The sequence below is a fragment of the Chaetodon trifascialis genome, chromosome 5 (assembly GCF_039877785.1).
Source record: "Chaetodon trifascialis isolate fChaTrf1 chromosome 5, fChaTrf1.hap1, whole genome shotgun sequence".
NCBI classification, from domain to species: Eukaryota; Metazoa; Chordata; class Actinopteri; order Chaetodontiformes; family Chaetodontidae; genus Chaetodon; species Chaetodon trifascialis.
In genome coordinates this window covers 23,581,179-23,649,315 of record NC_092060.1, presented here as the reverse complement: position 1 = coordinate 23,649,315, position 68,137 = coordinate 23,581,179, and the positions used below count along the sequence as shown (strand labels likewise).

Below are 68,137 nucleotides of genomic sequence, written 5' to 3'. Positions count from 1 at the left end.
CCAACTGAAATCACATTTAAGTCATCACTATATTCTAAAATCGCTGCATTTTTTTTAGTATATTCCTGATAGTTTTTTATGATTAAAATGAAGAAAAGAGGTTTTGAGGAAATATCAGAATTGCTGTCGTCTCAGTGTCCCAGTGTGTTTGACTGACAGCAGCTGGCTGCCACATACAGATGTTACTCTGAAGCGAACAAGAGAACAAACTTGTCGCCTGCATGTCATTGGCAGACCGTGTGTTGTCAGTGCTATTGAAGACCAGCATGCAACTGGACTGAAGTGATCTCTGCAGGCATGTTTACCTGCTGTTTAATGTGCTGCAGCGAGTTAGCTGAGCTAGGTGGAGGATAAGATGTGTGTTCATGTGTCTAAGACTTCAGCTGTATCGAAATAACATCTGCTGAGAGAAGGTATTCTGTTGAATTCATGCAAAAAAGGAGGCACCACCATGAAACGGAAGTGAAAAATATAAAGATTATTTTGTTCCTCAAAAGCATATTTATGCTATATAGCATTAAAGTGCAGTAAAATTTCAAAATGACCACAATCAGTCCACACAGACAGGTTTTCAGGTTTTAAAAGCATGAATTTTGATATGAATCCATGTTGCAGTGGACCTTTATGCTATCTATACTCCTGTAAATGAATGAGAACTTGTGCATGTTTTTTTTTCCTTCATGTTATTGTCAGAACACTTCATGTGGATTCAACAGGTCAACTCTGTGCAGTTCTCTGATAGCATTTAGTGTCAGTTTCATGTGGACATTTGTAAAGGCAACATTCTACTCAATGGATTTCCCCTTCAATAGACAAATTCTTGAAATTATTGATAAAAAATGTAAATATTACAATAAATATCATCAAGCTTCTATGACAATTTCACCAGCATACTGTGTGTACATTTCTTGTAGCATTTGTGATGACTGAAGCTGCTGTTATTTCGTATGTGAAGACAAAATAATTTTTTCTTTTTATGTCAATAAAACATCAAAACCAAGCAAAGGTCCACAGACATTTTGACAACATGTAACCTGACAGAAGTACTCGCATACAGGTCATGCAATCGATTAACAAAACAGCTGGACTCCTCGAGCTGTCCTGCAGACTCGTGAACAAAGCGTGAAGAGCTGTTTCTTGTCACTGTGTGGTGGCAGTTGAGGGGTGAGCTGATGCTATCTGTAGAGATGTGGGGAGCAGTGCTCAGGCCTGTAGACCAGAGTAATGCTGCTTGTGGTAACCTGTTCTAACAATAGAGGACACATATTCTACAGTGCGACTCTCTGTTCTTCTTTCCTCTATTCACTTCCCTTGTGGAGAAATCCAGTGCTGCATAGTTCACTTGCTTTGCGTCACCATTGTGCAAAAAATCTATTCAGCATCCAACAGCAGTGTTCAGAGAGAAACTTTTAAGCTTCACAAAACTCTGTAAAAGCCCTGTGCATGTCTGTAGCAAAGCCACATTCAACCGCTACACTGACTGACAGAGGCTGCGGTGGGCCATCTCTCCGCCCTTTGACCAACCATCAAAGATGTTTGCTCAGAGCAGAACTGACTGCGCTTCAACAGGATGTGCAGTCAGAGTAAAGGTGCAAGGACAGAAGAGCTACAAGAGGCATCAGAAAGCTCGTTTCAGTTGAACTTTTAATTATTCACCATTTAAAATTACATACATGCTTTAAAAGGTTGCTAATTGAAAAGTGGGCAAGTTCAGACAGAGGTCAGCTCAAGGTCACGCTGACACCTCAGGTCATTGAGCGTTTCGGCTTGACTGCTTTTGGACTGGAGGAGGAAACCGGTGCAAGCAGAAAGACAACATGATTTTCAAACAAACTGGTCTGGAGTCTGGATTCAGAGCCACAACAACAGCTTTCTTACTTTAACATCTAAATGGTAAAATTTGGATTTGCCTGTTACTGGCTGATTTGGTCTTGATTGACGCAAATCTCCAGCAGAGGGTAAATTCCTCTGTGCTGTATAGGCTATTAGGGAAGTTGGCTCAAAACATTTGGTTTGTGTTAAAGTTCTTATTCTTAATATCGTAACTGAAATGAGCTCATTGCTAATGTGGCTAACTTCAAGAGAAGAACAGGGCTGGCTTGTGTCTGAGAGAAAAATGACTCTTAAGGCTACCAAAGCTTTTTTCTAACAGTTCAAACATGAGCTTTTACCACAAAGATGTGGGTGGGACCAGTGAATGTAGACCACTCCCTCCTTTTTCAGCAACTACCAATGAGAAGCAACCAAACCGCAGAGAAGCGCAATGAAAAGCGCTGGTGACATGGCATGACTGAGCAGGCGTATGTCCTCCCTCTGCACGCTCGAACTGCTCCTCTGAGGTGTTGTCGTGTTAAATCGGAACAGTAATGGTGTCACACCACTCGCCTTGTAGAGAATGTAAAACAGCAGCGATCAAGCCCGCGTTCCTGACACTAATACTTACAGCGAGACAGGAAGAAAAGACCCCACTGAGTTCACGCCTTATTTTGATAGCCCAACCACAACATTGTCTAACTTTCCATGCATCATTTGTTTGTCAGTGAAGAGACCGTGTGCACAACTTGAAAGCACAAAGCAGGTACTTACCACAGAGCTTTTATTTTGAACAAGATTTACAGTTCTTACCTCCTCTTCGTCCACCCTCCTTTATATTTAACTGTGTGTGCATGTGTGTGGGATTGTTGTTTTAACTGTATGGTAATCTTTTGTTGTTATAGTCTCTGGTGTTGGAGTACATTGCATTAGATCGTCAGGTTTTCTTGTTCCCTATTATTGTGAAGGGATTCATCATATGTTGGACAAGCATGTCTTTATGTTACTGCAGTTACCTTAAAGCAAGTAAAAAGCTCCAGTTAAGATCAATAAAACTCCAAAAGTGAATGTCTGTTACAGCCTTCTGGTAGAATGCTGCTGTTACTGCCTCTCACCTAATGCATGTGGTTGTGTTGGGATATGCCTCTGCCAGCTAAATAGCAATGAAGCACGTACTGCACAGTAAATGGAAGTTTGTCTACTCATGTGTTTCACTTCAGATGACTGACAGGCAGAGTGGGCAGATTATCATTTGTTATGAGGGGCATTTGCAATGATAGTTTCTTCTCTGGTTAACTTTTAACCGTGCTAGCGTAGAATGGCTCTCGCAATGGCGTTACGTTCTTAAAACTTGCTCAGAGGCCCAGTCCATCCAGAGAGGGATTGTTGATTAACTTGCCGACCACTGCCAACAAGCCAAGAAGTCTCTCCATCTCCATCCTTTTTACACCGTGGACCCACCATCAAACCTTAAAGGCTTCAGTGAATCTTGAGCTTGTGAACACATCCTGCTTGTCTAACAGGCCAATAATAAAAGTAATAACATTCATAAATCAAAGCAGCAGTACAATCACTACCAGAAATAATAAACATAATGATTAAGCACCTTCAAAAGCAAGAGGTCAATTGAGCAATTCTGCAACAGGCCCGTTGTGATTAATGCTAATATTCAGTGTCAATGTGTGTGTGATGCAGTGCCAGCATCCTGTCTCAGACTAATAATTATATTTCCATTTTTGAAACCATGTCAATATGGATTGTAGTTTAATTTTTAAAATCAGAACAAAGATAATGTCAACAGATCTTTTGTTTGCAAAGTCTCACCTAACAGACCGTCTGTGTCGACTGTGTCGGTTGTAGGAACCCACCATGGGAACCAAACACCACCGTGAGAAGACAAAGGTGAGCTGTTGGTGTTTCATGTGTTACAGTCGGAAAGTTTTTGGTTAATTTCCACTGTGGTAGTACAGTGATACGCCAACGTAACAGGGGGCCAATCAGATTGTTGTAAAGTTGGACCCTCCCATTTGATATGCCTACATTAAGGCAAATGGTCTCATGATACGCTCTGAAGTTACTGTAGTTTCTCTGGTGGAAGGAACAGAAAATGCCAATAATATTTTATATACTGCTGATGCTCAGAGTGGGACGTAAGTATCTGTGGAGAGGTCAGATGTATCCATCGTATTCTGACTGTGATCTAGAAGAGTTATACAGACGTGTCTGTTATTAATCACTCATCTGTGTTTCTTTCAGGATGCACAGACCATCAGAACTTTGTGACAAAGACTGTTGGTGTTGGACAAAGCGTGACTCTCTCATGTACCCACCAGAGATCTGGGGACATTGAAACCCTTTTCTGGATCAAGCTTATCCCTGGAAAGTTGCCTGAAATCTTGGGAAGAGCACTGAGCTTTGATTTTGATAATGTGAATGAAATTCCTCACATTACTTTCACACGAGAGCCTGAAAGATTCATCCTCAGTGTAACAGAGACAAAACTGAGCGATACCGCATTTTACTACTGTTTAAAGTCACAGCTTTACAATATCGCATTTTTGAAAGGAGCGTTTCTGAGAGTTGAAGGTAAATATATCAAAAACACATTCATAATATTTGCTAGCAGTGTTATTATGTTAATGTGCAGCAGCATTCAACCACAGTATCATACACACAGTATCCATCTGTGTCATGTGGACGTACGTTTAACGTTAATGTGTCAGTCGATTATAGATTACACTTAAACATCTTGTCTATTCTATTTTTTTTTTTTTTTTTGTCATGAAAGTGGGTAAATATTTGTGTTTTCAATTTCCAGGAGCAGAACCTGATATCACTGCGGTCGTTCAAGCCCCTCCATCTGATCCAGTCCGTCCAGGAGACTCAGTGTCTCTGCAGTGTTCAGTCCTCTATGACTCTGAGAGCAAAACATGTCCAGGAGGACTCGGTGTGTACTGGTCCAGAGCTGGATCACATGGATCTCATCCCAGTGTCATTTACGCTCATGGAAACAGTGGTGATGAGTGTGAGACGAGTCCTGAGGCTCGCTCTCCACAGAAATGTGTCTACAACTTCTTCAAGGAGAACATCAGCTCCTCTGATGCTGGGACTTATCACTGTGCTGTGGCCACATGTGGACAGATGTTATTTGGAAATGGAACAAAACTGGACGTTGAAGGTAAGTGCTTAATATTTCTTTATAATGGTTATAGTATCACAATCTTATCAAGTCAGCGATCTATAATTATTTCTTCATTTATTTGTTTGTTTCATGTTTCAGTTGTCAGCACTTGTGATTCACAGAAAGACGACACAGTTGTCTGTCTGCTGTTTGCTGCTTTGGCTATAAATCTGATTCTTGTAGCCTCCCTTCTTTATGTCATCAGGAAAAAATCCTGTGGTTGTTGTAAAGGTAAGAGACGTTACTCAGACAACCTATTAGACTGACTTGATTCAAATTTGTCCTGTCTATAATTATACACATCTTTTTTAAATAATACAGCTGTTGTCACTCTGCAAACAGATGCTGCAGGAGCCAGTGATGATCAGCAAAGTCAGCAGGTAAAGAATTCAAAGATGTACTGTAGCTAGAAAAGTTATCAGCTTGTGTTAAAATCAGCTTTCTCTCATTTTCAATTTTGCACTTTATTCCCTCAGAGAAATGAGGATTCTTTGGTTTATGCTGCACCAAACTTTATCAGGAGTAAAACCGGCAAAGCAGGGAGAAGAAATCCAAGAAAGGAGGAGACGATCTACACTGATGTCAGGGCTTTGTGATGGATTGATAATCTAAGTGGATATGCTAATTAATGATAATGGTAATCAGTCTCTTGCATTGTGCATCATATATCTAATACATTTTGTTTAATTTTTTTGTGTTTTCTCTTCTTCAAGGGCTCCATTGAATCTGTTATATAGTTTTAAGGCTGTTAACGTCCTCCCAAGGCTCCAATCTTTTTATCAATGTGATGAAAAACAATTGCACTCCTCAGAATTTATGTCAGTGTATATGTGTTGTTTCCTTTGATAATAAAGAAACTCCCACATTGAAACAGTGAACTGTTGTGTCCTTGGACACCACAACATCCCACAACTGTAGACAGAAGCACAGCTAACCGAAACACACAGGGAGCGTTTTCTGTGAGAGGACAGCAACTCCATTTAATGAACTCCTCCATCTTTCAGATCTCACAGCACTTTATAAAGGCCTTCTGCATTTCTGCTGTGAGAGCAAGCAAAGCCACAAGCAACAAGCTACACTGACAGATAAAGGCTGCAGTGGGCCTTTTCTCCACACTTTGACCAAACATCAAGGCTGTTTACTCACAACAGACCTGATGATGGGCTTCAACAGGATGTGCAGTGAGGGAGGAGCTACATGAGGTCTCAGCAGGCTAATTTTAGTTGAAGTTGAAATGATTTATGTTGTATTACTTTCCTTTTAATGTGCTCATTTAAATGATTCTTATGTTTTTAAAGATGTACCGAAAGACATCTGCGATCTTAAAATATACAATCCTCATACTACTTCATATTTGCTTGAAACTTTAATGTCAGATTATTGATTCATTCAGCTTTCATTTGAACAGGCTACCAGTCTGTCACAGCGTGTCTTTAACAAAACTGTCCAACTTATATAATCAGGCAGACTTTAAGATCACAGTTCAAACTCCTGCTCTCACCAAAAAGGCTGGACCAGTGAATGATTAGCACCTGTAAGTTGTCGTGACTTCTCTGGTTAACTTTTAGCCGTGCTAGCGTAGAATGGCTTTCGCAATGGCAACAGCAACTATTAGATGTATTGCCATGACCAGAGGATGAATCCTAATTAGCATGGTGATCTACAGACTTCTCTGTAGTGCCACCAGCAGGTTGGCATGTGATTTTGAGTGGAAAGTCTCAATAACCATTTCATGTCCCCCTCAGCATGAATTGGAATAACTGTTGATGCTCCTGACTTTTCATCTAACAGCATCAGCAGATTTAAAATAAATAAATAAATTTCTCCAATATTTTATGACCAAAACCTGGTGATGACATCCCCATCAGCCTCAGATGAAATGTATCTTAAATGCTAATTTGACAATTGTTAACATGCTAACATGCTAAACTGCAATGAGATGGTAAACATGGTAAACAGTATACCAGCTTTAAACAGCATATTAGCAAGCCAACATTAGCATTTAGCTTAAGTCAATATTGTGCCTAAATGCAACCTCACAGAGTCGTTAACATCTCTTAGACTTGTTTAAATGTGAACAAATCAAATGGACAAAATTCCAATTTCAATTGATGGTACACACATGGTTTTTATTTATTTTTAAATACATGACAAACTGTACATCTGTCATTGTCCGCTGGTCGACTGCGGGCCAAAGCTTCCATGCAACCCGCAGAATATGAATGAATTCAGAAAATACGTTCTTAAAACTTGCTCAGAGGCCCAGTCCATCCAGAGAGTGATTGTTGATTAACTTGCCGACCACTGCCAACAAGCCAAGAAGTCTGCAATTTATAGTTCACCCCTTCTACAGAATCAGATTATTCTCCATCTCCGTCCTCTTTACACCGTGGACCCACCATCAAACCTTAAAGGCTTCAGTGAATCTTGAGCTTGTGAACACATCCTGCTTGTCTAACAGGCCAATAATAAAAGTAATAACATTCATAAATCAAAGCAGCAGTACAATCACTACCAGAAATAATAAACATAATGATTAAGCACCTTCAAAAGCAAGAGGTCAATTGAGCAATTCTGCAACAGGCCCGTTGTGATTAATGCTAATATTCAGTGTCAATGTGTGTGTGACGCAGTGCCAGCATCCTGTCTCAGACTAATAATTATATTTCCATTTTTGAAACCATGTCAATATGGATTGTAGTTTAATTTTTAAAATCAGAACAAAGATAATGTCAACAGATCTTTTGTTTGCAAAGTCTCACCTAACAGACCGTCTGTGTCGACTGTGTCGGTTGTAGGAACCCACCATGGGAACCAAACACCACCGTGAGAAGACAAAGGTGAGCTGTTGGTGTTTCATGTGTTACAGTCGGAAAGTTTTTGGTTAATTTCCACTGTGGTAGTACAGTGATACGCCAACGTAACAGGAGGCCAATCAGATTGTTGTAAAGTTGGACCCTCCCATTTGATATGCCTACATTAAGGCAAATGGTCTCATGATACGCTCTGAAGTTACTGTAGTTTCTCTGGTGGAAGGAACAGAAAATGCCAATAATATTTTATATACTGCTGATGCTCAGAGTGGGACGTAAGTATCTGTGGAGAGGTCAGATGTATCCATCGTATTCTGACAGTGATCTAGAAGAGTTATACAGATGTGTCTGTTATTAATCACTCATCTGTGTTTCTTTCAGGATGCACAGACCATCAGAACTTTGTGACAAAGACTGTTGGTGTTGGACAAAGCGTGACTCTCTCATGTACCCACCAGAGATCTGGGGACATTGAAACCCGTTTCTGGATCAAGCTTGTCCCTGGAAAGTTGCCTGAAATCTTGGGAAGAGCACTGAGCTTTGATTATGATAATGTGAATGAAATTCCTCACATTACTTTCACACGAGAGCCTGAAAGATTCATCCTCAGTATAACAGAGACGAAGCTGAGCGATACCGCATTTTACTACTGTTTAAAGTCAAATTCACAGCGTTACAAGATCGCGTTTTTGAAAGGAGCGTTTCTGAGAGTTGAAGGTAAATATATCAAAAACACATTCATAATATTTGCTAGCGTGTTATTATGTTAATGTGCAGCAGCATTCAACCACAGTATCCATCTGTGTCATGTGGACGTACGTTTAACGTTAATGTGTCAGTCGATTATAGATTACACTTAAACATCTTGTCTATTCTATTTTTTTTTTTTTTTTTGTCATGAAAGTGGGTAAATATTTGTGTTTTCAATTTCCAGGAGCAGAACCTGATATCACTGCGGTCGTTCAAGCCCCTCTATCTGATCCAGTCCGTCCAGGAGACTCAGTGTCTCTGCAGTGTTCAGTCCTCTATGACTCTGAGAGCAAAACATGTCCAGGAGGACTCGGTGTGTACTGGTTCAGAGCTGGATCACATGAATCTCATCCCAGTGTCATTTACACTCATGGAAACAGTGGTGATGAGTGTGAGACGAGTCCTGAGGCTCGCTCTCCACAGAAATGTGTCTACAACTTCTTCAAGGAGAACATCAGCTCCTCTGATGCTGGGACTTATCACTGTGCTGTGGCCACATGTGGACAGATGTTATTTGGAAATGGAACAAAACTGGATGTTGAAGGTAAGTGCTTAATATTTCTTTATAATGGTTATAGTATCACAATCTTATCAAGTCAGCGATCTATAATTATTTCTTCATTTATTTGTTTGTTTCATGTTTCAGTTGTCAGCACTTGTGATTCACAGAAAGACGACACAGTTGTCTGTCTGCTGTTTGCTGCTTTGGCTATAAATCTGATTCTTGTAGCCTCCCTTCTTTATGTCATCAGGAAAAAATCCTGTGATTGTTGTAAAGGTAAGAGACGTTACTCATACAGTCTATTAGACTGACTTGATTCAGGATTGTCCTGTCTATAATTATACACATCTTTTTTAAATAATACAGCTGTTGTCACTCTGCAAACAGATGCTGCAGGAGCCAGTGATGATCAGCAAAGTCAGCAGGTAAAGAATTCAAAGATGTACTGTAGCTAGAAAAGTTATCAGCTTGTGTTAAAATCAGCTTTCTCTCATTTTCAATTTTGCACTTTATTCCCTCAGAGAAATGAGGATTCTTTGGTTTATGCTGCACCAAACTTTATCAGGAGTAAAACCGGCAAAGCAGGGAGAAGAAATCCAAGAAAGGAGGAGATGATCTACACTGATGTCAGGGCTTTGTGATGGATTAATGATCTAAACAGTGGATATGCTAATTAATGATAATGGTAATCAGTCTCTTGCATTGTGCATCATATATCTAATACATTTTGTTTAATTTTTTTGTGTTTTCTCTTCTTCAAGGGCTCCATTGAATCTGTTATATAGTTTTAAGGCTGTTAACGTCCTCCCAAGGCTCCAATCTTTTTATCAATGTGATGAAAAACAATTGCACTCCTCAGAATTTATGTCTGTGTATATGTGTTGTTTCCTTTGATAATAAAGAAACTCCCACATTGAAACAGTGAACTGTTGTGTCCTTGGACACCACAACATCCCACAACTGTAGACAGAAGCACAGCTAACAGAAACACACAGGGAGCGTTTTCTGTGAGAGGACAGCGACTCCATTTAATGAACTCCTCCATCTTTCAGATCTCACAGCACTTTATAAAGGCCTTCTGCATTTCTGCTGTGAGAGCAAGCAAAGCCACAAGCAACAAGCTACACTGACAGATAAAGGCTGCAGTGGGCCTTTTCTCCACACTTTGACCAAACATCAAGGCTGTTTACTCACAACAGACCTGATGATGGGCTTCAACAGGATGTGCAGTGAGGGAGGAGCTACATGAGGTCTCAGCAGGCTAATTTTAGTTGAAGTTGAAATGATTTATGTTGTATTACTTTCCTTTTAATGTGCTCATTTAAATGATTCTTATGTTTTTAAAGATGTACCGGAAGACATCTGCGATCTTAAAATATACAATCCTCATACTACTTCATATTTGCTTGAAACTTTAATGTAAGATTATTGATTCATTCAGCTTTCGTTTGAACAGGCTACCAGTCTGTCACAGCGTGTCTTTAACAAAACTGTCCAACTTATATAATCAGGCAGACTTTAAGATCACAGTTCAAACTCCTGCTCTCACCAAAAAGGCTGGACCAGTGAATGATTAGCACCTGTAAGTTGTCGTGACTTCTCTGGTTAACTTTTAGCCGTGCTAGCGTAGAATGGCTTTCGCAACGGCAACAGCAACTATTAGATGTATTGCCATGACCAGAGGATGAATCCTAATTAGCATGGTGATCTACGGACTTCTCTGTAGTGCCACCAGCAGGTTGGCATGTGATTTTGAGTGGAAAGTCTCAATAACCATTTCATGTCCCCCTCAGCATGAATTGGAATAACTGTTGATGCTCCTGACTTTTCATCTAACAGCATCAGCAGATTTAAAATAAATAAATAAATTTCTCCAATATTTTATGACCAAAAACCTGGTGATGACATCCCCATCAGCCTCAGATGAAATGTATCTTAAATGCTAATTTGACAATTGTTAACATGCTAACATGCTAAACTGCAATGAGATGGTAAACATGGTAAACAGTATACCAGCTTTAAACAGCATATTAGCAAGCCAACATTAGCATTTAGCTTAAGTCAATATTGTGCCTAAATGCAACCTCACAGAGTCGTTAACATCTCTTAGACTTGTTTAAATGTGAACGAATCAAATGGACAAAATTCCAATTTCAATTGATGGTACACACATGGTTTTTATTTATTTTTAAATACATGACAAACTGTACATCTGTCATTGTCCGCTGGTCGACTGCGGGCCAAAGCTTCCATGCAACCCGCAGAATATGAATGAATTCAGAAAATACGTTCTTAAAACTTGCTCAGAGGCCCAGTCCATCCAGAGAGGGATTGTTGATTAACTTGCCGACCACTGCCAACAAGCCAAGAAGTCTGCAATTTATAGTTCACCCCTTCTACAGAATCAGATTATTCTCCATCTCCGTCCTCTTTACACCGTGGACCCACCATCAAACCTTAAAGGCTTCAGTGAATCTTGAGCTTGTGAACACATCCTGCTTGTCTAACAGGCCAATAATAAAAGTAATAACATTCATAAATCAAAGCAGCAGTACAATCACTACCAGAAATAATAAACATAATGATTAAGCACCTTCAAAAGCAAGAGGTCAATTGAGCAATTCTGCAACAGGCCCGTTGTGATTAATGCTAATATTCAGTGTCAATGTGTGTGTGATGCAGTGCCAGCATCCTGTCTCAGACTAATAATTATATTTCCATTTTTGAAACCATGTCAATATGGATTGTAGTTTAATTTTTAAAATCAGAACAAAGATAATGTCAACAGATCTTTTGTTTGCAAAGTCTCACCTAACAGACCGTCTGTGTCGACTGTAGGAACCCACCATGGGAACCAAACACCACCGTGAGAAGACAAAGGTGAGCTGTTGGTGTTTCATGTGTTACAGTCGGAAAGTTTTTGGTTAATTTCCATTGTGGTAGTACAGTGATACGCCAACGTAACAGGAGGCCAATCAGATTGTTGTAAAGTTGGACCCTCCCATTTGATATGCCTACATTAAGGCAAATCGTCTCATGATACGCTCTGAAGTTACTGTAGTTTCTCTGGTGGAAGGAACAGAAAATGCCAATAATATTTTATATACTGCTGATGCTCAGAGTGGGACGTAAGTATCTGTGGAGAGGTCAGATGTATCCATCGTATTCTGACAGTGATCTAGAAGAGTTATACAGACGTGTCTGTTATTAATCACTCATCTGTGTTTCTTTCAGGATGCACAGACCATCAGAACTTTGTGACAAAGACTGTTGGTGTTGGACAAAGCGTGACTCTCTCATGTACCCACCAGAGATCTCGGAGCATTGAAACCCTTTTCTGGATCAAGCTTGTCCCTGGAAAGTTGCCTGAAATCTTGGGAAGAGCACTGAGCTTTGATTTTGATAATGTGAATGAAATTCCTCACATTACTTTCACACAAGAGCCTGAAAGATTCATCCTCAGTGTAACAGAGACAAAACTGAGCGATACCGCATTTTACTACTGTTTAAAGTCACAGCTTTACAATATCGCATTTTTGAAAGGAGCGTTTCTGAGAGTTGAAGGTAAATATATCAAAAACACATTCATAATATTTGCTAGCGTGTTATTATGTTAATGTGCAGCAGCATTCAACCACAGTATCATACACACAGTATCCATCTGTGTCATGTGGACTTATGTTTAACGTTAATTTTTGTCATGAAAGTGGGTAAATATTTGTGTTTTCAATTTCCAGGAGCAGAACCTGATATCACTGCCGTCATTGAAGCCCCTCTATCTGATCCAGTCTGTCCAGGAGACTCAGTGTCTCTGCAGTGTTCAGTCCTCTATGACTCTGAGAGCAAAACATGTCCAGGAGGACTCGGTGTGTACTGGTTCAGAGCCGGATCACATGAATCTCATCCCAGTGTCATTTACGCTCATGGAAACAGTGGTGATGAGTGTAAGACAAGTCCTGAGGATCGCTCTCCACAGAAATGTGTCTACAACTTCTTCAAGGAGAACATCAGCTCCTCTGATGCTGGGACTTATTACTGTGCTGTGGACACATGTGGACAGATAATATTTGGAAATGGAACAAAACTGGATGTTGAAGGTAAGTGCTTCATTGTTCTATTAGAAAATCTGAATTTTGACTCTAAATGTCAGATTATACATTCAAACCAAGCTTATTAAGATCAACTATAAGCACTTTTTTTGTTTTACATCTAAATTCATCTAACCAGGAGGTGACATGAAAGATCATTTTCTTTTAGTCTTTGACATCTTTCGTTATTGTTTCCTTTTTATCTTGTTTCAGAACCCTGTATCTGTTCAGTTGCAGTTATTTTTCTGCTGTTTGCTGTCTTGGCTGTAAGCCTGATTGTCATAGCGCTCCTCATTTACGGCATAAAGTCTGACTGTTCCAACGGTAATAGAAGTTACTCACAGTTCTCCTCATGATGAAATCAAAGCTGCTCCATCATTATTTATTGTAATCTATATGTTTTCTGTTTTATCATACAGCTGCTGTCGCCATGCAAAAATACAGCGGTGGTCAGAAAAGTCGACAGGTGAGGAATTTGACTGTCAGATTAACCTTATTAAAACAGCTGCGACAGCTTTTTTTAACTTTGTCACTTCATGTATTTTCTCAGAGAGATGGAGACATGTGGGTTTATTCCTCAGTCATCTTCACCATGATTACAGATGACAGTGGTGCATTAAAGGATCCAAAAGCAGCAGAGAAAGCGAGGATCTCCGCTGTTGTCAAGGCTTTTTGGTTGGATTAGTGAGCTAACAGGTCTGTTAGAGAGTTAGAGAGAAAGAACACTGATTTTGGATCAGAGGCCTGTATCAGAATCAGTATCTGGTTTTGGTTTTTGTTGTTGTTTCCTGGTTGTTGTTGTTTTGTGACCACGCATACTATTTGGGAATATGATACGTGACTAAATGATGTCAAACTGTGTCAATTAATAAAGCACACTGTGCACACTGTCCAAACAGCTGACACGATCTGTTATTGTGTCAAACAAATGTTTTTTCTCCAGATTTATTATCACTCGCCAGAATCACTTTAATCCCTCCAATATTTCAATATGACAACAAATATTATGTATCAAGTGTCCAACCTCATCAAATTCACAGGGCTATCACAGACACACTGCGTGCACATTTCTTGTTGTATTTGATGTGCGTGTGTGTGTGTGTGTGTGTGTGTGTGTGTGTGTGTGTGTGTGTGTGTGTGTGTGTGTGTGTGTGTGTGTGTGTATGTGAGAGAGAGAGAGAGAGGAGTAGACACTGCTGTGTCTCTGCCCACCAAAACTTTCACACCTGTAGGCAGAAGCATGTTTCTCAAACACATGGGGAGCATTTTGTTTTGTGGACATAATTAATCTTTCTGAAGAGAAATGTACTAACAAGAAAATATACCCTGTGAAAAATGTCATGGGACAACTGGTCAAATTAATAAACTCCCCCATCTTTCTGGTCTCACATAACTCTGTAAAAGCCCTGTGCATGTCTGTAGCAAAACCACATTCAACCGCTACACTGACTGACAGAGGCTGCGGTGGGCCATCTCTCCGCCCTTTGACCAACCATCAAAGATGTTTGCTCAGAGCAGAGCTGACTGCGCTTCAACAGGATGTGCAGTCAGAGTAAAGGTGCAAGGACAGAAGAGCTACAAGAGGCATCAGAAAGCTCGTTTCAGTTGAACTTTTAATTATTCACCATTTAAAATTACATACATGCTTTAAAAGGTTGATAATTGAAAAGTGGGCAAGTTCAGACAGAGATCAGCTCAAGGTCACGCTGACACCTCAGGTCATTGAGCGTTTCGGCTTGACTTGACTGCTTTTGGACTGGAGGAGGAAACCGGTGCAAGCAGAAAGACAACATGATTTTCACACAAACTGGTCTGGAGTCTGGATTCAGAGCCACAACAACAGCTTTCTTACTTTAACATCTAAATGGTAAAATTTGGATTTGCCTGTTACTGGCTGAGTGTGTCTAGATTGAAGCAAATCTCCAGCAGAGGGTAAATTCCTCTGTGCTGTATAGGCTATTAGGGAAGTTAGCTCAAAACATTTGGTTTGTGTTAAAGTTCTTATTCTTAATATCATAACTGAAATGAGCTCATTGCTACTGTGGCTAACTTCAAGAGAAGAACAGGGCTGGCTTGCGTCTGAGAGAAAAATGACTCTGCGTAAAGCAGATCTTAAGGCTACCAAAGCTTTTTTCTAACAGTTCAAACATGAGCTTTTACCACAAAGATGTGGGTGGGACCAGTGAATGTAGACCACTCCCTCCTTTTTCAGCAACTACCAATGAGAAGCAACCAAACCGCAGAGAAGCGCAATGAAAAGCGCTGGTGACATGGCATGACTGAGCAGGCGTATGTCCTCCCTCTGCACGCTCGAGCTGCTCCTCTGAGGTGTTGTCGTGTTAAATCGGAACAGTAATGGTGTCACACCACTCGCCTTGTAGAGAATGTAAAACAGCAGCGATCAAGCCCGCGTTCCTGACACTAATACTTACAGCGAGACAGGAAGAAAAGACCCCACTGAGTTCACGCCTTATTTTGATAGCCCAACCACAACATTGTCTAACTTTCCATGCATCATTTGTTTGTCAGTGAAGAGACCGTGTGCACAACTTGAAAGCACAAAGCAGGTACTTACCACAGAGCTTTTATTTTGAACAAGATTTACAGTTCTTACCTCCTCTTCGTCCACCCTCCTTTATATTTAACTGTGTGTGCATGTGTGTGGGATTGTTGTTTTAACTGTATGGTAATCTTTTGTTGTTATAGTCTCTGGTGTTGGAGTACATTGCATTAGATCGTCAGGTTTTCTTGTTCCCTATTATTGTGAAGGGATTCATCATATGTTGGACAAGCATGTCTTTATGTTACTGCAGTTACCTTAAAGCAAGTAAAAAGCTCCAGTTAAGATCAATAAAACTCCAAAAGTGAATGTCTGTTACAGCCTTCTGGTAGAATGCTGCTGTTACTGCCTCTCACCTAATGCATGTGGTTGTGTTGGGATATGCCTCTGCCAGCTAAATAGCAATGAAGCACGTACTGCACAGTAAATGGAAGTTTGTCTACTCATGTGTTTCACTTCAGATGACTGACAGGCAGAGTGGGCAGATTATCATTTGTTATGAGGGGCATTTGCAATGATAGTTTCTTCTCTGGTTAACTTTTAACCGTGCTAGCGTAGAATGGCTCTCGCAATGGCAACAGCAATTATTAGATGTATTGCCATGACCAGAGGATGAATCCTAATTAGCATGGTGATCTACGGACTTCTGTGTAGTGCCACCAGCAGGTTGGCATGTGATTTTGAGTGGAAAGTCTCAATAACCATTTCATGTCCCCCTCAGCATGAATTGGAATAACTGTTGATGCTCCTGACTTTTCATCTAACAGCATCAGCAGATTTAAAATAAATAAATAAATTTCTCCAATATTTTATGACCAAAAACCTGGTGATGACATCCCCATCAGCCTCAGATGAAATGTATCTTAAATGCTAATTTGACAATTGTTAACATGCTAACATGCTAAACTGCAATGAGATGGTAAACATGGTAAACAGTATACCAGCTTTAAACAGCATATTAGCAAGCCAACATTAGCATTTAGCTTAAGTCAATATTGTGCCTAAATGCAACCTCACAGAGTCGTTAACATCTCTTAGACTTGTTTAAATGTGAACAAATCAAATGGACAAAATTCCAATTTCAATTGATGGTACACACATGGTTTTTATTTATTTTTAAATACATGACAAACTGTACATCTGTCATTGTCAGCTGGTCGACTGCGGGCCAAAGCTTCCATGCAACCCGCAGAATATGAATGAATTCAGAAAATACGTTCTTAAAACTTGCTCAGAGGCCCAGTCCATCCAGAGAGTGATTGTTGATTAACTTGCCGACCACTGCCAACAAGCCAAGAAGTCTGCAATTTATAGTTCACCCCTTCTACAGAATCAGATTATTCTCCATCTCCGTCCTCTTTACACCGTGGACCCACCATCAAACCTTAAAGGCTTCAGTGAATCTTGAGCTTGTGAACACATCCTGCTTGTCTAACAGGCCAATAATAAAAGTAATAACATTCATAAATCAAAGCAGCAGTACAATCACTACCAGAAATAATAAACATAATGATTAAGCACCTTCAAAAGCAAGAGGTCAATTGAGCAATTCTGCAACAGGCCCGTTGTGATTAATGCTAATATTTAGTGTCAATGTGTGTGTGATGCAGTGCCAGCATCCTGTCTCAGACTAATAATTATATTTCCATTTTTGAAACCATGTCAATATGGATTGTAGTTTAATTTTTAAAATCAGAACAAAGATAATGTCAACAGATCTTTTGTTTGCAAAGTCTCACCTAACAGACCGTCTGTGTCGACTGTGTCGGTTGTAGGAACCCACCATGGGAACCAAACACCACCGTGAGAAGACAAAGGTGAGCTGTTGGTGTTTCATGTGTTACAGTCGGAAAGTTTTTGGTTAATTTCCACTGTGGTAGTACAGTGATACGCCAACGTAACAGGAGGCCAATCAGATTGTTGTAAAGTTGGACCCTCCCATTTGATATGCCTACATTAAGGCAAATGGTCTCATGATACGCTCTGAAGTTACTGTAGTTTCTCTGGTGGAAGGAACAGAAAATGCCAATAATATTTTATATACTGCTGATGCTCAGAGTGGGACGTAAGTATCTGTGGAGAGGTCAGATGTATCCATCGTATTCTGACAGTGATCTAGAAGAGATATACAGACATGTCTGTTATTAATCACTCATCTGTGTTTCTTTCAGGATGCACAGACCATCAGAACTTTGTGACAAAGACTGTTGGTGTTGGACAAAGCGTGACTCTCTCATGTACCCACCAGAGATCTGGGGACATTGCAACCCTTTTCTGGATCAAGCTTGTCCCTGGAAAGTTGCCTGAAATCTTGGGAAGAGCACTGAGCTTTGATTATGATGATGTGAATGAAATTCCTCACATTACTTTCACACAAGAGCCTGGAAGATTCATCCTCAGTGTAACAGAGACAAAACTGAGCGATACCGCATTTTACTACTGTTTAAAGTCAAATTCACAGCGTTACAAGATCGCGTTTTCGAAAGGAGCGTTTCTGAGAGTTGAAGGTAAATATATCAAAAACACATTCATAATATTTGCTAGCAGTGTTATTATGTTAATGTGCAGCAGCATTCAACCACAGTATCATACACACAGTATTTATTTGAGTCATGTGGACTTATGTTTAATTTCCAGGAGCAGAACCTGATATCACTGCCGTCATTGAAGTCCCTCCATCTGATCCGGTCCGTCCAGGAGACTCAGTGTCTCTGCAGTGTTCAGTCCTCTCTGACTCTGGGAACAAAACATGTCCAGGAGGACTCGGTGTGTACTGGTCCAGAGCTGGATCACATGAATCTCATCCCAGTATCATTTACGCTCATGGAAACAGTGGTGAGTGTGAGACGAGTCCTGAGGCTCGCTCTCCACAGAAATGTGTCTACAACTTCTTCAAGGAGAACATCAGCTCCTCTGATGCTGGGACTTATCACTGTGCTGTGGCCACATGTGGACAGATGTTATTTGGAAATGGAACAAAACTGGACGTTGAAGGTAAGTTCTTAATATTTCTTTATAATAGTTATGGTGTCACAGTCTTATCAAGTCAATGATCTATATTTATTTCTTCATTTATTTGTTTGTTTCATGTTTCAGTTGTCAGCACTTGTGATTCACAGAAAGACGACACAGTTGTCTGTCTGCTGTTTGCTGCTTTGGCTATAAGTCTAATTCTTACAGCCTCCCTTCTTTATGTCATCAGGAAAAAATCCTGTGGTTGTTGTAAAGGTAAGAGACGTTACTCATACAGTCTGTGAGACTGACTTGATTCAAATTTGTCCTGTCTATAATTATACACATCTTTTTTAAATAATACAGCTGTTGTCACTCTGCAAACAGATGCTGCAGCAGCCAGTGATGATCAGCAAAGTCAGCAGGTAAATAATTTAAAGATGTAGCTAAAAAGTTATCAGCTTGTGTTAAAATCAGCTCTCTCCCATTTTCAATTTTGCACTTTATTCCCTCAGAGAAATGAAGATTCTTTGGTTTATGCTGCACCAAACTTTATCAGGAGTAAAACCGGCAAAGCAGGTAGAAGAAGTCCAAGAAAGGAGGAGACGATCTACACTGATGTCAGGGCTTTGTGATGGATTGATAATCTAAGTGGAAATGCTAATTAATGATAATGGTAATCAGTCTCTTGCATTGTGCATCTTATATCTATTATTTTGGTTCAGTTTTTTGTGTTTTCTCTTCTTCAAGGGCTCCATTGAATCTGTTATGTAGTTTTATGGCTGTTAACATCCTCCCAAGGCTCCAATCTTTATATCAATGTGATGCAAAACAGTTGTACTCCTTAGACTTTATGTCTGTGTATATGTGTTGTTTCCTTTGATAATAAAGAAACTCCCACATTGAAACAGTGAACTGTTGTGTCCTTGGACACCACAACATCCCACAACTGTAGACAGAAGCACAGCTAACAGAAACACACAGGGAGCGTTTTCTGTGAGAGGACAGCGACTCCATTTAATGAACTCCTCCGACTTTCTGATCTCACAGCACTTTATAAAGGCCTTCTGCATTTCTGCTGTGAGAGCAAGCAAAGCCACAAGCAACAAGCTGCACTGACAGATAAAGGCTGCGGTGGGCCTTTTCTCCACACTTTGACCAAACATCAAGGCTGTTTACTCACAACAGACCTGATGATGGGCTGCAACAGGATGTGCAGTGAGGGAGGAGCTGCATGAGGTCTCAGCAGGCTAATTTTAGTTGAAATGATTTATGTTGTATTACTTTCCTTTTAATGTGCTCATTTAAATGATTCTTGTGTTTTTAAAGATGCACCCAAAGACATCTGCAATCTTAAAATATACAATCCTCATACTACTTCATATTTGCTTTAAACTTTAATGTCAGATTATTGATTCATTCAGCTTTCATTTGAACAGGCTACCAGTCTGTCACAGCGTGTCTTTAACAAAACTGTCCGACTTATATAATCAGGCAGACTTTAAGATCACAGTTCAAACTCCTGCTCTCACCAAAAAGGCTGGACCAGTGAATGATTAGCACCTGTATGTTGTCGTGATAGCAATAAATAATATCATGTTGATTTTATTAATACAGACAGAATGACAAAGGTAGAAAGCGCCTTTGTGTTCACACCGCACACTGAAGCTCGGTTGCAGCAGTGCTTCAGTTTCCATGCATCGCTTGTTTGTGGGTGGTGACTGTCAGTGCTTGTTTGTTTGTGTCTGTGTGTGAAAGCACAAAGCAGGACACAAAGTATATTCAGGGCTTCTGTCTTAAATGACATTTTACACTTGTTGCTTCTCTCTGTTCACACTCATCAAACCAACATGATTTGGCTTGTGGTCAACAATATGTTGACCCTGATGAAGGCCACAAACCACAACACACTGGTGTGAGTAAGTGATAATGTCAGCTGAGGTGTTCATTATCAGGAACTGATGGACGATGGGGAGGACAGAGCCATCTGATGCACAGTGTCGTCTCAGTGAAGGGACACCCTGAAGGGCATTATGCCACTTACATTATGGTCATTTGCAAATGAAAACCATTCATTTAGATTTTTTTTCACAAGCTGTAACTTTAAAGTTAACCAATAAGTTTCCATAAGAACACCTGAGGATGAATAATACCTGGAACAATCAAGACAATTTTGTCTTTTTTGTCCTCTTTGAGCTGTATGTCTTTTTTCCTATGCAAGTACACTGACTGACCTTTGATGCCACTTGGCAACGAGAGATATTTCTAGTTCACTCAGCTCAAAGAACCCTTTGGCTGTGAGCCAGAAAGCTAACTTTATGCTAGCGAGATTCAAAGTTAATAACCTGGTGTACAGTTGATAAACTGTAAATGTAATTTGACAGTATGTTTAACAACGAGACTCAAGTGCTATAGTGCTATCCAGCCATGTCACTGTCCACAATTCACTGTCCAGATTGATGGGCCGTGTGCTCTGTTGGCCACAGCATGCAGCAGCGAGTTGAACAGGGAATGGGGTGTGAGGGAATCAGCAATGTGAATCAAAGTATTACTAACTTCAGGGGAGCAGAGTACTTCCTGCAACTTGTGCGAGGGCCTGGCTTTGAGGTCTGCTGTGTTGGCTGCAGCGGTCTGTGTGACTGTGGGGTCAGTGGGGTCTGTGAGCCTGACTGACTGGCTGCCGAGCTCAATACCACCACAAGTGCCTATGGAGCTTCTCAGCTCTGAAAATGTTGCAGCACTTTCGAGATTTGTCAGCGATTTTTGTAAAACTGCTCATATTCTAAATCGACATGGTTGATTTATTGCCTCAGAAAGGTGTCATAAGTGGATCAAATGATGGAATAGCATATGAAGATTGTGGCAGACTTCCTGTTGTTGGCCCAGCTGGTTGTTGGAACCACTCCGGCACTTGCTTTGCATTGTGAGGCACAGTGAAGTGGAAGTTGGGTGTATGCTGGGAATTATGTGATGTCATCAAACTCACCGTCCAATTAAGCATCATAATGGTGTATGTTGTATTTCGCTAACAGGTGCAACAAAAGCAACATAAGAGTGAGGACATGTCAATCAAGCACAGTTTGTAAACGCCCACAGAGTTCTGAAAAAGGTCCACCATAGTTAATTTGCCATGTGTGCCGAGTGCTTTCAGACCCTGTTTACGCCTGGCATGAACGTGCATCCTGCACACAGAGCTGGAACTGAAAGTTTGGCTGCACTCTCTCTCCCAGTCTTGTGTGACTAGCTTACTGTAGCTTTGTTGTTAAAACAACATGTCACTTCAGATGTTATATGTTTCCTAAGTAGCTTCATCATATGAGTGAGTATCAGCTGAAAAGTCAGATTAAGATCAAATTTCCTCTTTGGCGTTCACTTCAGAGTCAGTTATAGAAACCCACCATGAAACAATAGCCTGCTGTTCTTTCATGTGTTCACGTTGGAAAGATGCTTCAGTTTATTTCCACTGCGGTGCACAGTGAAACACCGACATAACGAGAGGCCAATCAGATTGCTCTGACATAGTTCCCTCCCTCTCCATATGGTTATATTAAAGTGAATCATCTTCTAATAATGTTTCATTTAACTGTGGACTCAAGTGGATGACCCAGAAAACGCTGATCGTGTTTTATTCGCTGCTGATGCTCGGAGTGGGGCGTAAGTAAAAGTTTCAGATGTACTACAGATACATATTTAAGTATTGTCATGGTGTTACAGTTTGATTCTCTGATGTGTGTTCATTTTTTTCAGGAAGCACAAACGATCAGATCTTTGAGACAAAGACTTGATTTTGGACAAAGTATGATTCTGATTCTGATTCTGATTCTGATTCTGATTCTGATTCTGATTCTGACTCCGATTCTGTTTGCTGCTTTGGCTATAATTCTGATTCTTGTAGTCTTCCTTTTTTATGTCATCTGGAAAAAATCCTGTTGTTGTACAGGTAAGAGACGTTACTCAGACAATCTATTAGACTGTTTCCCAACAGCCAAAATCACTTGAGTCAGATTTGTGCCTTCTATAATTCAAACCTATAGAATTTTTCATCTTAAACACAGTAAAATCCATAATTTTTTACTGTCTGTTATCTTTTTTCTTTTTTCTTTTTTTAATAATCCACTCTGCAAACAAATGCTGCAGCAGCCAGTGATGATCAGCAAAGTCAGCAGGTAAAGATTTCAAAGATGTAGCTAGAAAAGTTATCAGCTTGTGTTAAAATCAGCTCTCTCTCATTTTTGATTTTGCACTTTATTCCCTTAGAGAACTGAGTATTCTTTGGTTTATTACCACTATACATTACCAGGAGGGAAGCCGGCAGAGAAGAGGGAGAAGAAGTCCAAGAAAGGAGGAGACAATCTACAGTGATTTCACAGCTTCGCGATGCATTAATAATCTAAATGCTGGATTTAATAAGTGAGGCTGTGTATAACTTTTATGCACCACACTCGGAGGGAAATATACCACTTTGTCAGCACTGGTGCTTTCATTGCACATCAGAAGACATAAAATGCCACAAATATTATATATATATATTGGATATTCTAAAGGATATTTTATCACATCCTTTTAACTTTTTTTTTCGTCCTGTGTGCATTTTATTGTTAAAGTTTTCCAGTAAATCTGCTTATGATGCATCTGTCCAAGTTGACTTTTTCGGAGCATTCAGTGTAAAAAGTGTGAGTGATCGTAAGAAGAAGCATCTACAAAAAACAACCTTTCAGGAGCTTCAAACAGCGTAAGTTATATATTGCTTACTTTTTATTACTTGAATTTTACAAAACGTGAACATAAAATTCAGTTTCCTGAAATCACTGCCAGGTCATCTTTTTCATCAGCTCCTCTTGATGTAAGATTGATGAAATTTTGTCCGCCTGCAACTTATAAAACAAGTATGCACGAAAATCCAATCTCGACCACAATGTAACGTGATGTATGTGTCAGACCAAACAACTCTGAGATTTCATATTATTTGCAGTCATTGATCATATTTGATTCTATCGGTGCAAAACAAATATTCCACAACGCACAATTATAATCTGTGATATCGAGCACTGTGTCGACAAACTTAGATCTGATAAAGTCAAAGTGTATTTTGCAAGATCATTTGCATCTTATACAAATCATGATTGTGGCATTTTGAGTCAGGTGATGAAAAAATAATTTGAATACATTTTGCCCATATGATTAAAAGGTGTTAGATTGAATGGGTCTATTTCATGCAGATGTGAGTAATTACATGGCAGGAGCCCCGTGGCTTAAGATGCAGAGATCTCCTTCATTTGCTGTCATCACTGATCAATAATAAAGGTAAATTTAAAAAAAAAAAGCCCCAATGGTCTCAAAAACATGGAAAAGTAATGTTTTCATGCAGTAACTGTGTTTTTCTTAATTCTGAAACCAAGAAGAAAAATGTCTTGGTTTCATGGACGGTGTTGGAATCAGCTTATTGCCATTAGCTGTTGACTGTGGATATATGCAGTTAAATTTGTGGCCCACCTGGAATTGTTTTTAGGGGTACACCAATCCAGTCCACTGAATCAATACAGGTGGCTCAGATATGAGAGAAGTTCACACATTTTAAATTAGAGAAAAACAATGCGTACTGTAACAGACAGTGCCCTGTTGGTGTCAGGAAGAGAAAGAAAGTCACATCAGAGGATATTTCAAAGTTTATTTGCAGACACACACCATATGGCAGTAAACCTGTTGTAAATAACTGCTTTTAGAATATTGCTGCTTTTCCTTTATTGTTTTTATTCACAAGGCTGACTACATCAAATTATGTCAATAAAAGTGTACTGTAATATTTGTACTGCTATGATCTGTCACTGTGCAAAGATGTGCCAGAGTTACATAATCAGACATGGAAACAAAACAAAGTTTATCAAGTAAAAGAATGATTACAGATGCAGTTATTCCACGTCCACGTTCTGACTGAAACTCAACTCCTTGTGTCACTCTCTGGCATCAGATGGGAATAAAATATGTGAAGTGTTGCGTGTGAACACTCTCTCAGTCCGCTGAGGCCCTTTGCAGAGGCCGGGGGAGCAGTTCACAGGCTGTGCTCTGCCTGTAGAGAGGGGTGCTGCTGGCTGTGGTGATCTGCTCTGACGACAGAGTACACACACTCTTGTGGCGACTCGCTCCTCTTCGTCACTCGTTTCACTTTCCTTGCAGATAAATTCAGAGCTGCGTAGTTCTCTGACTGCGCTTCACCGTCCTCCAAAAATTGTAATATGATGAGAAATATTTCAGAGATTCACACCAAGAGCATGAAGATCAAGTCTAGAGGAAAGACTTAAAACGTTGATAGGACTGATTTCCAGCGACTTTACAGTAAATTTAATATACTTTATTTTACGTATTTTCTAATATCACTGTAATAATTAAAATATTCCTAATCAATCATCAGTGTTTTTATACCTTTTGACTGAACAGTTTATTACATGTTACAAGTATAACATGATGTGTTCTGTCCAGATCTGATGAATAAAAAGGATTATCCACACACCACTGCAAACTGTATTTACCAGGAGCATACAGTATTTACCTGATCATTTGATTGATCCGCAGTTGACTTGTCATGTCCGACATGATGGGACGCACTCACTGCTCCTGTTAAAGAAAAATCTGAGCTTTCAGAGTGTGTGTACACATGAGGGAGATGGTTCCCGCAGTCATAGCAGTGTGATAAAGAAAAGACTTCAATAACATTTTCAGTTTTCAACCCTAACCCTAACCCCCTAACCCTCACTCACTCCTGTCATGTGCTCAGTGCAGCTTCAGTGCTCGACTGATAACCACTGATGAACTCCACCAGAGCTTTATAATATTTCCTGCTGCAGTAAAATATTGTGGTGGGACATAGCTCAGCTGGGGAATATTGTATTTCTCACATATGAATGTTAACAAAGTAATATTTTACATTTAAGCAAAGAGTATAGTGACCTCAGGTTCATAATGACATAACACCATACAAGTCAAGAAAAACCAACATGTAACCACAAAAAGAGGCTGAGAAGACACCTCCTGTCGTGTCGTTCTTTCAAGTGCAATACCTCTACATTCAGAGTATTTAGCCTGCTGTTGGACAGAAGTACAAATGTCCCAAAGAAGACATGCAGATGGATTTTCCAAATAATGCTGGCATCTCGAAAAGCTTAACCGCAGTGAAAAGTAAAATAGGGTGAAACCCACCTTTGCATTGATCGCAAACTTTCCTTCGATTTACGTAAAAAATAAAGACAACAATCACAGTGACACAGCAGGCCAACAGCGCTCCGAGCACGAGGACAACTGGGTCCACCTCTGGTCCTGAATCCCAGACAATTCCTAAGAGACATTAAGCATGATCAGTTACTAAATGAATGGCATTTTGTCAACAGGAGCAATTGATAAGTCAGTGTTTGATTCTAATGTTTAGTCAGAAGTATTCTCGTCTTTTATTTAAGCTCTGGGTCAAAGACTCAACACATAATCGTGTGTGTGTGTGTGTGTGTGTGTGTGTGTGTGTGTGTGTGTGTGTGTGTGTGTGTGTGTGTGTGTGTGTGTGTGTAACACTGTGTGATTTATCAGTGCAACTTGAAATGGAGCCAAAGACAACGTCAGCATAAAGTAATTTTTGTAAATGAATTACATAAACGTTTAAGGTGTCCATGGAATAATTATAAAACGTTGCTGAGAAAGAACAACTGTGAGTCCAACAGAAGAAAGCTACGGACTAAAAATCTGCCAGACTCAGGTTCACTTTAAGCAGGCATACAAGATGAATGTTTGGTTTTAACACAACCGTAAAGTCGTACTTGTCTGCACTTGAGTTCCTTCACCGAACAGGATCTGTCCACATGTGGCCACAGCACAGTAGTAAGTCCCAGTATCAGAGGAGTCTCGTACAGTTTGGGACAGACTGTAGAGGCAGCTCCTCCCGTTTTGTTCATAACTTCTGTTCCTGTGAGTGTAAATGATGGCTGGATGAGATTTTCCTGATCCAGGTCTGAACCAGTACACGCTGTGTTCACCTGGACACTGGACTCTGTTGTCTTTGTTCTTGGAGAGAAGTGAACAGTTGAGAGTCACTGAGCCGCCTGGCTTGATTAACGCTGTCTCTGGACTCTGCTTCACGTTGACAGATTTCTGCTGATTACGGTCTGTCATTCAGTTGAAAAGAAAAAAAAAAAACATAAAAAGGAATTAATTATCCAAATTAGCTATATGACATAAATACATAATGATCAGATAAGACTTTATTGATCTGATACCAGATTAAGTCGTTACTGCAGCAAATATTACAAAAAGCAAAAACAGTGGCACAGGCAGCTCAAGATTAAAAAAAAAAAAAAAGTGTACAGGATACAGAACAGAAAATCGACCATGTATATGTACATTATATACCAACTATGGAAATACTAAATGCCATAAAAATACTACTGCCCATAAAAATACTATTATATTAAAATACTGTCATATGTTGTGTTGCACTTGAGAAATACTGTTGCATAGAAAGGACATTGAGTCTGTATATGCACAACACAGAGCTACATTACATGATGCTGGTGTTAAACAGGCATGAAGGAGCTGTGGTAGTGTTCTGTCTTACACACTGGATGCAGCATTAACATTGACATAGGAACAAATAGTGAAAGATAATTTACCATTAACAGCCAAGAAGACACCGGAACTGAAACTCTGTGAATACACTGATCCATTTTGAAAGAGGTACGTAGCTTCATCCTCTCTGCTGACATTTCTGATGGTGAAAAAATACTGAGAATCCTTTTTTATGACTGTGAAGCGTGAATCACGAAATGCTTCACTAATAGTTCTTTTGCCATAATACTCAGCAACTACTGATTGGACCAAATATCCAAGAGACTGCTTATACAAATGAAAGAATTCTGCGTTGTCGTCAGAAGCTTGAAATTGCAAAGTAACATTCCCACCAAGTTCAGCCACAGCCAAAGACGTCTGCTGAGGAACGTCTGCGCTTTGAATCAAGTCTGACGAAAAGAGACAAACAATAACAGACATACAACACGAGAGGACAAAATCAATGAAACGTGTTTAAAGATTATTACTGCGCCTTGTCTGATTCCTAAGAATGTGTTCTCACACACAGTGCAGTAAATACAGTATTTTGCATTAGTGTTTTTCTCACAATGGTTAAGAGTAGCACTTACGCACGGTTCCAAGAAGAATCAAAGCAGGCAGTCCTGCCATCATTGTTGCACAGCACGCTTGTCTTGCACAACTCTCAGACGTCCTCTCAGCCAAGTGACAGTTTAGTCACAACATCACCAAGGTTTGAGAGGTAGAAGTCATCATGATTGGCTGAAGTGTAGAAAATGACCTCCCCCTACATATTTAGCAAAGCTGTGACCTATTTTAATTTGACAAGAAATCTACATATGCTTTCATTTTATCTTTCAAAGCAAAATGTCTTTTTAGTAACATTACTGAATTTCTTATTTGTGTGATAACCAGTTTTTATGTTTTGTGCTGAGTTAATGACTGAACACCAAAGCCTGTCCCTTTGACACACTGTGTATTTACAGGTCACAATATGGAGTTTTTTTTATTTATTTTAATCACTTAAAAAAAATATATATGTGTGTGTGTGTGTGTGTGTGTGTGTGTGTGTGTGTGTGTGTGTGTGTGTGTGTGTGTGTATACACACTATTTTCTGCTAGCATACACACAATGTATAAACACAATGCACGATTTGTGCCAAAATAAAATGGTGTTTCAAATATTTTGAGGAAAATACACCTCAAGAAAACACACAATGTAATTTTTTTAACAATGAAATTCCACACTTAGAAAAAAAAATCATGTTTCGGATTTGATTGACATATTTGACGTGTTCACATTCTCCACCAAGAAAGGCCCAATAAAGCGAGGTGAGGGTTTCTTAGAGTCAGTCACAGGAGGAATATTTTTGGAAGATAACCAAATACTGATCTGGAGTGTATGTGGGTGCTGGGGTCCGGTACAGTCCGGTTCAGTCCTCAGAGCAGCTCGAGTCTTCCTCCAGAGATTGCGGCAACATTGCATCTGGACGGAGGGGACAGCAACCTCTCCGTCTTCCAAGGGAAACGTGAGGCTGGTGACTTTGAGGTGACTCAAATGGACACAGACCTGAAGGAGAACCAGTGAGAGAGTTGGGAGCATCCTCAATCAAAACCAAATGGGAACTCCAGGAGGAAGGATTTGTTGCTGTTTCTAGGTCCTGATTGGCTCTGTCTGCCTGGCCATTCGTCTGAGGGTGGAAACTGGAGAACAGATTGAAAGTAGTCCCAAGGAGTTGACAAAACTCTTTCCACACTAGGGAAATTAATTGTAGACCTCTGTTTGAGACAATATCTGTGGGAATATCCTGGAGTCTGAACACATGTGTTACTAGCAGAGCAGCAGTCTGTCTGATGGAGGGGATCTTGGAAAGGACTACAAAGTGAACCACCTTGAACAAGTGGTTGACTATAGTGAGGAAAGCTATAATGAGGTCTGTGACGACGTCAAGTGCGATGTGAAACCAAGAACGACTGCGGATGGGCAGCAGACACAGCAGACCAACTGGAGTAGGATGTGAAGTTTTCCCCTGGGCACAGATGGAGCAAGCAGAGACAGAGTCAGTCACCAAAGTATCTCTTGATACTGTCCAGGGTGACAGTTGAATTTGCATGGGTGAGCCCTTTGCAAAACTGCGAACAAACTGTCAGGCACAAAGAGACAGCTTGGAGAGCCTTTATCTGGGTTGTGGTGAGTTGGGCCTCTCACCTCTGATTCGATTTCCCAAGTCACTGCTGCCAACACACAGGGTGAGGGAAGAATGATGTCTGCACACGAAGGGGTTCATCAGAGGTGTGGCGGTTTGATATTGAGAAGTTCAAGGTCCTATTCAGGTCCTGTTCAGAAAATGCTGTTCAGTACCCGTCAACCAATGCAGCCATTCCTCAAATGCCAATTTTACTGCCAACAATTCTTGGTTCCAAACATCATAGTTTATCTTTGCTGATGAAAAGCTTTTGGGAGAAAAAGGTTCAGGGATGGAGTTTTTGATCTGGGCCTGAGCACTGAGAGATTAAAGCCCCCACTCAGTGTCATATACTTCAATGATGAGTTGGCAAGTGGGGTCTGGCTCAACTAGGGTAGGAAGTGAAAAGACTCTTGATTTGAGAAAAAGCAAGGTCTTTCCTGGGGTCAAAGAAAACATGGTGGAGATAGTGGTTAACCTTGTCAGGAGAAATCACTCTGCTCATGTCCTTGATGAACCAAAAGTAAAACTGTTAGAGTTTGCATAGTTTTTAGGACCCAAAATACAGAGCGGAGACATATTAGACAGGAGTTAAAGGAAGGTTAACAGTTTTAACTTGACAATTTAAGAACGTGCTACAGGTGAATCAAGTGTTGAAGAATCGAGAGCACTGAGTCTAGAAGTGACTATTAGCCAGGTCTCAGCTGGCTAATTTAATCGAGGTTGAAATGTTTTCATTCTTCTTCCTTTTTAATGTGCATTCAAAAATTATGTTTTTAAAGAAAGACACACTACAACTATATGCATCAGTGATGTTAAAATGTCCAATCCTCATATCAATTCATGTGTTTTTTTTCCATTTTAATGTAAATGTATTGATTTATTTGCCAATATTTTGGACACACTGCCAGTCCATCACTGCACAACGTGATGCACAAGGTGGAGCAGACTTTAGCAAGCATGTGAAACCTGTTAGCAGCTAATCAGGAAAGCTTAACATCACAGTTCAACATCACTCCTGCTTTTGCTAAAAAGACAGCAGCCACCAATCAAAAGGACCAAACTGCAGAAAAGTGCATAAAAAACAGTCATGACATAACATGACTGGGTAGGTGTGTCAGTGGGAATCTAATCCAGTCTCATCCCAACTCTGGAAGCGTTTGGCCACAAAGAGACAGGATCTCAGGAAATACCTTTGATTTCAGTGTTGGCAGATAAATTCTTCAATCCTTCAATGTATATTTGTACAAATATACAAATTGGAAATATTACTAACAAGACGCATGTCCTAAACAGCTTGGCTCATAGCGAGTATCACTTGAAAAGTTGACTGAATATTGTTAAAATACAAAGGAAAATGTTTTTAACCACATTGTTCTGGATCATGTCGTTCACATTAAGATCAAACAAATCGTCTCTTGTATTTACTCTCAGCGTCAGTTATAGAAACCCACCATGAAACATGAAACAAAAGCTTGCTGTTGGTGGTGTTTCATGTGTTCACGTTGGAAAGATGGTTCACTTTATTTCCACTGTGGTGCACAGTGAAAAAACAACGTAACAAGAGGCCAATCAGATTGCTCTGAAATAGTTCCCTCCCTCTCGATATGGTTACATTAAGGTGAATCGTCTTCTACTAATATTTAATTTGACTGTAGACTCGAGCGGATGAACAAGAAAATGCTGATCGTGTTTTATTCACTGCTGATGCTCGGAGTGGGGCGTAAGTATGAGTAAACGTTTCAGATGTACTACAGATACATATTTGAAGTATTGTCATGGTGTTACAGTAATTCAGCAGAGGGCATTCATGATTCTTTCTCTGCTCACTGATCTGTGGTTCTTCATTTTGTTTTGTTTTCAGGATCCACAGACGATCAGATCTTTGAGACAAGGACTGTTGATTTTGGACAAAATGTGACTCTGACCTGTGAACGCTCGACATCTTGGTCTTCAACGCAATTATTTTGGATCAGGCTTGTTTCTGGAAACTTGCCTGAAATCTTGGGAGGAACTTTTAATTTTGATTATGATGGTGTGATCAACACTGGTCACATCACAGCCAAACAAGAGCCTGGAAGATTTATTCTGCATATTAGTGAAACAAAGCTCAGCGATACTGGAGTTTACTACTGTTTAAAGTTTGAACAACTTCACATGGCTCTTCTGAAAGGAACATTTCTAAGGATCAAAGGTAAGCACTCTTTCTAACACCAGTTTGCATAGTTAAATGTTCCCACATGCATAAATTAATATAGTACATGTCCACAGTTTAAAGTAGTCTGTTCAGACTAACAGTTTTAACTCTTTGGTCATGAAAGTAACACATGCTTATTTTCATGTTTGTATTTCACAGGACCAGAAACTGATATCATTGCCGTCGTTCAAGCCCCTCCATCTGATCCGGTCCGTCCAGGAGACTCAGTGTCTCTGCAGTGTTCAGTCCTCTCTGACTCTGAGAACAAAACATGTCCAGGAGGACTCGGTGTGTACTGGTTCAGAGCCGGATCACATGAATCTCATCCCAGTGTCATTTACGCTCATGGAAACAGTGGTGATGAGTGTGAGACGAGTCCTGAGGCTCGCTCTCCACAGAAATGTGTCTACAACTTCTTCAAGGAGAACATCAGCTCCTCTGATGCTGGGACTTATCACTGTGCTGTGGCCACATGTGGACAGATAATATTTGGAAATGGAATTAAAGTCGAGGTTAAAGGTAAGTGCTGAATATTTCTTTGTAATGGTTATAGTATCACAATTTTATCAAGTCAATTATCTATTACTTATATTGACTTAAGATAATTGTTTTTCTTTTCATAATGTTTCAGGTAATTCACAGAAAATTGACAAAGGTGTCTATCTGCTGTTTGCTGCTTTGGCTATAAGTCTAATTCTTACAGCCTCCCTTCTTTATGTCATCAGGAAAAAATCCTGTGGTTGTTGTAAAGGTAAGAGACGTTACTCAGACAACCTATTAGACTGTTTCCCAACAGCCAAAATCACTTGATTCAGATTTTTGCCTTTTATAATTCTAACCTATAGAATTTTTCATCACACACACAGTAAAATCTTTTCCTCTTCTTTTTTTTTAATAATCCACTCTGCAACCAGATGCTGCAGCAGCCAGTGATGATCAGCAAAGTCAGCAGGTAAAGAATTCAAAGATGTCGCTAGAAAAAGTTATCAACTTGTGTTAAAATCAGCTTTCTCTCATTTTCAATTTTGCACTTTATTCCCTCAGAGAAATGAAGATTCTTTGGTTTATGCTGCACCAAACATGAGCAGGAGGAAAGCTGGCAAATCAGAAGAGAATCAAAGAAGAAGTCCAAGAAAGGAGGAGACGATCTACACTGATGTCAGGGCTTTGTGATGGATTAATAATCTAAACGCTGGATTTAAAAAGTGATCCTGTATGTATACGCCACACTGGGAGGGAAATACACCACTTTGTCAGCACTTGTGCTTTCAGAAGACATAAAATATTATATAAATTGGATATTCTAAAGGACATTTTATGCATAATATTTAGAAATTTTGTCCAAACATTTTTTGAGTCCTGCTATTTCAGCATTTCACAAAAGGAAATGAATCATCATGATGCAAAAATAACACATTTAATAGTCAAATATTATTGTAACAGTCTGTAGTACTCACTTGTAGTATCACATCTTGTTAATTTTGTTTCATCCTGTGTGTAATTTATTATTAAAGTTTTCCGACATATCTGCGTATGATGCATCTACCCAAGTTGACTTTTTCGAGGCATCCAGTGTAAAAAAGTGTGAGTGACTGAATGTCTTGTTAAATGTTTGCAACGCAGTAGCAACAACTGCAGAAAACAATTCCTCAGAAGGTTGAAACAGCATAAGTTTTACATTGTTTATATTTGTTATTACTTATTGAATTTTACAAAACATGTGAACACAAAATCCAGTTTCCTGAAATCACTGTCAGTTAATCATTTTGACAGCACTTCTCTGCCACACCCCACTCCCCTGCACACCTGGGTCTCATCAGACTCATCAGCCAGGGCATTTAAGGAACAGTGTTTCACCAGCTCGGTGCCAGATTGTCTGAGCTTCATGCCTGACTCTCCAGAATTTATTTCTTGCCTGATTCCTGGTTTCGGACCCTGTTCCACCCTGATCCAATCTCCTTGCTTTTTTCCTTGGTTTGTTGCTCCTTCGGCGGGCAAGACCTTGGACCTGTAGGGCAAGAGAGATCTATTTCCTCATTCGAGGTCTGTTTCTCCTCCGCTGAAGTCTGTCAGTGATTTTAGCAGTCCAAACAGTGGACACAACACAATCATCTGTCATCTTCAGTGAGTGGCTGGTACGGCACTTGGGTCATTTGCTCGCCTGTCATACTTCTTAATGCAATCATTTTACTGAGATTTTGTCCACGTGCTACTATACAAATAAAATGAGTATGCACGAAAATCCACTCTCAACCAATGTAATACCAAAAACCAAAAAGCCTGCAAGTCATAAATACAATCTAACATGATGTCTGTGTTAGCCCAAACAACCCTGAGATTTAATACTATTTGCAGTCACTGATCATATTTGAATATATCGGTGCAATACCAAACATTCCACCACGCACAATTACAATCTGTTTGTGCTTTTGCAATATTGACTGGACACAATGATGAAGATTGGTAGACAGAATAAGGGTATAAAAAAAGGAACATTTATTTCACAAGTCTCTTAACTAAAGGCGAACTCTCGATGAGCTGGAAACACAGGAAAACACAACTGGAAGGTAGAGGCAGAGCGGGACACTGGAAATGGCTGGTAGGCAATAGAGAAAACAGAGAAAACGCTTGACACGAGAAGGATCACAACGAACTGGCAACCAGGGGTGAAGAAAGCCAGATTTCTCTACTGCTTGTCTGGAGAATGACAATGTTACCCTTGGTGGATGGTAAACTGGTGACAATGTCCAGGCCTATATGGGACCATAGTCTCCTGGGGACAGGCAGAGCGTGGAGGAGTCCAGCCAGGACTTGGTGAGAGGCTTTGCTCCGAGCACAGATGGTGCTGGCGACGACATATTCACGTGTGTCTGCCTCCAGAGAGGGCCACCAAAAGTTATGGCAAAGGAGAGAGATGATTCGGTTGGCTCCAGGGTGGTAAGCAAGGTGGGTAGCATGAGTCCATTGCAGCACCTAGGATCTGGTTGAGGCACAAAGAGTTTATTTAGAGGACCGTTACCTGTGTCCCAGGTGAATGCTGTGACGACCTGACCAGCAGTCAGAATGGTGTCATTGGGAGTTGCGTCAGGCTCAGATGGGGAGAACTGGCAGGAGAGGGCATCTGGCTCAGTGTTCTGGGATCCTGGTCTGTAAGTGAGGGTGAAATTAAATCTGCTGAAGAAAAGCGCCCACCTGGCTTGTCTAGAGTTGAGTAGACTTCGCTGACTTACAGTAATGTACGACAGGTTCTTACGATCAGTCCAGGCAAATGGCTGTTCAGCTTCCTCCAGCCAGTGTCTCCACTCCTCTAAAGCCAGTTTGACGGCCAACAGCTTCTGGTTTCTCACATCATAATTACAATCTGCAGGGGAGAGATGACAGGAGAGAAAAGCACGAGGCTGCAAGCGGTTCTCTGGACCCGTATTTTGAAACAGGACAGTCCCAACACACGTGTCTGAAGCATCCACCTCCACAATGAATTGCTTACCCAGTTCGATCAACACGAGCACCAGAGCCATGGTGAGGAGCTCCTTCAACTTACTGAAAGCCTTGCCCGCGTCAGCTGACCAGCTAAATTTCACCTTAGAAGAAGTTAGCTTCGTCAGAGGTGCAGCGATTTTACTGTAGTCCCGGATGAAGTTGTTGTGGGACAACAACTGTTGTTGTGGGACAACTGGTCAAATTTATAATCTACATCTTTCTGGTCCGACAGCACTTGTAAATGTCCTCTGCATGTCTTCAGTGAGAACAAGCAAAGCCACGAGCAACAAGCTACACTGACATATAAAGGCTGTGGTGAAAGGTGTGGTATTTAGTCAGAGCAGACCTGATGATGGGCTTTAACAGGATATATAGCAAGGGAGGAGCTACATGAGGTCTCAGCAGGCTAATTTTAGTCGAACAAGTTGAAATGTTTTCATTTTTCTTCCTGCTTAATGTGCATTCAAAAATGATGGTTTTAAAGATACGCTCTACAATCACATGCATCAGCGATGTTAAAATATCCAATCCTCATATCAGTTTGTTTTGTTTTCATTTTAATGTAGATGTATTGATTCATTCACCATTATTTTGGACACACTGCCAATCCATCACTGCACAAGGTGATGCACAACCTCCCTCCTCGGACAGCAGCCACCAATCAAAAGGACCAAACTGCAGAAAAGTGCATTAAAAACAGTCATGACATAACATGACTGGGTAGGTGTGTCAGTGACATACTGGGAATCAAATCCAGCCTCATCCCGACTCTGGAAGTGTTTGGCCACAAAGAGACAGGATCTCAGGAAATACCAGTTTCAGGTGTAACAAAAGCAACATAAGAGTGAGGACATGTCAATCAAGTGCAGTTTGTAAACGCCCACAGAGTTCTGAAAAAATGGTCCACCATAGTTAATTTTCCATGGTTGCTGAGTGCTTTCAGGCCCTGTTTACGCCTGGCATGAACATGCATCCTGGGTGATCTGATCACAAGCGGACAACCAAGTCACACAGAGCTAGAACTGAAAGTTTGGCTGCACTTTCTCTCCCAGTCTTGTGTGACTAACACTGTAGCTTTAGCCACATGGTCTCACCTTGTGCAAGATGTCAGTCATCCATCATTTAGTAGGTCAATTGAGGATGTCATACGTGTTTCCTAAAGAGCTTCATCATATGAGTGAGTATCAGATGAAAAGTCAGATTAAGATCAAATGTCCTCTTTGGTGTTCACTTCAGTGTCAGTTATAGAAACCCACCATGAAACATGAAACAAAAGCTTGCTGTTGTTGGTGTTTCATGTGTTCATGTTGGAAAGATGGTTCACTTTATTTCCTCTGTGGTCATGCCATGAAATGCAAACGTAACAAGAGGCCAATCAGATTGCTCTGAAATAGTTCCCTCCCTCTTGATATGGTTACATTAAGGTGAATCGTCTTCTACTAATATTTAATTTGACTGTAGACTCGAGCGGATGAACAAGAAAATGCTGATCGTGTTTTATTCACTGCTGATGCTCGGAGTGGGGCGTAAGTATGTGTAAACGTTTCAGATGTACTACAGATACATATTTGAAGTATTGTCATGGTGTTACAGTAATTCAGCTGAGGGCATTCATGATTCTTTCTCTGCTCACTGATCTGTGGTTCTTCATTTTGTTTTGTTTTCAGGATCCACAGACGATCAGATCTTTGAGACAAGGACTGTTGATTTTGGACAAAATGTGACTCTGACCTGTGAACGCTCGACATCTTGGTCTTCAACACAATTATTTTGGATCAGGCTTGTTTCTGGAAACTTGCCTGAAATCTTGGGAGGAACCTTTACTTTTGATCATGATAGTGTGATCAACACTGGTCACATCACAGCCAAACAAGAGCCTGGAAGATTTATTCTGCATATTAGTGAAACAAAGCTCAGCGATACTGGAGTTTACTACTGTTTAAAAGTAAAACGCCTTCACATGGCTCTTCTGAAAGGAACATTTCTAAGGATCAAAGGTAAGCACTCTTTCTAACACCAGTTTGCATAGTTAAATGTTCCCACATGCATAAATTAATATAGTACATGTCCACAGTTTAGAGTAGTCTGTTCAGACTAACAGTTTTAACTCTTTGGTCATGAAAGTAACACATGCTTATTTTCATGTTTGTATTTCACAGGACCAGAAACTGATATCATTGCCGTCGTTCAAGCCCCTCCATCTGATCCGGTCCGTCAAGGAGACTCAGTGTCTCTGCAGTGTTCAGTCCTCTCTGACTCTGAGAACAAAACATGTCCAGGAGGACTCGGTGTGTACTGGTTCAGAGCCGGATCACATGAATCTCATCCCAGTGTCATTTACGCTCATGGAAACAGTGGTGATGAGTGTGAGACGAGTCCACAGAAATGTGTCTACAACTTCTTCAAGGAGAACATCAGCTCCTCTGATGCTTGGACTTATCACTGTGCTGTGGCCACATGTGGACAGATATTATTTGGAAATGGAGCAAAACTCGAGGTTGAAGGTAAGTGCTGAACATTTCCATATAAATCTCAATCATAATAATCATTAATTTTGAATAATCTCTTAAGATGTTGCCGCAAAACACTTGTTCCTAATGCATGGTTATATCTTATCAGAGTATTTGTTAACTTTTGTCCTTTTCATGTTGTTTCAGTGCACAGCATGAGCGATTTGCAGAAGAATACAGTTCTGTTTCTGTTATGTGCAGCTTTGGCTATGAGTCTGACTGTTATCGTCTCCCTGATTTATACCATCAAGAGAAAATCTTGCGGTTGTTGCAACGGTAACAGAAGTTTCTACATCTACCAAACAGCATTTTGCAAAAATATACTTAATATTAAGTCAAGTCAGTTGCATTTATATAGCCAAATATTCTTAAATCTTAAAACAGCATTTTTAATCTTTCATTGTTGTTTTTGATTTGATAATGCAGCTGCTGTTGTTCTGGAAGCAAATGCTGCAACAGCCAGAGGTGATCAGGAAACTGAGCAGGTAAGGTTACTAAAGAAAATAATGCACTGGAAAAGTTACTGTTTTTTTAACTTTGTCATCTCATGTATTTTCTCAGAGAGATGGAGACATGTGGGTTTATTCCTCAGTCATCTTCACCATGATTACAGATGACAGTGGCACATTTAAGGATCCAAAAGCAGCAGAGAAAGCGAGGATTTACGCTGCTGTCAAGGCTTTTTGTTTGGATTAGTGAGCTAACAGGTCTGTTTGTCATCAGCTGGTGCTGTACGATCAATTTGATGTTAGTCTGCTTAGAGACAAACAGTTTTTGACACGGTGGCTATTAGGTAATGATTTACATATTATATTGTATATATTAAGATTTGACATTTGAAACACATTGAATTGAATTAGATGGATTCAGATGAATAAAATGTGTGGATGAAATTTTCCATCCATTGAATATATCTGCTTATCCTGCACTGGTCACTGCACAAATACAATCCTCTTCTATATTTGGATAAAATCCTCTTATATATCTCATAAATTAGGTGGATCAGATGTCAGAGAGGTTTACAGATGTTACATTTAGAGAGAAAGAACACTGATTTTGGATCAGAGGCCTGTATCAGAATCAGTGTCTGGTTTAGGTTTTTGTTGTTGTTTCCTGGTTGTTGTTGTTTTGTGACCACGCATACTGTTTGGGAGTATGATATGTGACTAAACGATGTCAAACTGTCAATGTCAATTAATAAAGCACACTGTGCACACTGTCCAAACAGCTGACACGATCTGTTATTGTGTCAAACAAATGTTGGTTTTACTCCAGATTTATTATCACTCGCCAGAATCACTTTAATCCCTCCAATATTTCAATATGACAATAAATATCAAGTGTTGAACCTCGTCAGTTTCACAGGGCTATCACAGACACACTGCATGTATTTCTTGTCGTATTTGTGATGACTGAAGATGAAGTTATATCTACTTTGTAGTACACCTATCAGGAGATATCCCACAGTACACATACACATGATACAGAGATCCAAACAAACCAAAAACTACATCTGCATCCATTAGTGCCAAAACACTGTACATTTGATCCAGTTCATGACCCAACCGTCTGCAGTGCATTTAGCATGTGAGCAGTCTGAAGCATTTATCTGTCAAATGTTAAGTTTGTCCTCCAAACCATGCTCGTGCAAAAACATTATCAGAAAGGTCTTCAACTAAAGCCCCATTCTCAGTACCTGTGTTTAACAAGTCTAAACATCTGCTCTGACAAAGGTCTTATCATCTTTGGTTTCCTTCCACATTTGCACCATGTGTACGTCAAGACACAAAGTGTGTGTGTGTGTGTGTGTGTGTGTGTGTGTGTGTGTGTGTGTGTGTGTGTGTGTGTGTGTGCGCGAGCGAGCGAGCGAGAGAGAGAAACAAGCATACACTGCTGTGTCTCTGTCCACCACAACTTTCACACCTGCAGTCAGAGGCATGGCTAGCAAAAACACATGGGGAGCATTTTATTTTGTGGACATAATTAATCTGTCTTAAGGGAAATGTGCCGACGAGAAAATATACTCTGTGAAAAACGTTATGGGACAACTGGTCAAATTAATGAACTCCTCCATCTTTCTGGTCTCACAGCACTTTGTAAAAGTCCTTTGCATGTCTGCACTGAGACAGAGCAAAGCCACAAGCAACAAAATACACTGACTGACAAATGCTGTGGTGGGCCTTTTCTCCACCCCTTGACCAACCAAGGCTGTTTACTCAGAACAGACCTGATGATGGGCTTCAACAGGATGTGCAGGGAGGGAAGAGCTACACGAGGTCTCAGCAGCCTAATTTTAGTTGAACAAAATTAAATCTTTTTGTTCTTCTACCTGGTAAATGTACATTCAAAAATTATGTTTTTAAAGATGCAGTGATCTTAAAATATCCAATCCTCATATCAGTTTGTTTTAGTTTTCATTTTGATATAAATGTATTGATTCATTTACCATTATTTTGGACACATTGCCAGTCCATCACTGCACAGGGTGATGCACAAAGTGGAGCAGACTTTAGCAAGCATGTGAAACCTGTTAGCAGCTAATCGGGAAAGCTTAACATCAAAGCTCAAACTCCTGCTCTTCCTAAAAAGACCAATGAACAGTAGCACCCCCTCCTCTGACAGCAACCACCAATCAAAAGGACCAAACTGCAGAAAAGTGCCTTAAAAACAGCCATAACATGACTGGGTAGCTGTGTTTGTCAAACCAAGTTGTTGTGATATTAATAATATGAATAAAAATTATATACTGCAGTGTCCACTTGCTTTTTTAAATATGGCAAAACAGTGGTAAAACTCAGCTTCCTGAGGTTAAAACAGTGAGCAAGTTAGAAAAGCAGTGTTAAATTGACACTTTAGTTGGAAGCCAAACCACAGCAAGGCTTAAGTTTCCATGCATTATGTCTCTGAGTGTGGTGGCTGTGAATGCATGTCTGTGTCTGTTTGGGTGTGAAAGTACAAAGCAGGACAGAAGGTGCAAAGGGCTTCTGTTGTAAATGACGTCATTACTTTTCTAGTGTCTACACAAAGTGTCGCTCTGCTGCTGCCTTTCACCAGCCCTGTGAAAAGAAGTGAAGTGAGTACAGAGGATGAATAGTTTGACAGCTCCTCAGCTCTGCATGCTGTGCACTTCCTGCAATGTGATTGACAGGCAGAGTGGGCGGGTCACAAGGTCATTCTGTGATCTTGTGGAACATTTGATTATTTAAGATCTTTGTTTATCTCTGTGGTTAATGGCTGGATACATCGTTTTTATGTGCACACAAATCAAACAGATCAGTTAATTCATGTTTAACTCAAGTTCAGTTAAAAAGTTCATTGTTGTTCTTCTGTTCGTTGAGCAAATTGTATATGCTTTGATCAAATCCAATCTAACACAGAAAAATATTGAAATCCTCAATTATGTCCACAAATACAGGCAGTAAGTGGCATAAAGGACACAGGAGATGTAGAATCCAGTGTTCTGGAGCTGGACTCATACTAAGAACTTAAAATTAAGATATCTGAGACTCTGTTTCTTCAACTTTGACTATTCTTTGTAAAATCTGCCTCAGGTCTCAAGTCCTGCAACTTTTTGTTAGAGCAATGCTAAATTGCTGGTGTTCCCCTACAATCTTTACTTTTGACTTGATACCATATAATGATATGTGTGTGTTTCCTAAACAGCTTGATCTGAGCGAGGATCACTTGGAAAGTTGACTAAATATTGTTAAAATACAAAGGAAAATGTTTTTAATTGCATTGTTCTGGATCATGTAGTTCACATTAAGATCAAACAAATCGCCTCTTGTCTTTACTCTCAGTGTCAGTTATAAAAAACCCACCATGAAACAAAAGCTTGCTGTTGGTGTTGTTTCATGTTTTTAGGTTGAAAAGATGGTCGAGATAATTTCCACTGCGGTGCACAGTGAAAAAACAACGTAACAAGAGGCCAATCAGATTGCTCTGAAACAGTTCCCTCCCTCTCGATATGGTTACATTAAGGTGAATCGTCTTCTACTAATATTTAATTTGACTGTAGACTCGAGCGGATGAACAAGAAAATGCTGATCGTGTTTTATTCACTGCTGATGCTCGGAGTGGGGCGTAAGTATGTGTAAACGTTTCAGATGTACTACAGATACATATTTGAAGTATTATCATGGTGTTACAGTAATTCAGCAGAGGGCATTCATGATTCTTTCTCTGCTCACTGATCTGTGGTTCTTCATTTTGTTTTATTCTTCAGGATCCACAGATGATCAGATCTTTGAGACAAGGACTGTTGATTTTGGACAAAATGTGACTCTGACCTGTGAACGCTCGACATCTTGGTCTTCAACACAATTATTTTGGATCAGGCTTGTTTCTGGAAACTTGCCTGAAATCTTGGGAGGAACCTTTACTTTTGATCATGATAGTGTGATCAACACTGGTCACATCACAGCCAAACAAGAGCCTGGAAGATTTATTCTGCATATTAGTGAAACAAAGCTCAGCGATACTGGAGTTTACTACTGTTTAAAAGTAAAACACCTTCACATGGCTCTTCTGAAAGGAACATTTCTAAGGATCAAAGGTAAGCACTCTTTCTAACACCAGTTTGCATAGTTAAATGTTCCCACATGCATAAATTAATATAGTACATGTCCACAGTTTAAAGTAGTCTGTTCAGACTAACAGTTTTAACTCTTTGGTCATGAAAGTAACACATGCTTATTTTCATGTTTGTATTTCACAGGACCAGAACCTGATATCACTGCGGTCGTTCAAGTCCCTCCATCTGATCCGGTCCGTCCAGGAGACTCAGTGTCTCTGCAGTGTTCAGTCCTCTCTGACTCTGAGAAGAAAACATGTCCAGGAGGACTCGGTGTGTACTGGTTCAGAGCCGGATCACATGAATCTCATCCCAGTGTCATTTACGCTCATGGAAACAGTGGTGATGAGTGTGAGACGAGTCCTGAGGCTCGCTCTCCACAGAAATGTGTCTACAACTTCTTCAAGGAGAACATCAGCTCCTCTGATGCTGGGACTTATCACTGTGCTGTGGCCACATGTGGACAGATATTATTTAGAAATGGAACAAAACTCCAGGTTGAAGGTAAGTGCTGAACATTTCCATATAAATCTCAATCATAATAATCATTAATTTTGAATAATCTCTTAAGATGTTGCCGCAAAACACTTGTTCCTAATGCATGGTTATATCTTATCAGAGTATTTGTTAACTTTTGTCCTTTTCATGTTGTTTCAGTGCACAGCATGAGCGATTTGCAGAAGAATACAGTTCTGTTTCTGTTATGTGCAGCTTTGGCTATGAGTCTGACTGTTATCGTCTCCCTGATTTATACCATCAAGAGAAAATCTTGCGGTTGTTGCAACGGTAACAGAAGTTTCTACATCTACCAAACAGCATTTTGCAAAAATATACTTAATATTAAGTCAAGTCAGTTGCATTTATATAGCCAAATATTCTTAAATCTTAAAACAGCATTTTTAATCTTTCATTGTTGTTTTTGATTTGATAATGCAGCTGCTGTTGTTCTGGAAGCAAATGCTGCAACAGCCAGAGGTGATCAGGAAACTGAGCAGGTAAGGTTACTAAAGAAAATAATGCACTGGAAAAGTTACTGTTTTTTTAACTTTGTCATCTCATGTATTTTCTCAGAGAGATGGAGACATGTGGGTTTATTCCTCAGTCATCTTCACCATGATTACAGATGACAGTGGCACATTTAAGGATCCAAAAGCAGCAGAGAAAGCGAGGATTTACGCTGCTGTCAAGGCTTTTTGTTTGGATTAGTGAGCTAACAGGTCTGTTTGTCATCAGCTGGTGCTGTACGATCAATTTGATGTTAGTCTGCTTAGAGACAAACAGTTTTTGACACGGTGGCTATTAGGTAATGATTTACATATTATATTGTATATATTAAGATTTGACATTTGAAACACATTGAATTGAATTAGATGGATTCAGATGAATAAAATGTGTGGATGAAATTTTCCATCCATTGAATATATCTGCTTATCCTGCACTGGTCACTGCACAAATACAATCCTCTTCTATATTTGGATAAAATCCTCTTATATATCTCATAAATTAGGTGGATCAGATGTCAGAGAGGTTTACAGATGTTACATTTAGAGAGAAAGAACACTGATTTTGGATCAGAGGCCTGTATCAGAATCAGTGTCTGGTTTAGGTTTTTGTTGTTGTTTCCTGGTTGTTGTTGTTTTGTGACCACGCATACTGTTTGGGAGTATGATATGTGACTAAACGATGTCAAACTGTCAATGTCAATTAATAAAGCACACTGTGCACACTGTCCAAACAGCTGACACGATCTGTTATTGTGTCAAACAAATGTTGGTTTTACTCCAGATTTATTATCACTCGCCAGAATCACTTTAATCCCTCCAATATTTCAATATGACAATAAATATCAAGTGTTGAACCTCGTCAGTTTCACAGGGCTATCACAGACACACTGCATGTATTTCTTGTCGTATTTGTGATGACTGAAGATGAAGTTATATCTACTTTATAGTACACCTATCAGGAGATATCCCACAGTACACATACACATGATACAGAGATCCAAACAAACCAAAAACTACATCTGCATCCATTAGTGCCAAAACACTGTACATTTGATCCAGTTCATGACCCAACCGTCTGCAGTGCATTTAGCATGTGAGCAGTCTGAAGCATTTATCTGTCAAATGTTAAGTTTGTCCTCCAAACCATGCTCGTGCAAAAACATTATCAGAAAGGTCTTCAACTAAAGCCCCATTCTCAGTACCTGTGTTTAACAAGTCTAAACATCTGCTCTGACAAAGGTCTTATCATCTTTGGTTTCCTTCCACATTTTCACCATGTGTACGTCAGGACACAAAGTGTGTGTGTGTGTGTGTGTGTGTGTGTGTGTGTGTGTGTGTGTGTGTGTGTGTGTGTGTGTGTGTGTGTGTGTGTGTGTGTGTGTGTGTGTGTGTGTGTGTGTGTGCGAGCGAGCGAGAGAGAGAGAGAGAAACAAGCATACACTGCTGTGTCTCTGTCCACCACAACTTTCACACCTGCAGTCAGAGGCATGGCTAGCAAAAACACATGGGGAGCATTTTATTTTGTGGACATAATTAATCTGTCTTAAGGGAAATGTGCCGACGAGAAAATATACTCTGTGAAAAACGTTATGGGACAACTGGTCAAATTAATGAACTCCTCCATCTTTCTGGTCTCACAGCACTTTGTAAAAGTCCTTTGCATGTCTGCACTGAGACAGAGCAAAGCCACAAGCAACAAAATACACTGACTGACAAATGCTGTGGTGGGCCTTTTCTCCACCCCTTGACCAACCAAGGCTGTTTACTCAGAACAGACCTGATGATGGGCTTCAACAGGATGTGCAGGGAGGGAAGAGCTACACGAGGTCTCAGCAGCCTAATTTTAGTTGAACAAAATTAAATCTTTTTGTTCTTCTACCTGGTAAATGTACATTCAAAAATTATGTTTTTAAAGATGCAGTGATCTTAAAATATCCAATCCTCATATCAGTTTGTTTTAGTTTTCATTTTGATATAAATGTATTGATTCATTTACCATTATTTTGGACACATTGCCAGTCCATCACTGCACAGGGTGATGCACAAAGTGGAGCAGACTTTAGCAAGCATGTGAAACCTGTTAGCAGCTAATCGGGAAAGCTTAACATCAAAGCTCAAACTCCTGCTCTTCCTAAAAAGACCAATGAACAGTAGCACCCCCTCCTCTGACAGCAACCACCAATCAAAAGGACCAAACTGCAGAAAAGTGCCTTAAAAACAGCCATAACATGACTGGGTAGCTGTGTTTGTCAAACCAAGTTGTTGTGATATTAATAATATGAATAAAAATTATATACTGCAGTGTCCACTTGCTTTTTTAAATATGGCAAAACAGTGGTAAAACTCAGCTTCCTGAGGTTAAAACAGTGAGCAAGTTAGAAAAGCAGTGTTAAATTGACACTTTAGTTGGAAGCCAAACCACAGCAAGGCTTAAGTTTCCATGCATTATGTCTCTGAGTGTGGTGGCTGTGAATGCATGTCTGTGTCTGTTTGGGTGTGAAAGTACAAAGCAGGACAGAAGGTGCAAAGGGCTTCTGTTGTAAATGACGTCATTACTTTTCTAGTGTCTACACAAAGTGTCGCTCTGCTGCTGCCTTTCACCAGCCCTGTGAAAAGAAGTGAAGTGAGTACAGAGGATGAATAGTTTGACAGCTCCTCAGCTCTGCATGCTGTGCACTTCCTGCAATGTGATTGACAGGCAGAGTGGGCGGGTCACAAGGTCATTCTGTGATCTTGTGGAACATTTGATTATTTAAGATCTTTGTTTATCTCTGTGGTTAATGGCTGGATACATCGTTTTTATGTGCACACAAATCAAACAGATCAGTTAATTCATGTTTAACTCAAGTTCAGTTAAAAAGTTCATTGTTGTTCTTCTGTTCGTTGAGCAAATTGTATATGCTTTGATCAAATCCAATCTAACACAGAAAAATATTGAAATCCTCAATTATGTCCACAAATACAGGCAGTAAGTGGCATAAAGGACACAGGAGATGTAGAATCCAGTGTTCTGGAGCTGGACTCATACTAAGAACTTAAAATTAAGATATCTGAGCCTCTGTTTCTTCAACTTTGACTATTCTTTGTAAAATCTGCCTCAGGTCTCAAGTCCTGCAACTTTTTGTTAGAGCAATGCTAAATTGCTGGTGTTCCCCTACAATCTTTACTTTTGACTTGATACCATATAATGATATGTGTGTGTTTCCTAAACAGCTTGATCTGAGCGAGGATCACTTGGAAAGTTGACTAAATATTGTTAAAATACAAAGGAAAATGTTTTTAATTGCATTGTTCTGGATCATGTAGTTCACATTAAGATCAAACAAATCGCCTCTTGTCTTTACTCTCAGTGTCAGTTATAAAAAACCCACCATGAAACAAAAGCTTGCTGTTGGTGTTGTTTCATGTTTTTAGGTTGAAAAGATGGTCGAGATAATTTCCACTGCGGTGCACAGTGAAAAAACAACGTAACAAGAGGCCAATCAGATTGCTCTGAAATAGTTCCCTCCCTCTCGATATGGTTACATTAAGGTGAATCGTCTTCTACTAATATTTAATTTGACTGTAGACTCGAGCGGATGAACAAGAAAATGCTGATCGTGTTTTATTCACTGCTGATGCTCGGAGTGGGGCGTAAGTATGTGTAAACGTTTCAGATGTGCTACAGATACATATTTGAAGTATTATCATGGTGTTACAGTAATTCAGCAGAGGGCATTCATGATTCTTTCTCTGCTCACTGATCTGTGGTTCTTCATTTTGTTTTATTCTTCAGGATCCACAGACGATCAGATCTTTGAGACAAGGACTGTTGATTTTGGACAAAATGTGACTCTGACCTGTGAACGCTCGACATCTTGGGTTTCAACGCAATTATTTTGGATCAGGCTTGTTTCTGGAAACTTGCCTGAAATCTTGGGAGGAACCTTGACTTTTGCTTATGATGGTGTGAACAAGACTGGTCACATCACAGCCAAACAAGAGCCTGGAACATTTATTTTGCATATTAGTGAAACAAAGCTCAGCGATACTGGAGTTTACTACTGTTTAAAAGTAAAACAACTTCACATGGCTCTTCTGAAAGGAACATTTCTGAGGATCAAAGGTAAGCACTCTTTCTAACACCAGTTTGCATAGTTAAATGTTCCTACATGGATAAATCAATATAGAATTTGTCCACAGTTTATATTAGTCTGTGTATGCATAATTAACAGTTTTGACTCTTTTATTGTCATGAAAGTGAGTAACGCATGCTTATTTTCATGTTTGTATTTCCCAGGACCAGAACCTGATATCACTGCCATCAATGGAGTCCTTCCATCTGATCCGGTCCGTCCAGGAGACTCAGTGTCTCTGCAGTGTTCAGTCCTCTCTGACTCTGAGAACAAAACATGTCCAGGAGGACTCGGTGTGTACTGGTTCAGAGCCGGATCACATGAATCTCATCCCAGTATCATTTACGCTCATGGAAACAGTGGTGATGAGTGTGAGACGAGTCCTGAGGCTCGCTCTCCACAGAAATGTGTCTACAACTTCTTCAAGGAGAACATCAGCTCCTCTGATGCTGGGACTTATCACTGTGCTGTGGCCACATGTGGACAGATAATATTTGGAAATGGAGCAAAACTCGAGGTTGAAGGTAAGTGCTGAACATTTCCATATAAATCTCAATCATAATAATCATTAATTTTGAATAATCTCTTAAGATGTTGCCGCAAAACACTTGTTCCTAATGCATGGTTATATCTTATCAGAGTATTTATTAACTTTTGTCCTTTTCATGTTGTTTCAGTGCACAGCATGAGCGATTTGCAGAAGAATACAGTTCTGTTTCTGTTATGTGCAGCTTTGGCTATGAGTCTGACTGTTATCGTCTCCCTGATTTATACCGTCAAGAGAAAATCTTGCGGTTGTTGCAACGGTAACAGAAGTTTCTACATCTACCAAACAGCATTTTGCAAAAATATACTTAATATTAAGTCAAGTCAGTTGTATTTATAAAGCCAAATATTCTCAAATCTTAAAAGCATTTTTAATCTTTCATCGTTGTTTTTGATTTGATAATGCAGCTGCTGTTGTTCTGGAAGCAAATGCTGCAACAGCCAGAGGTGATCAGGAAACTGAGCAGGTAAGGTTACTAAAGAAAATAATGCACTGGAAAAGTTACTGCCATTCATAAATGTTAACATCTGCCATCTCATAACATTTTTCCATATATTCACTCAGCGAGAGAAGAACTCATTGGTTTATTCTGCACCAGCCTTCACCAAGAGGAACGCTCGCACAGCAGAGAGAAGGAATATAAAAACAGCAGATGAAGAGACAGTCTACGCTGATGTCAGGACGTGATGCGATAGGTTAACGATCGATTTGCCAGTTAAAGCTAATCTAAGTTTTTGTCTAGCACACACAGACGGAAAATTCAATTTCACATCTGATACCGATAAAAAATATGTGTTTTGTCCAATCTGTTTGCAATCATTGTACAATTTTTTTGTCCTGTGATTCTACAAAACTCAATTATACTGATGGAAAAACAGCACAGCTTTTGGTGATGTCCTTCAACATTGTTTGTCTCTTTTCTGTCTTAATTCATTTTTTTTTGCATTTTGTTGCTCAAGTCTTTGTCATGTTTTGACTCAAACAGGCTTTTTGAAAGATTCGGCTCGAAAGCGATGGAAGGTTCAGGAAGTTTGCCGATTGGTCTCTTTTGTCTGATACGCAGTTTTAAAGCTCTTAACTTCCATATGTATCAATGCAATGAAAAACAATAGCGATAACAGTGTGGTATATTGATAGTATAATAATAACAGATGAAATTGTTTGTGTTGACCATCGTTTGTTTATTTTGAACACAATAATTCAATCTTTGCTTGATGCAACCTCTATAAGAAATTGAGATTGAATGAATATCTTTTTTAATGTTTTAGACACAATTGACACAACTAAATGTTCAAATAGCATCATATTTTTTAAGTTGCTTTATTTTCTTATTTATTTGAATTTCTAAAACATGCTGACGTGTTACCACACTTACGTCTATCTGTCTTAATGTACTACAAATTCAATTTCTTTTTTTATTAAGACTTGAGAGTGAAGCCTTTTACTCACATTTGTCAAAACAGCAAACAAGCACTGTGAACAGAAACAGAATATACATGAATAAAAACTGACAATTCCAAAACAAAAGGAAAATAAAAACCTCATAGGGGACCTAAATTAACTTGAGATCTGAATGTTAGATTGAAAAATAAATATCCCTGAAACCATAATTACTCTCCTCACTGTCAAGTAAGTAACAGTCTAAATTAAATTTGCAAATCAAGACAGTAATTAGTTATGGTAAAGGACAGAGATTTAATAGTGTTTTATTGTGGGTTAGTAACATTATTTACACGAAGTTGGTTTCTGTTTGGTTTGTGTTTGACTGTTAGATGCAGAGAAATACAAGAAAGTCGAGGCAGACGTGGACAGAAGAACAGACAGCCTGATAATCATTAACAAAATGGATCCTAATTATCTTTTAATCACCCTAATTTGACTATTTGATCACACCAACTCATGCAGACAGCAATTTGTGTGTCAAATGTCTATTTCAGCCACGGTGGTGGTCAGTCATGTGGCTCTATGGATTGCCATTGGTGCCATTGGAAGGTTTAAATTTTTGGTGTTGTGTGAAATGTCTACTAGAGGGATTACAATGAAATCTGGTGCAAGGTGACTTAAGAGATACATGGCAGAGGAGGCCCACGGCTTTGCTGTGGCAGTTGTTAAAGCTGAAGATTTCAGTCCTGGATGATTTGGCGACACCTGTGGTCACTGGTGGTAACAACAAGTGCAGTTTAATACTACAGGTCACAGGATTTTGGGGACCGCAAAGCAAACTGCATCACTGTCTGCCAGCTCCATACCTGCTGCCACTCTCTCCCTCATCTGCACACCTGCTCAGCCACGCCCACCTGAGCACACACCTGAGACTCATCTCCAATCAGTGCAGTACTTAAAAGGCTCTCCCACTCTTATTTGTTGCCAGATTGTTCTTCACCCTCATGCAAGAATCTCCAGCAATTGTCATGGAACTGCCTTCTCTCTATCGACCCTTCCTACTTTTGACTTCATCTGCTCCTCTGCTGTCCGGTAACTACCTCAGACTTCTGTACCTGACTGTGTTTACTGCCTTGCCCCAATTAATCTTTCTTTAGACACAAGAAATCCTTATACTACGTAAAAAAAAAATATTTACGGGCAACTATTGAAAAAAAATCAACCCCGCCATCTTCCTGGTCCCACACCACCTTGTAAAAGGCCTTCTGCATGTCTACACTGCAAACAACAAGCAAAGCCACAAGCCGCACTGACTGACAAAGGCTGCAGTGGTCCATTTCTCCACCCTTTGACAAACCATCAAGGCTGTTTACTCAGAAACAGAAACGACAGCGTGCTTTGACAGGATATGTAGAGAGGGGTTGCAAAGAGAGAAAAGATACAAGAGGTGTCAGCAGCTATTTTTAGTTGAACAAATTATTGATGTAGTTTTTCTTGCAGGTTAATGTTTTCACACAAAGTGTTTAGAAACTGTGTTTTTAAAGATCTACAAGCATATGCATTAGTGATCTTGAAATAGCACGCATGCATATCAGCATTTGAATGCAAATTTAAGGATTCATTCACCATGGATTTGCACAGGCTGCCATCACCAAGTCATGCACACTGGAACACACTTCACAAAGCGGTCAAATCTTTTGCTCATAATCTGGCAGATCTAACTTCAGATCACAGCTCAAAGTCTTGTTCTTGCCAAAAAAAGACCAGGGTGGGACCAGTGAATGATTAGCACCGCCTCCCTCTGACATCAACTACCAATCAAAAGAATCCAACTGCAGAAAAGTGTGATATAAAATCATCCAGACATAGAAAGACCTTTAATTACTCCAGCAAATTGTTGTGATATTAAGATTAATAAGAATAAATTATTTAACTTGCCTTCTAAAAAAGGCATAGCAGCAGTGAAGCCCAGTTTCCTGAGGCTAACATGCAGAGTGAGTGAGAAAAGTCCCTTTGTATTCACACTTGAGTTTGAAGCCCAACCACAGCAAGGCTTAAGTTTCCATTCATCACTTGTTTGTCAGTGGTGACTGTACATGTGTGTTTGTGTCTGTCACAAAGCAGGACAGAAAGAACATGAAAGTATTTACTGCAGGACTTTACACTGTATACTTCTTGCTTTTCTTCTGTCCGCCCTTCTCCATATTTAACTGTGTGTATTATGTGCAATGACTCATTTAAATATATTTTACGTTTTTTTTTAAACTGTCAAACCTCAAGCAGCACCTTATTTATTTCACGTCATTGACAAACCAACATGTTTTGCTTGTGGTCACCAATATGTTGGCCTGGCTGATGGCCACAAACCCCAGCATGTTGGTGAATGCCACTGCGGTTTTGATCCTTTCAGGCGCCTATTTTCTGCCCCTGTACACACTCCTTCATACTCCCTCCTTCACATCAACACAGCAGCAACAAAACAAAAACTTTAAGTTTTCCATAGGTGAATGGGCTTCTGTAATGGCCATGTGACAAAATGGCTTTCCTGTCTTTCACCCCAACTAGGAGTTTAGCAGGTATAGTGGTAGGATGGTGTACCAGCAATTCCCAACACAGTCCACCAATGGATGGGCTGACCTCCATTATACTGCAAGATTGCTCTTCCGTCTTTCTGATTTTACACCATCAGTTGATCTCATGAAAAACCTGTGTGCAAGAGAGGTCGCACGTAAAAACGAAACCTCAGAGAATCAACATCCTGCAGCTCCCCTCAGCTCTTTCTTATCAGTGTTTTAGAGTTTGCAGCCAGCACCTTTACCGATTTGGTCCCCCCTCCCTGCTCTCATCTGAGTTACTTCCACACAAAGCAGATCAATATTTTCAGCTGGAAGAGGAAACCACGAATCACTTTGGTGATTCAAATTATTCCTCTCAGTTCAGTTGAAAGACTATTAGTCACTGACTGTATAGCTTGTTCGCATTTTCCCTTATATTAAACAGTTGCGTCACTGTTCAAATGCATTTCAGCACATACGTCAGTAAGTGAATGCATCACCCTTCACGAGACACTTAAGTACATACAATAGTAAAGCACTGATCACACTTTAATATAAATGCTGACAGCTGTGGACTACATAGTGGAAACCTGTCCCGAGTCCATCTATGGGTTCAGACAAAATCTGGAGATAATGTTTGGGTTTGGTCACGTTGGCTGGACTGTCCTGCTTGACATGGTGATATCATCAATGGTAAGACTCCAATTTTATTCTGTTTATAACTGCTGATGACATGGTGTAGTGTGTGTGTGTGTGTGTGTGTGTGTGTGTGTGTGTGTGTGTGTGTGTGTGTGTGTGTGTGTGTGTGTGTGTGTTAAAACTATATACTTATTACCTATGTAAAACAATACCTTTTGACAGTCACGTACAAGGTGCCCACACATGTAATCAGGGTAAACTGGCAAAGTTGTGACCATGCTACCTGTATGTGACATTAACTACGTCCGATTCGGTTAGCGTTCTCTCAGACTTTGGTTTTGGACCGAAAAATGTCTGCCAACAAGTTCATGTTAACTTCATAAGGTGGTAACGTTTCATGTAGCATGTTATCGTTGTTTATTTGATCTTCCTCAAAATCATTTCCAAACATAAACCAAGTAGTTTTAGTTGCTTAATCTTCATCATGCCTTAAGCATGTATAATCATGGGTTTGCTGAATTGATTGACATCCAAGTCAGGACGATACCGCACCATGAATCACAAAAATTTTTAGTACCTGCCATCTATTTTAGGGTTTTTGAAGCCACAACTGCAATAAACATGGTGGAAGAGCAGTGAATGTTATTTTCTCCTAATACACAAACCTCGCAGGGTAAATGATTTCATTTAGGGTGATATCAGTTTGTGTCCTAAACAGCTGACCCTTATTAGTATCAGATGAAAAGCCACATTTAGTCAAATCAAATGCTGTCTTGTGTTTACTCTGTGTCAGTTATAGAAACCCACCATGAAACATGAAACAAAAGCTTGCTGTTCAAGCTGTTTCATGTGTTTAGGTTGGAAACATGGTTGAGATCATTTCCACTGTGGTAGTCTCGCGAAACGCAAACGTAACAAGAGGCCAATCAGATTGCTCTGAAATTGTTTCCTCCTACTTGATATGGTTATATTAAGGCGAATCGTCTTCTAATGCAGTTTCAATTACAGCAGTCGCAAGTGGAATAACCAGAAAATGCTGATTGTATTTTATTTGCTGCTGATGCTCAGAGTGGGGCGTAAGTATATGATAACGTTTCAGATTTACTCCTGATATATATTTAAAGTGTTGTCATTCTCTTACAGTAATTTAGAAGAGATTAAACATGATTCTGTCTCTGATTTTAATTTAAATTAATGTCTTTGCAGGATGCACAGGTCAGATCTTTGAGACACAGACTGTTGGTGTTGGACATTATGTGAGAGTGACATGTAGCTATGAGACCTTTGGAGGTTTGGTTTGGATCAGACAAGTTTCTGGAAACCTTCCTGTGGTCTTACGAAGAGCATTTAGCTCTCACAGTGTTGATCCTGATGTTACAGCCACAGAGGAGCCCGGAGGATTCGTTCTGCTTATAAAAAGCTTGAAGCTAAGTGATGCTGCAGTTTATTACTGTATGAAAATACAACAAATTCCAGTATTTTTGAAAGGAATAGACCTGAGAGTTGAAGGTAAATACAGCTGAAAAAGACTGATTTCTCAGATTGCTTCAAATGTTAATTCTGATTTCTTTCCTTGATCTATAAAGTTAGCACATGTTTATATAACTCATATAAATGTTAAAAAAAAAATGTAGAAATGTGTCTCTTACATGAAAATTAGTGCTTGAAATGTTTAATTTTTACAACAGGACCAGAACCTGATATCACTACTGTCCCTCCATCTGATCCAGTCACTCCAGGAGACTCGGTGGCTCCTCAGTGTCCGGCCCTCTCTGACTCTAAGAACGAAACCCGCCCAGGAGTACACACTGTGTGCTGTTTCACATCTGGATCACATCAGTCTCACACAAGTTTTACTTATGTTCAAGGAAACAGTGTTGAAGACAATGAAACGAACCCCGAAGGACTCTCAGCAAAGAAATGTACCTTCAGCTTCTTCAGGAACGTCAGCTCCTCTGATGCTGAGACTTATTTCTGTGCCAAGGCCACATGTGGAGAGATAGTTTGTGGAAACACATCAAAACCCAACAGTGAAGGTAACTGCAGCCCATCTCATTAATGGTGAAACCAACATAATTGAATATTTAACTGGAAATCAGATAGAGTCCATTAAGAGAAGCTGTGACAAATATCGGAATCGTACTGTTTACACTTTTACTAATTATTTTCATTATTTGTTCTTGTTTTTCTAATCTTTCAGCAGTCATCATGTGGGATTCTAAGAGAGCCAGTACATTATTGTTTTTACTTGCTTTGGCTATAAGTCTTATTATTATAGTTTTGCTTGTTTGTCCCATGAAGGCTTGTGATCGTCACACTGGTAAGTCAACTTCACTGGATTCACGTTAGTGCTGAGTATCAGTCAACCCACAGAACCGTTCCTCTTTAATTTAGTCATTGAAAAAATCTCATTGTTTGGGTAGCAGGCGCTGTAACCACTGGTGGACAGCAACATCAACATGTAAGGAAGTTAAAGGTAAGATTAACCTTCTTAAAAAATGTTCCTTTTTTCTTTTTAAATGCATCTTTCATGATCGGCATCTCACAGAATTTTTGTTGTATTTTCCCAGAGTGGTAAGGGCACATCTGTTTATTCTGCTGTCGTCTTTACCATAATGGAAACTGGCAGAGGTGAAACGAGTGCAAAAGCAGAAGAGAGAGAGAGGATCCACGCTGCTGTCAAGGCTTTTGAGTTGGATTAGCCATTCAGTCAATTCCAGCAAAATCTGTCAGTGCCTCTAAGTTTGATGTTTTTCATCCCCATGAGTCAAACAACGAGTTATTACACCAAATCAGAGTGCAGAAAACAAAGACTCAACAAGTAATTTTGAGCCTGCTTCATTTTTGACTTAAAGAATGTCTCCTCTAAAAATAATAAACCTCCGGAAACATTGTGATCATGCTCATTTAAAACTAATGTCTCTAAAAACTAAAGTAGTCATGGTTAAAAAAAATAAGGAAGTAACTTTATTTTCAGGCTGGTGTGTCAGTATAAGTAACTTTATGCAAAACAAACATTTTTTATGTCTGAAAATGGGCAGAATTAATGAAAAACTTAACAAGGATCAAACAGGCCAACATTTATGCAAGCTCTTAAAGTCCAACTGAAATCACATTTAAGTCATCACTATATTCTAAAATCGCTGCATTTTTTTTAGTATATTCCTGATAGTTTTTTATGATTAAAATGAAGAAAAGAGGTTTTGAGGAAATATCAGAATTGCTGTCGTCTCAGTGTCCCAGTGTGTTTGACTGACAGCAGCTGGCTGCCACATACAGATGTTACTCTGAAGCAAACAAGAGAACAAACTTGTCGCCTGCATGTCATTGGCAGACCGTGTGTTGTCAGTGCTATTGAAGACCAGCATGCAACTGGACTGAAGTGATCTCTGCAGGCATGTTTACCTGCTGTTTAATGTGCTGCAGCGAGTTAGCTGAGCTAGGTGGAGGATAAGATGTGTGTTCATGTGTCTAAGACTTCAGCTGTATCGAAATAACATCTGCTGAGAGAAGGTATTCTGTTGAATTCATGCAAAAAAGGAGGCACCACCATGAAACGGAAGTGAAAAATATAAAGATTATTTTGTTCCTCAAAAGCATATTTATGCTATATAGCATTAAAGTGCAGTAAAATTTCAAAATGACCACAATCAGTCCACACAGACAGGTTTTCAGGTTTTAAAAGCATGAATTTTGATATGAGTCCATGTTGCAGTGGACCTTTATGCTATCTATACTCCTGTAAATGAATGAGAACTTGTGCATGTTTTTTTTTCCTTCATGTTATTGTCAGAACACTTCATGTGGATTCAACAGGTCAACTCTGTGCAGTTCTCTGATAGCATTTATTGTCAGTTTCATGTGGACATTTGTAAAGGCAACATTCTACTCAATGGATTTCCCCTTCAATAGACAAATTCTTGAAATTATTGATAAAAAATGTAAATATTACAATAAATATCATCAAGCTTCTATGACAACTTCACCAGCATACTGTGTGTACATTTCTTGTAGCATTTGTGATGACTGAAGCTGCTGTTATTTCGTATGTGAAGACAAAATAAATTTTTCTTTTTATGTCAATAAAACATCAAAACCAAGCAAAGGTCCACAGACATTTTGACAACATGTAACCTGACAGAAGTACTCGCATACAGGTCATGCAATCGATTAACAAAACAGCTGGACTCCTTGAGCTGTCCTGCAGACTCGTGAACAAAGCGTGAAGAGCTGTTTCTTGTCACTGTGTGGTGGCAGTTGAGGGGTGAGCTGATGCTATCTGTAGAGATGTGGGGAGCAGTGCTCAGGCCTGTAGACCAGAGTAATGCTGCTTGTGGTAACCTGTTCTAACAATAGAGGACACATATTCTACAGTGCGACTCTCTGTTCTTCTTTCCTCTATTCACTTCCCTTGTGGAGAAATCCAGTGCTGCATAGTTCACTTGCTTTGCGTCACCATTGTGCAAAAAATCTATTCAGCATCCAACAGCAGTGTTCTGAGAGAAACTTTTAAGCTTCACAAAACTCTGTAAAAGCCCTGTGCATGTCTGTAGCAAAGCCACATTCAACCGCTACACTGACTGACAGAGGCTGCGGTGGGCCATCTCTCTGCCCTTTGACCAACCATCAAAGATGTTTGCTCAGAGCAGAACTGACTGCGCTTCAACAGGATGTGCAGTCAGAGTAAAGGTGCAAGGACAGAAGAGCTACAAGAGGCATCAGAAAGCTCGTTTCAGTTGAACTTTTAATTATTCACCATTTAAAATTACATACATGCTTTAAAAGGTTGCTAATTGAAAAGTGGGCAAGTTCAGACAGAGGTCAGCTCAAGGTCACGCTGACACCTCAGGTCATTGAGCGTTTCGGCTTGACTGCTTTTGGACTGGAGGAGGAAACCGGTGCAAGCAGAAAGACAACATGATTTTCAAACAAACTGGTCTGGAGTCTGGATTCAGAGCCACAACAACAGCTTTCTTACTTTAACATCTAAATGGTAAAATTTGGATTTGCCTGTTACTGGCTGATTTGGTCTTGATTGACGCAAATCTCCAGCAGAGGGTAAATTCCTCTGTGCTGTATAGGCTATTAGGGAAGTTAGCTCAAAACATTTGGTTTGTGTTAAAGTTCTTATTCTTAATATCATAACTGAAATGAGCTCATTGCTAATGTGGCTAACTTCAAGAGAAGAACAGGGCTGGCTTGCGTCTGAGAGAAAAATGACTCTGCGTAAAGCAGATCTTAAGGCTACCAAAGCTTTTTTCTAACAGTTCAAACATGAGCTTTTACCACAAAGATGTGGGTGGGACCAGTGAATGTAGACCACTCCCTCCTTTTTCAGCAACTACCAATGAGAAGCAACCAAACCGCAGAGAAGTGCAATGAAAAGCGCTGGTGACATGGCATGACTGAGCAGGCGTATGTCCTCCCTCTGCACGCTCGAACTGCTCCTCTGAGGTGTTGTCGTGTTAAATCGGAACAGTAATGGTGTCACACCACTCGCCTTGTAGAGAATGTAAAACAGCAGCGATCAAGCCCGCGTTCCTGACACTAATACTTACAGCGAGACAGGAAGAAAAGACCCCACTGAGTTCACGCCTTATTTTGATAGCCCAACCACAACATTGTCTAACTTTCCATGCATCATTTGTTTGTCAGTGAAGAGACCGTGTGCACAACTTGAAAGTACAAAGCAGGTACTTACCACAGAGCTTTTATTTTGAACAAGATTTACAGTTCTTACCTCCTCTTCGTCCACCCTCCTTTATATTTAACTGTGTGTGCATGTGTGTGGGATTGTTGTTTTAACTGTATGGTAATCTTTTGTTGTTATAGTCTCTGGTGTTGGAGTACATTGCATTAGATCGTCAGGTTTTCTTGTTCCCTATTATTGTGAAGGGATTCATCATATGTTGGACAAGCATGTCTTTATGTTACTACAGTTACCTTAAAGCAAGTAAAAAGCTCCAGTTAAGATCAATAAAACTCCAAAAGTGAATGTCTGTTACAGCCTTCTGGTAGAATGCTGCTGTTACTGCCTCTCACCTAATGCATGTGGTTGTGTTGGGATATGCCTCTGCCAGCTAAATAGCAATGAAGCACGTACTGCACAGTAAATGGAAGTTTGTCTACTCATGTGTTTCACTTCAGATGACTGACAGGCAGAGTGGGCAGATTATCATTTGTTATGAGGGGCATTTGCAATGATAGTTTCTTCTCTGGTTAACTTTTAACCGTGCTAGCGTAGAATGGCTCTCGCAATGGCAACAGCAATTATTAGATGTATTGCCATGACCAGAGGATGAATCCTAATGAGCATGGTGATCTACGGACTTCTTTGTAGTGCCACCAGCAGGTTGGCACGTGATTTTGAGTGGAAAGTCTCAATAACCATTTCATGTCCCCCTCAGCATGAATTGGAATAACTGATGATGCATCAGCAGATTAAAAAAAATAATAAAATCAATTTGTCCAATATTTTATGACCAAAAACCTGCTAATGACATCCCCATCAGCCTCAGATGAAATTTGTCTTCAATACTCATGTGACAATTGTTAACATGCTAAGATGCTAAACTGCAATGAGATGGTAAACATGGTAAACAGTATACCAGCTTTAAATCAGCACATTAGCATGCCAACATTTAGCTTAAATCAATATTGTGCCTAAATGCAACCTCACAGAGTCGTTAACATCTCTTAGACTTGTTTAAATGTGAACAAATCAAATGGACAAAATTCCAGTTTCAATGAATGGTACACATGGTTTTTATTTATTTTTAAATACATGACAAACTGTACATCTGTCATTGTCAGCTGGTCGACTGCGGGCCAAAGTTTCCATCCAATCTGCAGAATATGAATGAATTCAGAAAATACGTTCTTAAAACTTGCTCAGAGGCCCAGTCCATCCAGAGAGGGATTGTTGATTAACTTGCCGACCACTGCCAACAAGCCAAGAAGTCTGCAATTTATAGTTCACCCCTTCTACAGAATCAGATTATTCTCCATCTCCATCCTTTTTACACCGTGGACCCACCATCAAACCTTAAAGGCTTCAGTGAATCTTGAGCTTGTGAACACATCCTGCTTGTCTAACAGGCCAATAATAAAAGTAATAACATTCATAAATCAAAGCAGCAGTACAATCACTACCAGAAATAATAAACATAATGATTAAGCACCTTCAAAAGCAAGAGGTCAATTGAGCAATTCTGCAACAGGCCCGTTGTGATTAATGCTAATATTCAGTGTCAATGTGTGTGTGATGCAGTGCCAGCATCCTGTTTCAGACTAATAATTATATTTCCATTTTTGAAACCATGTCAATATGGATTGTAGTTTAATTTTTAAAATCAGAACAAAGATAATGTCAACAGATCTTTTGTTTGCAAAGTCTCACCTAACAGACCGTCTGTGTCGACTGTAGGAACCCACCATGGGAACCAAACACCACCGTGAGAAGACAAAGGTGAGCTGTTGGTGTTTCATGTGTTACAGTCGGAAAGTTTTTGGTTAATTTCCACTGTGGTAGTACAGTGATACGCCAACGTAACAGGAGGCCAATCAGATTGTTGTAAAGTTGGACCCTCCCATTTGATATGCCTACATTAAGGCAAATGGTCTCATGATACGCTCTGAAGTTACTGTAGTTTCTCTGGTGGAAGGAACAGAAAATGCCAATAATATTTTATATACTGCTGATGCTCAGAGTGGGACGTAAGTATCTGTGGAGAGGTCAGATGTATTCATCGTATTCTGACAGTGATCTAGAAGAGATATACAGACGTGTCTGTTATTAATCACTCATCTGTGTTTCTTTCAGGATGCACAGACCATCAGAACTTTGTGACAAAGACTGTTGGTGTTGGACAAAGCGTGACTCTCTCATGTACCCACCAGAGATCTGGGGACATTGAAACCCTTTTCTGGATCAAGCTTGTCCCTGGAAAGTTGCCTGAAATCTTGGGAAGAGCACTGAGCTTTGATTTTGATAATGTGAATGAAATTCCTCACATTACTTTCACACGAGAGCCTGAAAGATTCATCCTCAGTGTAACAGAGACGAAGCTGAGCGATACCGCATTTTACTACTGTTTAAAGTCACAGCTTTACAATATTGCATTTTTGAAAGGAGCGTTTCTGAGAGTTGAAGGTAAATATATCAAAAACACATTCATAATATTTGCTAGCAGTGTTATTATGTTAATGTGCAGCAGCATTCAACCACAGTATCATACACACAGTATCCATCTGTGTCATGTGGACGTACGTTTAACGTTAATGTGTCAGTCGATTATAGATTACACTTAAACATCTTGTCTATTCTATTTTTTTTTTTTTTTTTTGTCATGAAAGTGGGTAAATATTTGTGTTTTCAATTTCCAGGAGCAGAACCTGATATCACTGCGGTCGTTCAAGCCCCTCTATCTGATCCAGTCCGTCCAGGAGACTCAGTGTCTCTGCAGTGTTCAGTCCTCTATGACTCTGAGAACAAAACATGTCCAGGAGGACTCGGTGTGTACTGGTTCAGAGCCGGATCACATGAATCTCATCCCAGTGTCATTTACGCTCATGGAAACAGTGGTGATGAGTGTAAGACAAGTCCTGAGGCTCGCTCTCCACAGAAATGTGTCTACAACTTCTTCAAGGAGAACATCAGCTCCTCTGATGCTGGGACTTATTACTGTGCTGTGGCCACATGTGGACAGATAATATTTGGAAATGGAACAAAACTGGATGTTGAAGGTAAGTGCTTCATTGTTCTATTAGAAAATCTGAATTTTGACTCTAAATGTCAGATTATACATTCAAACCAAGCTTATTAAGATCAACTATAAGCACTTTTTTTGTTTTACATCTAAATTCATCTAACCAGGAGGTGACATGAAAGATCATTTTCTTTTAGTCTTTGACATCTTTCGTTATTGTTTCCTTTTTATCTTGTTTCAGAACCCTGTATCTGTTCAGTTGCAGTTATTTTTCTGCTGTTTGCTGTCTTGGCTGTAAGCCTGATTGTCATAGCGCTCCTCATTTACGGCATAAAGTCTGACTGTTCCAACGGTAATAGAAGTTACTCACAGTTCTCCTCATGATGAAATCAAAGCTGCTCCATCATTATTTATTGTAATCTATATGTTTTCTGTTTTATCATACAGCTGCTGTCGCCATGCAAAAATACAGCGGTGGTCAGAAAAGTCGACAGGTGAGGAATTTGACTGTCAGATTAACCTTATTAAAACAGCTGCGACAGCTTTTTTTAACTTTGTCACTTCATGTATTTTCTCAGAGAGATGGAGACATGTGGGTTTATTCCTCAGTCATCTTCACCATGATTACAGATGACAGTGGTGCATTAAAGGATCCAAAAGCAGCAGAGAAAGCGAGGATCTCCGCTGTTGTCAAGGCTTTTTGGTTGGATTAGTGAGCTAACAGGTCTGTTAGAGAGTTAGAGAGAAAGAACACTGATTTTGGATCAGAGGCCTGTATCAGAATCGGTATCTGGTTTTGGTTTTTGTTGTTGTTTCCTGGTTGTTGTTGTTTTGTGACCATGCATACTATTTGGGAATATGATACGTGACTAAATGATGTCAAACTGTGTCAATTAATAAAGCACACTGTGCACACTGTCCAAACAGCTGACACGATCTGTTATTGTGTCAAACAAATGTTTTTTCTCCAGATTTATTATCACTCGCCAGAATCACTTTAATCCCTCCAATATTTCAATATGACAACAAATATTATGTATCAAGTGTCCAACCTCGTCAAATTCACAGGGCTATCACAGACACACTGCGTGCACATTTCTTGTTGTATTTGATGTGCGTGTGTGTGTGTGTGTGTGTGTGTGTGTGTGTGTGTGTGTGTGTGTGTGTGTGTGTATGTGAGAGAGAGAGAGAGAGAGAGGAGTAGACACTGCTGTGTCTCTGCCCACCAAAACTTTCACACCTGTAGGCAGAAGCATGTTTCTCAAACACATGGGGAGCATTTTGTTTTGTGGACATAATTAATCTTTCTGAAGAGAAATGTACTAACAAGAAAATATACCCTGTGAAAAATGTCATGGGACAACTGGTCAAATTAATAAACTCCCCCATCTTTCTGGTCTCACATAACTCTGTAAAAGCCCTGTGCATGTCTGTAGCAAAACCACATTCAACCGCTACACTGACTGACAGAGGCTGCGGTGGGCCATCTCTCCGCCCTTTGACCAACCATCAAAGATGTTTGCTCAGAGCAGAGCTGACTGCGCTTCAACAGGATGTGCAGTCAGAGTAAAGGTGCAAGGACAGAAGAGCTACAAGAGGCATCAGAAAGCTCGTTTCAGTTGAACTTTTAATTATTCACCATTTAAAATTACATACATGCTTTAAAAGGTTGATAATTGAAAAGTGGGCAAGTTCAGACAGAGATCAGCTCAAGGTCACGCTGACACCTCAGGTCATTGAGCGTTTCGGCTTGACTTGACTGCTTTTGGACTGGAGGAGGAAACCGGTGCAAGCAGAAAGACAACATGATTTTCACACAAACTGGTCTGGAGTCTGGATTCAGAGCCACAACAACAGCTTTCTTACTTTAACATCTAAATGGTAAAATTTGGATTTGCCTGTTACTGGCTGAGTGTGTCTAGATTGAAGCAAATCTCCAGCAGAGGGTAAATTCCTCTGTGCTGTATAGGCTATTAGGGAAGTTAGCTCAAAACATTTGGTTTGTGTTAAAGTTCTTATTCTTAATATCATAACTGAAATGAGCTCATTGCTACTGTGGCTAACTTCAAGAGAAGAACAGGGCTGGCTTGCGTCTGAGAGAAAAATGACTCTGCGTAAAGCAGATCTTAAGGCTACCAAAGCTTTTTTCTAACAAGTCAAACATGAGCTTTTACCACAAAGATGTGGGTGGGACCAGTGAATGTAGACCACTCCCTCCTTTTTCAGCAACTACCAATGAGAAGCAACCAAACCGCAGAGAAGCGCAATGAAAAGCGCTGGTGACATGGCATGACTGAGCAGGCGTATGTCCTCCCTCTGCACGCTCGAGCTGCTCCTCTGAGGTGTTGTCGTGTTAAATCGGAACAGTAATGGTGTCACACCACTCGCCTTGTAGAGAATGTAAAACAGCAGCGATCAAGCCCGCGTTCCTGACACTAATACTTACAGCGAGACAGGAAGAAAAGACCCCACTGAGTTCACGCCTTATTTTGATAGCCCAACCACAACATTGTCTAACTTTCCATGCATCATTTGTTTGTCAGTGAAGAGACCGTGTGCACAACTTGAAAGCACAAAGCAGGTACTTACCACAGAGCTTTTATTTTGAACAAGATTTACAGTTCTTACCTCCTCTTCGTCCACCCTCCTTTATATTTAACTGTGTGTGCATGTGTGTGGGATTGTTGTTTTAACTGTATGGTAATCTTTTGTTGTTATAGTCTCTGGTGTTGGAGTACATTGCATTAGATCGTCAGGTTTTCTTGTTCCCTATTATTGTGAAGGGATTCATCATATGTTGGACAAGCATGTCTTTATGTTACTGCAGTTACCTTAAAGCAAGTAAAAAGCTCCAGTTAAGATCAATAAAACTCCAAAAGTGAATGTCTGTTACAGCCTTCTGGTAGAATGCTGCTGTTACTGCCTCTCACCTAATGCATGTGGTTGTGTTGGGATATGCCTCTGCCAGCTAAATAGCAATGAAGCACGTACTGCACAGTAAATGGAAGTTTGTCTACTCATGTGTTTCACTTCAGATGACTGACAGGCAGAGTGGGCAGATTATCATTTGTTATGAGGGGCATTTGCAATGATAGTTTCTTCTCTGGTTAACTTTTAACCGTGCTAGCGTAGAATGGCTCTCGCAATGGCAACAGCAATTATTAGATGTATTGCCATGACCAGAGGATGAATCCTAATGAGCATGGTGATCTACGGACTTCTCTGTAGTGCCACCAGCAGGTTGGCATGTGATTTTGAGTGGAAAGTCTCAATAACCATTTCATGTCCCCCTCAGCATGAATTGGAATAACTGATGATGCATCAGCAGATTAAAAAAAATAATAAAATCAATTTGTCCAATATTTTATGACCAAAAACCTGCTAATGACATCCCCATCAGCCTCAGATGAAATTTGTCTTCAATACTCATGTGACAATTGTTAACATGCTAAGATGCTAAACTGCAATGAGATGGTAAACATGGTAAACAGTATGCCAGCTTTAAATCAGCACATTAGCATGCCAACATTTAGCTTAAATCAATATTGTGCCTAAATGCAACCTCACAGAGTCGTTAACATCTCTTAGACTTGTTTAAATGTGAACAAATCAAATGGACAAAATTCCAGTTTCAATGAATGGTACACATGGTTTTTATTTATTTTTAAATACATGACAAACTGTACATCTGTCATTGTCAGCTGGTCGACTGCGGGCCAAAGCTTCCATCCAATCTGCAGAATATGAATGAATTCAGAAAATACGTTCTTAAAACTTGCTCAGAGGCCCAGTCCATCCAGAGAGGGATTGTTGATTAACTTGCCGACCACTGCCAACAAGCCAAGAAGTCTGCAATTTATAGTTCACCCCTTCTACAGAATCAGATTATTCTCCATCTCCATCCTTTTTACACCGTGGACCCACCATCAAACCTTAAAGGCTTCAGTGAATCTTGAGCTTGTGAACACATCCTGCTTGTCTAACAGGCCAATAATAAAAGTAATAACATTCATAAATCAAAGCAGCAGTACAATCACTACCAGAAATAATAAACATAATGATTAAGCACCTTCAAAAGCAAGAGGTCAATTGAGCAATTCTGCAACAGGCCCGTTGTGATTAATGCTAATATTCAGTGTCAATGTGTGTGTGATGCAGTGCCAGCATCCTGTCTCAGACTAATAATTATATTTCCATTTTTGAAACCATGTCAATATGGATTGTAGTTTAATTTTTAAAATCAGAACAAAGATAATGTCAACAGATCTTTTGTTTGCAAAGTCTCACCTAACAGACCGTCTGTGTCGACTGTGTCGGTTGTAGGAACCCACCATGGGAACCAAACACCACCGTGAGAAGACAAAGGTGAGCTGTTGGTGTTTCATGTGTTACAGTCGGAAAGTTTTTGGTTAATTTCCATTGTGGTAGTACAGTGATACGCCAACGTAACAGGAGGCCAATCAGATTGTTGTAAAGTTGGACCCTCCCATTTGATATGCCTACATTAAGGCAAATGGTCTCATGATACGCTCTGAAGTTACTGTAGTTTCTCTGGTGGAAGGAACAGAAAATGCCAATAATATTTTATATACTGCTGATGCTCAGAGTGGGACGTAAGTATCTGTGGAGAGGTCAGATGTATTCATCGTATTCTGACAGTGATCTAGAAGAGATATACAGACGTGTCTGTTATTAATCACTCATCTGTGTTTCTTTCAGGATGCTCAGACCATCAGAACTTTGTGACAAAGACTGTTGGTGTTGGACAAAGCGTGAATCTCTCATGTACCCACCAGAGATCTCGGAGCATTGAAACCCTTTTCTGGATCAAGCTTATCCCTGGAAAGTTGCCTGAAATCTTGGGAAGAGCAAAGAGCTTTGATTATGATGATGTGAATGAAATTCCTCACATTACTTTCACACGAGAGCCTGGAAGATTCATCCTCAGTGTAACAAAGACAAAACTGAGCGATACCGCATTTTACTACTGTTTAAAGTCACAGCGTTTCAACATTACGTTTTTGAAAGGAGCGTTTCTGAGAGTTGAAGGTAAATATATCAAAAACACATTCATAATATTTGCTAGCGTGTTATTATGTTAATGTGCAGCAGCATTCAACCACAGTATCATACACACAGTATCCATCTGTGTCATGTGGACTTATGTTTAACGTTAATTTTTGTCATGAAAGTGGGTAAATATTTGTGTTTTCAATTTCCAGGAGCAGAACCTGATATCACTGCCGTCATTGAAGCCCCTCTATCTGATCCAGTCCGTCCAGGAGACTCAGTGTCTCTGCAGTGTTCAGTCCTCTATGACTCTGAGAGCAAAACATGTCCAGGAGGACTCGGTGTGTACTGGTTCAGAGCTGGATCACATGAATCTCATCCCAGTGTCATTTACGCTCATGGAAACAGTGGTGATGAGTGTAAGACAAGTCCTGAGGCTCGCTCTCCACAGAAATGTGTCTACAACTTCTTCAAGGAGAACATCAGCTCCTCTGATGCTGGGACTTATTACTGTGCTGTGGCCACATGTGGACAGATGTTATTTGGAAATGGAACGAAACTGGATGTTGAAGGTAAGTGCTTCATATTTCTTTATAATGGTTATAGTATCACCATCTTTTCAAGTCAGCGATCTATAATTATTTCTTCATTTATTTGTTTGTTTCATGTTTCAGTTGTCAGCACTTGTGATTCACAGAAAGACGACACAGTTGTCTGTCTGCTGTTTGCTGCTTTGGCTATAAGTCTAATTCTTACAGCCTCCCTTCTTTATGTCATCAGGAAAAAATCCTGTGGTTGTTGTAAAGGTAAGAGATGTTACTCATACAGTCTATTAGACTGACTTGATTCAGGATTGTCCTGTCTATAATTATACACATCTTTTTTAAATAATACAGCTGTTGTCACTCTGCAAACAGATGCTGCAGCAGCCAGTGATGATCAGCAAAGTCAGCAGGTAAAGAATTCAAAGATGTAGCTAGAAAAGTTATCAGCTTGTGTTAAAATCAGCTCTCTCTCATTTTCAATTTTGCACTTTATTCCCTCAGAGAAATGAGGATTCTTTGGTTTATGCTGCACCAAAATTTACCAGGAGGAAAGCCGGCAAATCAGGGAGAAGAAGTCCAAGAAAGGAAGAGACGATCTACACTGATGTCAGGGCTTTGTGATGGATTAATGATCTAAACAGTGGATATGCTAATTAATGATAATGGTAATCAGTCTCTTGCATTGTGCATCATATATCTAATACATTTTGTTTAATTTTTTTGTGTTTTCTCTTCTTCAAGGGCTCCATTGAATCTGTTATATAGTTTTAAGGCTGTTAACGTCCTCCCAAGGCTCCAATCTTTTTATCAATGTGATGAAAAACAATTGCACTCCTCAGAATTTATGTCTGTGTATATGTGTTGTTTCCTTCGATAATAAAGAAACTCCCACATTGAAACAGTGAACTGTTGTGTCCTTGGACACCACAACATCCCACAACTGTAGACAGAAGCACAGCTAACAGAAACACACAGGGAGCGTTTTCTGTGAGAGGACAGCGACTCCATTTAATGAACTCCTCCATCTTTCAGATCTCACAGTACTTTATAAAGGCCTTCTGCATTTCTGCTGTGAGAGCAAGCAAAGCCACAAGCAACAAGCTGCACTGACAGATAAAGGCTGCAGTGGGCCTTTTCTCCACGCTTTGACCAAACATCAAGGCTGTTTACTCACAACAAACTTGATGATGGGCTTCAACAGGATGTGCAGTGAGGGAGGAGCTACATGAGGTCTCAGCAGGCTAATTTTAGTTGAAGTTGAAATGATTTATGTTGTATTACTTTCCTTTTAATGTGCTCATTAAAATGATTCTTATGTTTCTAAAGATGTACCGAAAGACATCTGCGATCTTAAAATATACAATCCTCATACTACTTCATATTTGCTTGAAACTTTAATGTCAGATTATTGATTCATTCAGCTTTTGTTTGAACAGGCTACCAGTCTGTCACAGCGTGTCTTTAAC

At 39.9% G+C, this 68,137-nt stretch overlaps 11 protein-coding genes across 11 annotated transcripts; 10 read left to right on the top strand and 1 right to left on the bottom strand.

The window, feature by feature from the left end:
• Positions 1 to 3,919: 3,919 nt before the first annotated feature.
• Positions 3,920 to 5,589, top strand: LOC139330984 (signal-regulatory protein beta-2-like). Its single transcript, XM_070962217.1, has 6 exons — positions 3,920 to 3,962; positions 4,069 to 4,398; positions 4,631 to 4,994; positions 5,100 to 5,224; positions 5,315 to 5,373; positions 5,470 to 5,589. Exons 1-6 carry the CDS (start codon positions 3,920 to 3,922, stop codon positions 5,587 to 5,589), a joined length of 1,041 nt encoding a protein of 346 aa, XP_070818318.1.
• Positions 5,590 to 8,038: 2,449 nt separating this feature from the next.
• On the top strand, positions 8,039 to 9,699 carry LOC139330983 (signal-regulatory protein beta-2-like). The gene is made up of 6 exons (XM_070962216.1): positions 8,039 to 8,081; positions 8,188 to 8,523; positions 8,741 to 9,104; positions 9,210 to 9,334; positions 9,425 to 9,483; positions 9,580 to 9,699. Exons 1-6 carry the CDS (start codon positions 8,039 to 8,041, stop codon positions 9,697 to 9,699), a joined length of 1,047 nt encoding a protein of 348 aa, XP_070818317.1.
• Positions 9,700 to 12,106: 2,407 nt separating this feature from the next.
• On the top strand, positions 12,107 to 13,831 carry LOC139330982 (signal-regulatory protein beta-2-like). The gene is made up of 6 exons (XM_070962215.1): positions 12,107 to 12,186; positions 12,293 to 12,622; positions 12,796 to 13,155; positions 13,360 to 13,470; positions 13,566 to 13,612; positions 13,697 to 13,831. Exons 1-6 carry the CDS (start codon positions 12,144 to 12,146, stop codon positions 13,829 to 13,831), a joined length of 1,026 nt encoding a protein of 341 aa, XP_070818316.1. The 5' UTR covers positions 12,107 to 12,143.
• A 3,897-nt stretch (positions 13,832 to 17,728) lies between these two features.
• Positions 17,729 to 19,293, top strand: LOC139330981 (signal-regulatory protein beta-2-like). Its single transcript, XM_070962213.1, has 6 exons — positions 17,729 to 17,771; positions 17,878 to 18,213; positions 18,344 to 18,704; positions 18,810 to 18,934; positions 19,025 to 19,083; positions 19,174 to 19,293. The coding sequence occupies exons 1-6, from the start codon at positions 17,729 to 17,731 to the stop codon at positions 19,291 to 19,293; spliced, it is 1,044 nt and encodes a 347-aa protein (XP_070818314.1).
• Positions 19,294 to 24,682: 5,389 nt separating this feature from the next.
• Positions 24,683 to 27,688, bottom strand: LOC139331280 (cell adhesion molecule CEACAM1-like; the record flags this gene model as incomplete). Its single annotated transcript, XM_070962686.1, has 5 exons — positions 24,683 to 24,875; positions 25,206 to 25,270; positions 25,853 to 25,987; positions 26,458 to 26,802; positions 27,307 to 27,688. Coding segments are annotated over 5 exons (1,095 nt in total), but the record flags the coding sequence as incomplete, so codon positions are not given.
• A 3,397-nt stretch (positions 27,689 to 31,085) lies between these two features.
• LOC139330980 (signal-regulatory protein beta-2-like) lies at positions 31,086 to 32,775 on the top strand. The gene is made up of 6 exons (XM_070962212.1): positions 31,086 to 31,128; positions 31,270 to 31,599; positions 31,762 to 32,121; positions 32,234 to 32,386; positions 32,529 to 32,554; positions 32,647 to 32,775. Exons 1-6 carry the CDS (start codon positions 31,086 to 31,088, stop codon positions 32,773 to 32,775), a joined length of 1,041 nt encoding a protein of 346 aa, XP_070818313.1.
• A 3,790-nt stretch (positions 32,776 to 36,565) lies between these two features.
• On the top strand, positions 36,566 to 38,288 carry LOC139330979 (uncharacterized). Its single transcript, XM_070962211.1, has 6 exons — positions 36,566 to 36,608; positions 36,750 to 37,079; positions 37,242 to 37,590; positions 37,753 to 37,868; positions 38,019 to 38,077; positions 38,154 to 38,288. Exons 1-6 carry the CDS (start codon positions 36,566 to 36,568, stop codon positions 38,286 to 38,288), a joined length of 1,032 nt encoding a protein of 343 aa, XP_070818312.1.
• Positions 38,289 to 41,632: 3,344 nt separating this feature from the next.
• LOC139330977 (signal-regulatory protein beta-2-like) lies at positions 41,633 to 43,371 on the top strand. The gene is made up of 6 exons (XM_070962210.1): positions 41,633 to 41,675; positions 41,818 to 42,147; positions 42,310 to 42,673; positions 42,836 to 42,951; positions 43,102 to 43,160; positions 43,237 to 43,371. The coding sequence occupies exons 1-6, from the start codon at positions 41,633 to 41,635 to the stop codon at positions 43,369 to 43,371; spliced, it is 1,047 nt and encodes a 348-aa protein (XP_070818311.1).
• A 3,388-nt stretch (positions 43,372 to 46,759) lies between these two features.
• Positions 46,760 to 48,518, top strand: LOC139330976 (signal-regulatory protein beta-2-like). Its single transcript, XM_070962209.1, has 6 exons — positions 46,760 to 46,802; positions 46,945 to 47,274; positions 47,449 to 47,812; positions 47,975 to 48,090; positions 48,239 to 48,297; positions 48,396 to 48,518. Exons 1-6 carry the CDS (start codon positions 46,760 to 46,762, stop codon positions 48,516 to 48,518), a joined length of 1,035 nt encoding a protein of 344 aa, XP_070818310.1.
• An 11,563-nt stretch (positions 48,519 to 60,081) lies between these two features.
• Positions 60,082 to 61,829, top strand: LOC139330975 (signal-regulatory protein beta-2-like). Its single transcript, XM_070962208.1, has 6 exons — positions 60,082 to 60,124; positions 60,231 to 60,560; positions 60,794 to 61,153; positions 61,358 to 61,468; positions 61,564 to 61,610; positions 61,695 to 61,829. Exons 1-6 carry the CDS (start codon positions 60,082 to 60,084, stop codon positions 61,827 to 61,829), a joined length of 1,026 nt encoding a protein of 341 aa, XP_070818309.1.
• Positions 61,830 to 65,686: 3,857 nt separating this feature from the next.
• On the top strand, positions 65,687 to 67,292 carry LOC139330974 (signal-regulatory protein beta-2-like). The gene is made up of 6 exons (XM_070962207.1): positions 65,687 to 65,729; positions 65,836 to 66,165; positions 66,339 to 66,702; positions 66,808 to 66,932; positions 67,023 to 67,081; positions 67,173 to 67,292. The coding sequence occupies exons 1-6, from the start codon at positions 65,687 to 65,689 to the stop codon at positions 67,290 to 67,292; spliced, it is 1,041 nt and encodes a 346-aa protein (XP_070818308.1).
• Positions 67,293 to 68,137: the final 845 nt, after the last annotated feature.

Excerpts from the sequence above, each read along its gene's own strand:
- LOC139330984 (XM_070962217.1), top strand. The coding sequence starts at position 3,920 with ATGCCAATAATATTTTATATACTGCTGATGCTCAGAGTGGGAC. Across the intron at positions 3,963-4,068 it reads GCTGATGCTCAGAGTGGGAC|GATGCACAGACCATCAGAAC; the intron begins GTAAGTATCTGT and ends TGTTTCTTTCAG. Across the intron at positions 5,374-5,469 it reads ATGATCAGCAAAGTCAGCAG|AGAAATGAGGATTCTTTGGT; the intron begins GTAAAGAATTCA and ends TTATTCCCTCAG.
- LOC139330983 (XM_070962216.1), top strand. The coding sequence starts at position 8,039 with ATGCCAATAATATTTTATATACTGCTGATGCTCAGAGTGGGAC. Across the intron at positions 8,082-8,187 it reads GCTGATGCTCAGAGTGGGAC|GATGCACAGACCATCAGAAC; the intron begins GTAAGTATCTGT and ends TGTTTCTTTCAG. Across the intron at positions 9,335-9,424 it reads ATCCTGTGATTGTTGTAAAG|CTGTTGTCACTCTGCAAACA; the intron begins GTAAGAGACGTT and ends TAAATAATACAG.
- LOC139330982 (XM_070962215.1), top strand. The coding sequence starts at position 12,144 with ATGCCAATAATATTTTATATACTGCTGATGCTCAGAGTGGGAC. Across the intron at positions 12,187-12,292 it reads GCTGATGCTCAGAGTGGGAC|GATGCACAGACCATCAGAAC; the intron begins GTAAGTATCTGT and ends TGTTTCTTTCAG. Across the intron at positions 13,156-13,359 it reads AACAAAACTGGATGTTGAAG|AACCCTGTATCTGTTCAGTT; the intron begins GTAAGTGCTTCA and ends ATCTTGTTTCAG.
- LOC139330981 (XM_070962213.1), top strand. The coding sequence starts at position 17,729 with ATGCCAATAATATTTTATATACTGCTGATGCTCAGAGTGGGAC. Across the intron at positions 18,705-18,809 it reads AAACTGGACGTTGAAGGTAA|CACTTGTGATTCACAGAAAG; the intron begins GTTCTTAATATT and ends TTCAGTTGTCAG. Across the intron at positions 18,935-19,024 it reads ATCCTGTGGTTGTTGTAAAG|CTGTTGTCACTCTGCAAACA; the intron begins GTAAGAGACGTT and ends TAAATAATACAG.
- LOC139330980 (XM_070962212.1), top strand. The coding sequence starts at position 31,086 with ATGCTGATCGTGTTTTATTCACTGCTGATGCTCGGAGTGGGGC. Across the intron at positions 31,600-31,761 it reads AACATTTCTAAGGATCAAAG|GACCAGAAACTGATATCATT; the intron begins GTAAGCACTCTT and ends TGTATTTCACAG. Across the intron at positions 32,555-32,646 it reads ATGATCAGCAAAGTCAGCAG|AGAAATGAAGATTCTTTGGT; the intron begins GTAAAGAATTCA and ends TTATTCCCTCAG.
- LOC139330979 (XM_070962211.1), top strand. The coding sequence starts at position 36,566 with ATGCTGATCGTGTTTTATTCACTGCTGATGCTCGGAGTGGGGC. Across the intron at positions 37,869-38,018 it reads ATCTTGCGGTTGTTGCAACG|CTGCTGTTGTTCTGGAAGCA; the intron begins GTAACAGAAGTT and ends TTGATAATGCAG. Across the intron at positions 38,078-38,153 it reads GTGATCAGGAAACTGAGCAG|AGAGATGGAGACATGTGGGT; the intron begins GTAAGGTTACTA and ends GTATTTTCTCAG.
- LOC139330977 (XM_070962210.1), top strand. The coding sequence starts at position 41,633 with ATGCTGATCGTGTTTTATTCACTGCTGATGCTCGGAGTGGGGC. Across the intron at positions 42,674-42,835 it reads AAACTCCAGGTTGAAGGTAA|CGATTTGCAGAAGAATACAG; the intron begins GTGCTGAACATT and ends GCACAGCATGAG. Across the intron at positions 42,952-43,101 it reads ATCTTGCGGTTGTTGCAACG|CTGCTGTTGTTCTGGAAGCA; the intron begins GTAACAGAAGTT and ends TTGATAATGCAG.
- LOC139330976 (XM_070962209.1), top strand. The coding sequence starts at position 46,760 with ATGCTGATCGTGTTTTATTCACTGCTGATGCTCGGAGTGGGGC. Across the intron at positions 47,813-47,974 it reads AAACTCGAGGTTGAAGGTAA|CGATTTGCAGAAGAATACAG; the intron begins GTGCTGAACATT and ends GCACAGCATGAG. Across the intron at positions 48,091-48,238 it reads ATCTTGCGGTTGTTGCAACG|CTGCTGTTGTTCTGGAAGCA; the intron begins GTAACAGAAGTT and ends TTGATAATGCAG.
- LOC139330975 (XM_070962208.1), top strand. The coding sequence starts at position 60,082 with ATGCCAATAATATTTTATATACTGCTGATGCTCAGAGTGGGAC. Across the intron at positions 60,561-60,793 it reads AGCGTTTCTGAGAGTTGAAG|GAGCAGAACCTGATATCACT; the intron begins GTAAATATATCA and ends TTCAATTTCCAG. Across the intron at positions 61,154-61,357 it reads AACAAAACTGGATGTTGAAG|AACCCTGTATCTGTTCAGTT; the intron begins GTAAGTGCTTCA and ends ATCTTGTTTCAG.
- LOC139330974 (XM_070962207.1), top strand. The coding sequence starts at position 65,687 with ATGCCAATAATATTTTATATACTGCTGATGCTCAGAGTGGGAC. Across the intron at positions 66,703-66,807 it reads AAACTGGATGTTGAAGGTAA|CACTTGTGATTCACAGAAAG; the intron begins GTGCTTCATATT and ends TTCAGTTGTCAG. Across the intron at positions 67,082-67,172 it reads ATGATCAGCAAAGTCAGCAG|AGAAATGAGGATTCTTTGGT; the intron begins GTAAAGAATTCA and ends TTATTCCCTCAG.